Source organism: Theobroma cacao, chromosome 6 (assembly GCF_053813885.1).
Source record: "Theobroma cacao isolate CCN51 chromosome 6, ASM5381388v1, whole genome shotgun sequence".
In the NCBI taxonomy this organism is placed as follows: Eukaryota; Viridiplantae; Streptophyta; class Magnoliopsida; order Malvales; family Malvaceae; genus Theobroma; species Theobroma cacao.
The window spans coordinates 10522550-10594638 of NC_142644.1; the positions used below are offsets into that span (position 1 = coordinate 10522550).

Consider the following 72089-nt stretch of genomic DNA (forward strand, 5'->3'; position numbering starts at 1 on the left):
GGGTATCCCCGAGAATGGATTTTTGGCAAGGGCCAAGTTTTTGAAAAGTGCATAAGCCATGTTGAGTAATTGGATGAAATCCAATTATTTATATGGGTTGGGATGAATTATTTTAATTGTCTCCTATTACTCGGTTTTAGATTATTTGATGATGTCTGTCTACTCACTGGGATTTTATAATATCACCCCTTCTTCCTATCCATTTTTCAGGCTCAGGACAATTTGTTGATAGTTGATTAAGACGAGAATTAATCTCGGAGTTGCATCTTAGAAAGTAAGGGTTCATAACCCTACATTTTCTTAGTCAATTGGGGGCCCACATGTCACTGTAAAAGTAATTTTATTCTTCAGTTATTTAATTTAAAATATATATGAATATATTTAGCTTTTACACCATGTTTTTGGCGAGTTTCGATATTTTCGAAGAAAAATGACGAAAATGCCCTTGTAAGCCAGAAAATAATATTTTATTTTTTTGATTTGAAAATGACTTATGATTTTTTTTGAAATGTGAGATTTAATAACTGTCGCTCACTGGGGAGATGCAGAAGTTGATGCTAAGCCTTGAGGGGTTTCGATCGGCATTCGGGGTAATGAGTGCCTATCGAGACGTCGCGACGGTTGTCACGGGCTCGATGGGAGTTCCGGGTCGTGACACAGAATGTCTCTTATCATTTTATATTTATATTAGGTTGATGTAGAAGATAAAAAAATATCATGTAGTCATGTTATCATATCATATTTGCATACCATATTATCATCGATTATGACATTTAACATCTCACATTAGTATCATGTGACATAAAATGTAAAGCCCGATCTTATAAAATACTATTCATGACGTACATGTGATGATAGCATGATTGTATGCTATGAGAGTCCCAAAAAATTTACAAAAGTCGGTATTATACCTATAAGTATAACAAAGTTGATTTAATCCTCGAACTAGATCAAATAGGAATTTTAAGGTGAGATTAAGATCGTCACAGTCCAAGGATGACTCAAAATGGTAATTCGGAGTTTGAGGATCAATTTGGAGTCGAATCAGAATATTCACTATCTAGGGGCAAAATGGTCATTTGCCACTTAAGGACAAAATGATAATTTTAGAAAAGATTTTTTTCACCCCATTTGACTTATTGGAGTATAATTTGACTTATTGGAGTATGATTTGAGGTTTAGAAGTGAAAATTTTTTATTTCGGTATAATTTGGAGTAAAAGGGTAAAATGGTAATTTTACCACTCTAGGGGCAAAATTATAATTTTCCACCATCATGACATTTTTTCCAGTACATGGTCTTCCTTTATCTTCATCTTTGACCCTTGACTAATCATGTGGTGGAGATAAAATGTTTAAATTTTTAAAATTTTAAAAATAGACCAATAAGAAAATACCATGTGTCAAGCTTAGGATATTTTATTATTTAACTAAAAAATCAGCATAAATCAGCCCATTACTCTCCAAATATTCGGCCAAGCAAGGAAGAGAGAGAAAGAGAGGAAGAACAAACCCTAGGTGAGGAATTTCAAGAGAAAAAGTGTGGAAAATCAAGGAAAACAAGTGAAAAATGTAGGATTTTTCAACTTAAGCTTGAAATCTATTTTTCTTAAGCATTTCTCCTTATTTTCCATGCTTAAATTACATGTTTTTATGATGAATTGTTGGCTGATCAAAATGGGTTAGGAGAGAGAAAATTGTTAGATTAATTTGATTTTAAGTTATGTTAGTGTTTTTAGTTAGTTTAACATATTTAGAAACAAAACAATAAGAAAAGAATTTATTTTCTCCCACAACCATTAATGGTCGAATTTACCATGTATGAGTGAGGATGAGTTTGATTTTTATTCTAGGAGAATTGGTTAAGAAATGATGAATTATGAGCCTAGAAAAATAATGAGAATTTTCGGAGCAAAAATATGAATTTTTACCCATTAGGGGTATTTTTGTAATTTGCTGTCGAGACTGATAATTTGCACCACACTGAGGGACATTAAGTCAATTTGGGTGCAATTGAGGTATAGAAACTGAAAAAAATTAATTTGAGATTAAATTGGACGCATTAGTAATTTAATTGGGTGATAAGACGAATTAGACCAATACCAAAGTTTAGATAGTTACCAGTCCATTTTTGCATTCCATATTATGCATTAATAGTCTAAATTAGTTTAATTTCAATTTAGTACCAATGTAGTGAATTTCTCGATTTTTTATTGTGTCAAGGTGGTGAGTCCTCTGATAAAGGGAAGGAAATTGCATCCGAGGACTAGTAGACAGAGTGCGTCGAAAGTTTGCATTCTAGACATTGTGAGTAAACTTACTGTCATTTTAATTATCTAGGGTGGTTTTTAGATGATTTCATGAATTCTATGGAAAAAGAAATTTAAAAAGGTAAATTTTCATGTTTTATGATAAATGTGTTTCAATGAAATTAAATTATAAATTGTTTTGAAATGAATAGTGATTTTGAAAAATAGAGTACACGAAAACTGTTAATTGTGACAATTTGATTGTTTAAATTGATTGGCTTATGATAAATCGGGCATGATTGGCTAGTTGGCAATTGTTTTGAAATGTGAATTGTTTGGTTGCCTTGAAAGACTGTGAATTACAAAATTGCCATATCATGTTATTGAGTTTTATTGTATGGTGGATTATATATATTAATTAATCACTGCAGTAGAGGGTTTCTGTGGATCAGCCTTTTAGAGGGGCACGGTAAACCCCATTAAATTCTTACCTCGAACGGAGATGAGCATAGGGTATCTTCTGAGGTAAAGCTTAGGGTTCACTTCACGCCAAACCACCACGTGAGAGGGAACTCAGCCAACGCCAAGGAATGGCTATGTTTTCAAAACAAAAACATGATTTATGTGAAATGTGAATTTTAATAGCCTTGACGGTCTCGGTAGGATGCCTAGGCCAAGGTGTCCCCGAGAATGGATTTATGGCACAAGCCTAGTTTTACATATTTTAAATGAAATGTATTTTTATGTTGTGACCCAGTTTACGATGATTTATTTTATTGTCTCAATGTACTTAACTTTAGATATTTATGATGATGTCTGTTTACTCATTGAGATTTTATAATCTCACCACCCTCATTTCCACCTATTTCAGGTTCAGTATAGGCTGTAGATAGCTGATCTCATCGAGGACTACCGTTGGATCTGCATTTTCCAAACCGTAGGTTCACAGTCTTCTTTACTTTTGTTTATTCTGGGGCCCTCTTGTTATTGTAAATCAAATTAAATATTTTGGCTTACTATATTTCAATATGTATAAATTTGTTTAGCTTTTACGCTATAAAAATTATTCACGTATAACTCTATAAATATTGTTTTATAAGAAAATAGAATATTTTACTTAATATTTCTTTTATTTTTTTATTATATTCAAATAACCATAATTTCATTTTAAATGAAGAATTTAGACTTTTAAACTCATTTTGAATATGAATTATGTGTTTTGTACTTGTATATTACGTTTTAGCCAGTTTCGAAAATTTTGAGAAAAAAATGATCAAAATACCCCTGTGAGACAAAAATTAATATTTTATTTATTTTTAGTTGGAAACAGTTTAAAATCTTTTAGAACACGATATTTGACAATGGTTGCTCACAAGGGAATAGAGAAACTGATAGTAAAGCCTTGCGGGGTTTTGGGTTGATATTTCGGGTAATGAGTGTCTACCGGGATACCGCGGCGGTTGTCACAAGCTCGAAGGGAGTACCGAGTCGTGACATAAAATGACAAAGAATATTTTAATTAACAACATTTAGTTAACTATCAATAATAAAAACTTATTTGATTTAAAATAAAAGTATAACAACATAATTAAACACAATAAAAGAATTAAGATTTATTTAATTTTTTAAAATAATTCAGGAGCTTTTTGTATATATTATTTAATTTGAAGATTTTGAATTTAAATTTGAAATCAAAGGAGTAAAATTTAATGCTATAAATATAATAGAGTTATCATCCTATCCTCCATGGATAGGTAGCAATTTTTTTAAATTATATATATAATAGAGTTATCTCCTGTTAAATAATCTGCAATCATAACTCTCAACATGTTAAAAAAATGTAGAAGAAATTATTTTTTTTAATTAGGGGAAGGGGGATTTGAATCCTACTTTTTAAGTAAAGAAATCATATATCAATTAATGAATCAAATACTCGAATGTAGAAGAAACGATTTTTGAACAAGTAACCTAACCTAGAGATTAAAGCTAAAATAATATTTGCGGGCCAATTCCTACCAAAATATTGTAATTTCTAAGGGGTCCCATCCCATGGATGCCCTACATTTAAAATCCCTGGGAGCTCACCTTAGATTCTTGTAACAATTAAATATTGTATTAATTAGCAAATTGTTTGTATATAGCTAGATTCCTTTAATTACTTGGAAGTGGTACTTGTTTATCTATTGAAGTTTGTAATATTAATTTATTTTATTAGGTAGTCTTCATTCAGCTCTTTCAAGATAATGACTGATGAACCACACTTGCTATGGTCAATGCTCGATCACTCTTAAACTATGAATATACCCTTTAGCCAACAAAAAAACTGAAGGCTTACCAATAAGCTTATTGAAAAGAATGTCAAATTTTCTTTTCTTTTTCATCTTGAAAACAGGGAATTGGAATAAATTCGTATACCAAAAATATATAAACGAGAAACTAAGGATGAAGTTGTTCGAATGTAAAATTAAAGAATATTTTAAACCTTTTTATAATTTGTTGTAAGAATAATATTTTAGGAAATCAACCGTCGCATGTCTAATGTAAATTCTCTTAATTAATTTAACATCATGTATGTGATCCTTCATATTTATCTTTACTTAAATTTTACATCCCTTTTATATGTTTTGTCAATTCAGTTGTTGAATTTCATTATTTATTCACATAAATTATGCATGTCAAATATCAAATTAATTAAAAATATCTAATCGTTTTGTTTGATAATAAAGTTTCAACAGTTAAATATGTATTGAAAAAAAATTTCAAGGTTAACTGACTAAAATACTATTTTTAGTCGATGTGATATTGAACACCAAATTGACTTAAAATTTTATATACATGACAATATTAACTTAATTCCTCCATATATATATATATGATTTGAGAATAAAAAAAATTCGAATAGATAAAATTGATATAAGTATTCCGAAACCACTATATATTATTTGTTAATTTATTTGTGGATGGCTAAGGGATCTTTGTCGAGTTAGAGCAGTGCTTCAACATGTATATATTATAATACCTAAATCATTTTTCAGAAAATAAAATACAATTAAGTATGACAAATTTGAGAAAATATAAGCGATAAAAAAGAATTTAAAATTTAAATCTCCATCCTCTCAAAAAAAAAAAAAAACAAAAATTCGATATTCAAACATAAATTGTTAAAACAAAATTATAATTGTTTTGTTTTGTTTTACAAAAATTTTTGTTCTTGTTAACTAAGGTTTGATTTTGATGGAAAGCATTTTGAAAGTAAAATCTCGATTACACCAAGCTAATACGAAAGAATGCACCTTTAAAATTGCTCAGAAAAAAAGATTGCAACTCGGGAGCAGATAAAGTAAATAATTTTTTTTGGTTGCAAGTGATTTTTATTTTTAATTTGAAGGAGGTGAAAGAGAGAGATAAAATAAAAATAAAGAATTAATTATTTTTTCTTGATTTAATATTAAAAATTATATAATGTGTATGCATTAAATATAATTCCATAAAATATAAAATCAAACTTCTACTTTCCAAGTCAAACTTAGTGCACGTATATTAAGATTTTATGTGATGGATATCTTGACCATCCGCTAATCACGTGACATAAGTATCTAACAAAAAATTAAAAAAGGAAAAAGGGAGAAAGAGGGGAGAGTGTCAGGACTCATGATATTTAATAATTTATGATAAAACTTTAAGTAAATTGTTCCATAAAAAAGAATTCAATTAAATTTTATGAAATTTTGGAAAAAATTATGATATTTAATTATAAAATATCAATTTGATGAAGTTTTTATTATATATATAAATAAGATTTATCCATTGATATGTCATGATTTTCAATTTAAAGTAATATTTAATTGTGAATTCGATCTAAAAACATTCAGTTTATGTTTGTTACACAATTTAAGTTTGTTTTCCTTTTAGTAAACATACTATGTTTTTCACATGATTTACCAATATTAGTTTTATTGCAAGTAGGGCAAAAATTGGAATTTTTAATTTATTTTACTAAAAATCAAGAAAATCCTCAATTTCATATGATTTGCTGAAAAAGTGATGAAAATGCATATGTTATTTAGAATTTGCTTATCATGAAATTAATATTATTTTCTTATATATCATTAGAACATTTAACACATTGGTTGATACATGATCCTTTTACTTAAAAAAGTAAGATTTGAATCCTCTTTCCTCCAAATCCAAAAAAAAAAAAATTCTTATATAAGAGATAGAATATCTATAGAAATGATGTGTCAGTTTAGCAGTACAACAAACAACAATTTTCATAATATAAATTCAACCACCTGCAGATATCAATATATTAATTTGGTGTAGACTTTTAGACCACCACTCTAAAACCCAAAAGGTTATATTGTCGAATCTTCTATGAGTTGTTTGTAATTTTGGTATGCATGAAGTAGGGACGGACTCAGAATTTTACATGAGACATAGTTAAAGGGTAATCATACAAGGTCATAAATCTATATATATATATATATATATATATATATATATATAATTTTATACATATAATAACAAAAACAATGTTAAGTTATGCAATTTGTTCTTGTACTTTACAAAAATAATAGATTTTATCCCTATATAATAATTTGTATAAATTGGATTCTTATACTTTGTAAATTTGTTAATTACAGTCTCTAACTCTAACATTGTTCAATTTAACTGTTAAGTATGCTGACGTGGCATTGACTATGAGTTGATGTGGCATGATTATGTTGATGTGGCACAATGCTGACATGGCACAATGTTGACGTGTCCACATGAATTAAAAAAAATAACAAAAGCTCCCTAACCCTAAATTAAATGAGATTTACAAACAAATAAAGAAAGAAATTTAACAACTCACCAAAAACACCCTTACATGAATCTATCTTCTCCTATGGAAACCACCTTATTTTTTTTAATTCAAGTGAAAAAAAATAAAATTAAAAAGGAAAATTTTTGAAAATAATAAAGAGGAAAAAAAATAAGAAAAACAAGAAAAAATTTTATTATTGAAAAAACTATTTTATATTCAACTGGGTATTAAAGGTTTTCTTGAACCAATCCAAAATGCTAGTTTTAGTTTGCAAAACAAAACAAAAGCCAATAATGAAAATTACCCATAAAAAAACTAAAGTAAAATATGTTTGCAATTTGTTAAAATAGACAAGAATCCGGAGGAATTACAAGATAACTAATCATGCCCAATCAGCCTTGTACCATTCAAAACCCAAAACATATCAACAAAACCTTAGAAAATCTCCTATTCTTGTTTGTTGTTTTCTCCACCAAAATCTCTCAACTTGTCCAAAGCTCTGTCAAAATTATGTTCCCTGAAAATTAAGATTCAAAATAAGGCTAGGAATCATGATCATACCTTTCTTAAATTTTAATTATTCAATTCTGGAACCAGATGTTTCTCCCTTTTGGGTTGTTAATTTTCTTTCTTTCTTTATTGATAAATCTCATTTAATGTAGGGTTAGGGTGCTTTTAGTTATATTTTTTTAAATTCATGTGGACACCTCAACATTATGCCATGTTAGCATTGTACAATCTCAACATTTGTCCCACATCAACACATAGTCAACATCATGTTAGCATACTTAATCGTTAAATTTAACGGTGTTAGAGTCAAAAACTGTAATTAATAAATTCATAAGGTATAAGGATCTAATTTATACAAATTATTATAAAGGAATTAAATCTATTTTTTTTTGTAGAGCATAAGGATTAATTATATAATTTAACCTAAAAAAATTAAAAATTAAGTGTTGACGAACGGTCACCTTTGTCATCACTTGATTCCGCAACTAAAAAAGGATTATCTTTCCAAGCACGAGAGTTACCATAAAAAAGAATATGAGCTTGATTCAAATTACAGTTGAACTAAACAATGGCGCTTCTAATTTACTAACCAAATCATGACATATAAGAAGTGGTGCCAAAGTTTGCATAATTATGGACAGCTTGTTTGGTATGTCAATGTCATCCTTGTGGGCACTCTCAACTTTCATATGCAACAATAAACCACAAACATATACACCTTTCTATCCTTTTAACATTTATAATATGTTATAAGAAATAAAATATAACCATCCCATTTATCTTCTTTATTTATATATATATAATATAACCATCCCATTTATCTTCTTTATTTATATATATAATATAACCATCCCATTTATCTTCTTTATATATATATGTATATGTATATATGTATAAAGAAGATAAATGGGATGGTTATATTTTATTTTTTATAACATATCATAAATGTGATATTAGGTTATACAATGAAAATGAACTCTTTTTTATTTTAAAAATCTTATCTTTTTTATCGACATTCAAGTTGGATTCACAAGTTTCAAACTTGTTAAGATGATTTAACAAAAAATATAATAATCTTTCTTTTTTTTTTATCAAGAAAAGAAATGTCAAGTGAATCAACATAGAAATTGAGAGTGGTAGAAAATTGAAGGGAAGATGCATGTTTGTGAGTGTCACATCTACACATGTTAAGAGGCTTATGTTTCTGACTAACTAAGGCTCAAAATAGACAGTGACATACCAAGCCATGAACGTTTAAACTCATGGGTTGGTTCAGAAAATCAAAATAAATTAGAATTAGATATTAATATGATGAATTATGAGTTTAAATGTCGAGGTAAGATTTGTGAAATAAGAAAAGATTATATATTATACTATAATAATAATAATCCAAAGCACCTAAAAAATAATAGAGTTATCCTAAATCAAATATCTTAGTTGTCCAATAAAGAAAAAAAATAAAAAAAAGGGAAAAGTAAAAAGCCTAAAACAGAGGACAAAAACTATTCTTGTAAGAAAACAGGCAGCACATCATTTTCAGGGCAAGTGTCGGTGGTGTTGTAATGAGACCCAAAACACAAGGTTTTATTGTTTTTAGCAGTTAGCTCTCTCTCTCTCTCTCTCTCTCTCTCTCTTGTTGAACTTCCTCTTTCAGCACTTGAGCTTCTACTTAAACCTCTTCTCTAGGTCTAGAATTCTTGGCCCGACCCACTTTTTCCCTTTTTTTTTCTTTTGATCTTTGAAATTTTTTCTCTGAATTTTGAGAGAGAACAAAAATGGGAGTTGATTTGAGGCAAGTAGTGGCTGCTATACTCACTCTCACCATGTTTGTGATGCTTGGCCAAATGATCAAGAGAGACCATTTTGATTCTCTTCAAGTAATTCCTCTTTTGATCTCAAGTTTATCTCTTTTTTCTATCTATGTTGTGAAAAGATTGAACTTTTATACCAAGCCCAGTTCCCAATTTAACTCTTACTTTTAGTAAACATTGTTTTATTTGTTTAGTTGTTTCTTGGTTTTTTGAATCTCTGATGTTGTGCAAGTAAATCTGAAGCAAGTTGCTTCAGTTTACTCTTCACTTCTAGTTTCCATTTTATCTGTACTTATCATGTCTTTGTTGTTAAGCTTCGCTTCACATCAAATCTGCAACTTTAAGAAAAGAAAGAACATTATTCTGACCATCTTCAAAGGCGTTGTCTTTGGAAGGTGTTTGTGTATAATTTTAGTTAAGATTTTCTTCACAAGAAATGTTCAATTTCATGAATAAGAAATTATGGCTTTGCTTGTAACTTAATCTTATCTTGAAAACATGAAAGCTAATTTATTTTCCGGGTGTAGTTTCTTGGAAATAGATTGAATTCGGAATAAAAGACAACCCATTTGGAGTTAACTTTAGTCAGGAGAGTTAAATGGTTACTTCAGAATTCCAAGTTTAGATCAGTGAAGGTTTTTGCTTCTGTCAGATTTATAATTTCCATCCCAGGCCTTCTTTCATGTTCTCAATCCTCTGAAGCCAACTAGTGGAAATTGTAGATATATTTATGCCTATCTTTTTAATTTATAGTGTAAAAATGTAATCTTGCAAGGTTTGTTTGACTTCATATCCATTCCTTATACAGCTTTCGTTTATGTATTTGGAATTTACATAGTCTTTTTCCTGCTCTTGTTATGAAGGATAAACTTCCAGGAGAAGCTCAGGATTCTCAATTTGATAATACCAATGTTATAGAGAATGACGGCCTTGTAAAGCTTTCTAAGAGGAGCAAAGGGCCTTGGATAGACGATAGTCAAGAGCTAAAACCATGTTGGAGCAAGACGGCTTTTGGTTGGTTAACTTCACTTGACCTCTTGAAAATTGACTAAATGTTTTATAATCTTGCCATACATTTATCCTTGTTGAGATGTCCACATTCATTATCGTGCACTCAAAGACAGACTTTTATCTTAATGCTTCTTTTTCTCTGATGGAGTTCTTACTTGGCTAACAGATGAGATAGAGCAGCCAAGAGGATATGTTACTTTTTCGTTGACTAATGGTCCGGAGTATCATGTCTCTCAGGTATATTAAGTATCTATTTTAGTTATAAAGGTATCTAATTGAGTTAGCTTTGTTGTTGCCTTTTTACTTTTGTTCTCGCAAAGAACCTGTCTTTAAAGCATGAAAATTTCCTTTCCATTGCGTCCTTTTGAATTTTTAGCTTTGTATTGTTTATCTGAAAATAAATTGATAGATCAAACTGTATGTAATTTTTCAAACCGCTGGTCATGGAAAACTTACAGGAGTAAAAATGAGTAAATGAGAACTATTGCCAATTTGCCATCAGCTCATGAGGTGTTCTGTATACTAAAGCAATATGTTATCTACTGTTTATAAGGAAGGAGGAACTGTAGCCAAGTTCTGTAGCATGTTGATGTGAAATCAAGGATTTCAGGAAGCTAGAGGATAGTGCCTCGAGGAGTTTTTCATCACTAAATACCCTACCCTGATGAGCTCACCAATTAATTGCACACATTGCCTTCCAATTTGTTTATAAAATTTCTACAAAGTTTGCTTTTCTTTGTTCAATTATATCTTTTCCGGGTTTCTCTTAAAGTTTGCACACCTTTTTGAGAGGGCTAGTTATTTTGGATATTTAAAAATTAATTTAACGCTTCTACCTCCCCTGAGAATCTGATAACAGTAAAACCTTAAATTCCAGTTCTTGAGCTGACTAAATAAAATTTAATTGAGTAAATTACAGAAAATACTCTGTGGTTTGAAGTAGAAAAAGTTTGCCCTTGAACTTTACAATATGGCACTTAACTACCTTGTGTTTATTCCCGTTACTTTTCTACTTAACACCATTAACTTTATTTTCAAGAACTTTCTGGATTTTTTAGTTTTTATTTTATTATTAGTATTATTTTAACAAAATAAGGATATTCTAATCATTCTATTCGTAACGGTGTCAAGAAAATTCTAACAAAAAAAAAAAAAAAAGAGTTAAATGTCAGGTTTTAAACCTCAAGGGAAAGTTTATTATATCTCATACCACATGATACTTTTTGGTTATTTACCCTATTTAATTATATTGATGTTTATTGCTGATTGCTGACAATTTTGATTTGCTAAGTATGTAGGTTAGAAATGGAATGTTGAATTGTGAGTGTAGCATATAAGCCTAATGATTGAAATTGTTGCTAGAATTTTGTGTATGTATGTATGTATGAGAGAGAGAGAGAGAGAGAGAGAGAGAGAGAGAGAGAGAGATGAAGGGTGGAGAGGGGGTGGGGGGAGTGGTTTTCTAGAGGGTCGTTGGTTTCACCTTATCGATGCATCACAGCACCTTTATTTTTCAGTATTTTACATGTAATCTAATGGCACAAGGTGCCAGCAGTTTGTGAATACTAATCTGTTGAAAGCCATTTTCTAGTTCTCCATCTCATATGTTATTAATCTGTGGTGATTGCTCCGTTCAGATAGCTGATGCTGTAGTAGTGGCAAGGTATCTAGGAGCAACTCTTGTACTTCCTGACATTAGAGGAAGCAAACCTGGTGATGTAAAGTAAGCTATCGTGTTAATTTTGAAAATCTCTTATTCTCTCCTCTCCATTTTCTTCAACTGTTTCTCATAGTGAAATTTTTATTTTGTTATTTTTGTTATCCAATGAAGAATATAGAGTAGTGTAAATTTGAGATCATCTTTGTGAAAAATTCTGAATTGTACTAACATAATTGAAAATCTTCAGCAACTTTCAAGATATTTATGATGTTGAGAAGTTTATGAAAAGCCTGGATGGAGTTGTCAAGGTAGCAAAAGAGTTGCCCAATGAAATATCAATCCGGGATCTTGCTGCTGTGAAGGTTCCCAATCGAGTCACTGAGGATCACATTGTGGAAAATGTAGAGCCAATATTTAAATCAAAGGGCAACATAAGGCTTGCAACCTACTTCCCTACTGTAAATATGAGAAAAACTGCACAAAAGAGTAGTGTTGATTCAGTCGCATGTTTGGGGATGTTTGGAACTTTAGAGTTGCAACCACAGGTTAATGAAGTTGTTGACTTAATGATCGAACGGCTTAAAACCTTGAGTCGCAAATCAGATGGCCAGTTTATAGCAGTGGACTTGAGGGTTGAGATACTAGAGAATAAGAATTGTCACGGAAGTGGTTCTACTGGGGCAAAAAGTTGTTACAATGCACAGGAGATTGCTTTATTTTTGAGGAAGGTTGGATTTGATACAGACACCACCATATACCTGACTCAATCAAGGTGGGATAGCAGCCTTAGTGTCCTGAAGGATATCTTCCCTAAAACATACACAAAGGTGAGATATTGTCCTTGTCTGATAAAGGTTCTACTGATTATATTTTCAATGTGCTTATTGAACTATTACATGCAATGCTTGACTTTGATTATTAACTGGCTTGGGGTTATCCTGGTGCTAAAGAGCAACATTGAATTGGGGACTTGTCTGATAAAGATCTGCATGTCTTAGGTTCAATTTCCTAGAATAACAATTTTAAACTCAAGTAATATTGATTGGGGACTTGCTGGAAGGAATTACCTGTCGTAAATTTTGACAGTCCAACTTGGAACTTCAAAAGTTTTCTCTAAAATCTTTTGCACGAAACATTAGCATGCAATTTTTGTACAATGTTTAATTATTGCAAATACACGATGGTCACTAGCAGCTCAGTCTTGAAACTTTGCTGTTCCTATCATTCTGAACCCTTATTTGCTCTTGGAACTATTGTAGGAAAGCATAATGCCGGAGGAGAAAAAGGGGAAGTTCCTTGAATCAGAAGATTCAGAATTTGAAAAGGTTATAGACTTCTACATATGTTCTCAGAGTGACGTTTTTGTTCCAGCCATCTCTGGCCTGTTCTACGCCAACGTAGCTGGAAAAAGAATAGCTTCAGGGAAGCCTCAAATCCTTGTTCCAGCTGATATACCTGGTACCTCTGCCGCCATCACCAACTACCTCTCTCCTTATGTTTCCAAGAAGAACCACTTGGCTTATTCATGTTTTTGCTAACCTCTCCCTTTGGAAGAAACTTAAAAAAGGGTGTCGAAACATGCATATGTGGAAGCCTTCATAAAAGGTTCTTGGGCCTTCCCATTTATCTCAGACTAGCCTTTTTGGATAAGCAGATGGACAGGTCAACTTTGCTGTTCATAGTTCATTTGGGTGTGAAGTACCCTAGATAAAAAGTTTGTGTTAAGATGATTTTTTGTTTTCTCTTTAATATGTTTTTCGATTTGGGTAGAAATGTTACAGGCTTTGAGTCAATATGTTGTTTGATGTGATGCCAAACTTCATTTCTATGATTTATTCATTGTTATAAGGGTGCACATTTTATAAATTTCCTTCCTTTTAATGATCAAAGAAATAGATTATTTTTGTATGAAGGTGATTAATTAGATGAAATGCAAAGCCATATTTAGTAGCTATAGCTGTGTAAGGAGCTGTTAGGTCCTTTGAAATTGTTGGAAAAGTATGTGGCAGACAATTCCCATGTAGGATTGATAACATGATTTTCACTTAAGGTATGTCTCAGAATCTCAGCTATTTTAAGTCATACTTGGTACAAGAATCTGATGAGCTATAAGCATGGGAATTTTGGAGCTTTGAGTGGAATTCCTACAGGAGTAATTTATACTACATAGATCATGGAATTAGGCATTTTAGTTTAACCAATCAACCAGGAGATTAATGGTGAATTTTGTTTGTGTATAGAGTTTTGGTAAAGGCTGGTAAGAGAAATGGGGAAAAAGAAAAGAAACCATTAGCATGTGCAATGACAGGGAGATTAGGCCAGCCAACATGCTGCATGGTCCAGATCTGTCCTACCAGTGTCAGGAAAAGCACTTATTGGCTGGAAAATGGAAAATGAGAAAAAAAAAGGTTAAAATGAGGGAAAAAGGAGATGATTAGCAAAGTGATTAACAATTTCATTGTTATTTTTAGGGGTAAGACTTAAATTTATTATTTTACTTACACTGATGGATTAGAATTACAAGAATCTTTGAATAAATGTAGTTTTAATATTTAATATTTATTTATTTGAAGAATATAAAAAATTAATTGTAAAGAAGTATTCTATAAGATATATTTTAGAATATTCTTTTTATATTCTATGGAATATTTGTTTTACTGTTTTAACCATTTTTAAACTAAATTAAAAGTACAATGTAAAATTGCATCCTTCAAATATGAGTGACAAATTTGATCTATCATCTTAAGTAAAGTAATAAATTTACACTTTATCTTTTACTTTTAAAATTTCAATTTTCTAAACATATGATGATAATTTTATAATTACTTTGAGACTTAAAAAATAAAAGATTAAAAAATTTTCAAAATCTAGAATATTATATTGCATATGGTTTAGACTATTATAATGTATTTTAATGCTAGGGATGACAATGGATACCCTATTATAGGGTATCCGTTGATACTTTACTCAGTTATATAAGGTTAAGATACCCTATAATCGAGTTTGAGGCAGTATAAGTAGTGATTTCACTACCATATCGAGTTTAGGTATCACTCATTGGAAACCTACTAGCTGAACCCAATTATATTGATTTTATTTAATAATATTGATATATTAATATGTAAACCCTAATCCTTTTTTTTTTATTCTCTTTTTCCTTTCCCCTCCCTAGCCATAGCCACTCTTTTTTTTTTCTTTTCTTCCCTTAGTCACAAACGCTCCTTCAATTGTTCATCTTGTTTTCTTTTTTTTTCCCCTAGTTGTTCCTTTTTCTTATCTTTCTTTTCTTAGTAGTTCTTGGTTCTGGTTAGTGCTCAACTTGCTTCGTAATAACTCTTTTTTTTTTCTAGTCATGAGTGCTCAAATCGTTGGCTCATTTCCTTGGACTTGACCTAGGTGTTTTAAAGCTTCATGTTGTCACTCTATGTATAAGGGCTTTGTCCCTACCAATTCAAAAGTAGCAAAGGATGGAATGAAACTAGATACTTCAACTGATAGTGTGCATAAGATTTCTCCAAAGAAATTAAAAGCTGTAGCAAATCAAGCCATGGCTACAATTAGAACATTAACTAGCAATAGAAAACAAAGAGGAAGAAGATTGAGCATTTTAATAATTTTTTATATAATCAGGTTTTTAAACGGGTTAGGATAATTATCGAGTAATGGGTATGTATTAGGGTAATAATCTTTCAAAATATTTGGATAGTTGTAGGGTTCGGGTATTATAGTTGTTAATAGGGTTCGGATTTAGGTACCTCAAAATTAGCAGGTACCTTACCGTTGACAACCCTAGTTAATGTGTAAATTAAATTAAATGATAATTAATTTCATAGTCTTTCAGGTTTTCTTCATTTTATTCTTGATAGTATAAATAAAATAGCAACAATGCTAATATTGTATAGTTTTAAATGGTAAATATAATAATATGATTTTTTTAAAAAAGTAATTATATTATGGAGTGACGGTGGATATGTTTGTTTCATAGAGTTTTTGGAAAAAAGGGTCTAGCTTTGCATTTGTGCGGTATCGGTATGAGAGGGAATCGATTTGGCCATTCAACATGGTGATGGTATGTATTTGGCACAAGGGATAAATCCAATGTAGTACCTTTGACTATTCGTGCAAAGGCTGTGCCTCCAAAGTAAAGTACGCTCAAGGAAGCATTGATAAGCAATAAGGTGGTTAACGTCGAGCTAGTATGGTTACAAGTGAAAATGGTGAAGAAGATAGATAATGGTAAGGATGGTTTAAAAATTTTTATCCGTAAGACAAACTAGGAGTGATTGAATAAAACTGTAATTGGAACCATCCAAGAAGGATGTTATTTGTGTGTCGTGGAAAATGAGTTGGTAGAGAAACAAATAGAGGTCCGTGCAAGGCTAGCTGAAAGTCCTAGAGTGTTAATAACTTTTACTAACTAAGAAGAGCTAAAGGTCTTGTTGGTGGATTATTTTGATTGTTTCAATGAGTGGTTTACGAATTTGGTTCCCTATGATAATTCGAGTACTTGTGTTGGGTTCGAATTAAGGTGGTACCCATTCATGTTTGGCCTTTGAATCTCTTCAAGGTTTTAGGAGACAGTTGGGGAAATTTTGTCAAAGTGGATAAAAGGACATTAGCCATGAATTGTTTCAATTATGGAATGATATAGGTGAAAGTTCAGAGTCTTTGAAAGATTCCATATTATACTCATATACGAGTAAGGGAAGAGATGTTTGCTATACAAACTACAATAAAGGAAGTGATTATTGTCGCTTCATAGCCAGCTTTGAATCCGGCCAACCATGATAAGTCCGAGTAGATGAATAGGAATAGAAAGATGGAGATTAAATGATGTTTGGATACAAGTGATACACATATGGCAAATTTAAAGTTGGCTAACGTTGCTCTAATGAAGAGGTTTAAGGGAAATAAAATTCTTCAAAATTCAAATTATGAAGTGGTTGGTTTAGATTGTCTTTTCGAATAAGTAATGAGAAGATTAATTGATCAATCGGAGAGTCCTTGCAACTTACAAAGGGCTCTGACTTTGTGTTATGGTTAGATGCCAAGTTGGCTTCAAAAAAACGAACAATACAAAGAGAAATATACAAAAGATGCTTTCCTATACAGTATCAAAAATCCAATTTCTCCGTAACTAGAAAACAAAAGTCAAATACTAGTAAGTAGTGGAAGCAAAATACATCATGTTTCCATTCCTTACTCGTATAAATTTGAAGGAAAAGTCTGCAAGTTCATAGTAGACAAAGTAGCATCAATAAGAATAAATATGTATAAGATCACTTACTCCCCACCTCATCCTTAGTAGGTTGTTGGCCATATCTTTGCCCAATCACCGAATGTGTTTGATTTCTCAACCCAGCAACTTTGAGCTTAATGACTTAATTTGAGATACAATATTTCTAATCATCCATGGAGCTTTTGTTGGCTTTGAAACCCAAAGGACTACATTCTTGGAATCACTCTCAAGAATGAGTCCAAGCTTTGAAGCCCAACATAAAGCTAAAAACAAAACCACTGCCTTTTTAACAACTAAAATTTAAACTAGATTAGCATCACCCCTTCCAGCTAACTTGGAGAACACCATATTCCTTACCTTAACATCATCACGTAGTACCCCCTTATACCAATCTGTCTAGGGTAACCATTTACAACAACATTCATAGTAAATTTCAACCACCCTTGGGGGGGGGGGGGGGGGGTTTCCCATAACACCAAGGCTTTGTTTGTTGTTCTTTTCATAGCTGCACAAGTAATAGAAGGGAGCCTACTTATATAAGAAATGAATAGGTTCTCCTTAAGCCACTAAGAATTGACCCACCAAGGTACTTTAACCTTCATGAGCTCATATAATTGCATCATATCCCAAGCTTTGCCATTAAACAACATTTCATTTCTAACCAACCATAAGGACCACATAATAATATAGAAAGCCATTTTCCATACCTTATTCTTACATGGTTCAATGTACATATCATTCCAAGTCGTGAAAAAGCCGTGGCATTGTCCGGCATACACCCATGAACACTTCATTCAACCATCCAACAACCTTAAATTCTCCATGACTTTGGACAAGTGAAGAAAAGGTAGTTGACAGATTCAACATCTTTGTTACAAAAGAGGTAAATGGTCGAATCCTTTTGGAATAGGTTTCTTTTGACCAATTCCTCTTTGACCGAGAGCTTACCTCTCATGACTTTCCAAATAAAAACCTCCACTTCGGAAGAAGCAAGTTCAACCTAAATAACTTTCAACATCTCAACATTAGCCGCACTAGTGCTCTAGACTGTTTGGAAAAAGGAACTAAAAGAGTAACTTTCACTTAAAGTGTGTTTCCATATAAGCTTGTTTTAAAGTTCTCTATCAAGATAGGCTTGGCTAATGCACTCCTTGATTTGTTCCCAAATCTCTAACTCCCATTCGAACATGTCTCTTCTAAGTTGAACATTCTAAACCCACGCATCATCCACCCATAAGCCAAACTCCTTAATCTTGTTGATTTTGTTGATGGTCAATGCATAGATATAGGGAAAAACAAAATGAAGGATGGTTCCTTTGATCCATTTGTCATCCCAAAAATTAATTTGAGCGCCATCTCCAACCAATATGCATATACTTACACACAAAAAAGAAGTAAAACTCCCTGAAAGGGTAAGTGCACAAGTGATATTTTTCTATATATTAAAAACTCTCATACCCCTCGAATCATAAGGAATAAGGCTCAAATTATTCCCCCCTATTTGGTATCAATAATCGAATGCCATAGACTTTCATTTGAGAATGGAAATGGACCCATTGCAGTTTCGGGCAACGGTTACATTTGTTAGTAAGAACGAAGTATGTGGTTTGATACATATGTTGATCAAATTTGCGCAAACAACATTTGCAGACACCTCGTTTGTGTACTGGGCTACTCAAAGTCAAACACATATGTTGATGGTGATTACCATTGTTGTTGGTTAGGGATTGCATGGTATGGTATGTGTGAAGTAGTATAAATTTGATTTAGGTGATTACTATGTTAGACAACTTGTTCATGTGGCATAACATTTGTATGTCATTCCTTAACGGTCACAAACACTATAATTCCCCTATCATTTTGTGGAATACTTGCTAAATCTTCATCGTCCTTGACAATTGGGTGTGAAACCCCTGTGACATGACTGAACACACCTCTGTGACATGACTGAGCAATGCATGTAGCTTGATTTTGTGATTCTGTGAGTTTACCCCAACAACATCTTCAACTAGCTTTATCAGATCTGAAAATGACAAATCACTCCCAACACCCTTCACTTATGTCTCACCACCCTTGTAAATGTTATCGACCCAATGACCACCGTATGTTATCATAAGCTTCACATTTGGCATGTCGTTGACATTTAACAAAAAATAAGTGTCATAATCAATTTATCAAAAATGTGTCACGCAATGCCTAAAAATCAGTCAGACAATGCCTAAAATCAAGTCACACAATGCTTAAAAACTGTCACGTAATGCCTATAACCCAGTCATGCAATGCTTTATTCATGATATACTTAAAAACTAGTCGCACAATACCTAAAAACTTAACATGCAATGGTTAAGTCACATAATGCTTAAAAGGCAGTTTCATAACACCTAAGTCACACAATGCCTAAAACCAATCATGCAATGCTTCAATCATGCAATGCCTAAGTCACACAATGCCTAAAAACCAATTGCGCAATGCCTAAAATGAGTCACGCAATACCAAAAACTAGTGACTTAATACCTAAAAGCCAGTCTCGCAATGCCTAAGTCACATAATGCCTAAAAACCATTCTTGCAATGCCTAAAAATCAGTGACACAATGCTTAAAGATCATAAATTCAATGCCTAATAATTAATTGATTTGCTTGTTCACAATCATGTTAAGTTGCCAAAGTCATACAGTGTTCTATTTTACAGATATGTCTAATCAATTTCAATCCCTTAACTTTGGGGTTCTATGAATATAAATTAATAAACCAAAGAACTCAAAACACATACCTTGATGTTGTCTTTGCTCTTTGGGATGGCGAGAGAAAGTTGGCTAATGAGATAGACAATATTTGGCAAGAGAGAAATTATAATTTAATTTTGAAATTTCTACCTGGATGGCAGGATAGAGAAAATCAAGACCATTTAATTTGTCTGAAATTGTTCAAAGGGCATTATTGTCAAATCATGCTAAAACTTGGGTAAAACAGTTAAAATTATAATGAGAGGCATTTTTGAATTGGGCTTATGAAGAGGGTTATTTCTCATAATTTTCTCTTTTAATTATTGGCTAGATGATAAAATGTTTTAGAAGTTGATAAAAAAATAATTAGGAGACTGCTAAGGTCGAAAATAAAAGAAATTTGACATTATGGTAGGGTTTAAAAAAATTACAACCAATTATCAAGGATTGGAATAAGAGGTAGTATGGTGAGATTTCTTGTAAAATTGAAAGTTTAGAAATAAGATTCAAGATTTGGAGATGGAATGGCAAGACATAGGGAATAAGTTTGATAATTGGGAGAAGGTAATGAGGAAACATGCTAAGCTATGGTCTTTGTATAGAATTAAGGAGTGTAAACGGAAACAACAATCTCGGACTAAGTGGGTTGCAGAGGGAGATAGGAATACCAAATACTTCCATGCAATGACATCAACAGGGAAGAGATCGAATTGTATGGTGAGTATAAAGGTGAACAATGATTCTATTGAAAAGCTAATGTAAATTAAAAAAGAAGTTGTGAAACATTTTCGCAAATTATACATGCTATAAGACTGATGAGATTGGCGAATATGAGATGTGAAATATATAGATTGAAAATGTAGTTAATGGAAGTGTTAGAATCTCCGTTTATAGAATTTGAGGTATAGGAAATCATTAAAGAAAATGATGGAAATAAGGCTCTTGGATCAGATGGTTTTAACTTCAACTTCTTTAAAACATAATGGGCAGTGGTGAAAAGGGAGGTAATGGTATTTATTAATAACTTTTATATGTCTGGGCATCTTGGCCATGGTGTGAATGAAAGTTTTTTAACCTTGATTCCAAATAATTGGAATCTTAGTATACTTAGAGAATACAAACCTATTAGTCTTGGGGGTTGTATTTATAAAATCATTGTCAAAGTGTTAGCTAACCACTTCAAAAAAGTAATAGGTGAGGTCATAGGGGATTCTCAGTTTATTTTTATATCAGGTAGACAATTATTAGACTCAACTTTGATAGCGAATGAGGTGGTTGATTTAATGCATAAAAATCGAGAGGGAAAATTAATGTTGAAATTTGATTTTGAGAAAGCGTTTGATACCGTATGTTGGGGATTTCTCAATTTTACTATAGGAAAGATGGGTTTTGGAAATAAGTGGTGAAAGTGGATTATGGAGTGTGTTGGTAGCTTTTATTTCCATGCTTGTGAATAGAACACCTACCAAGCTAATTAAATTGCAAAAGGGACTAAGGCAAGGATGTCTTTTATCTTTTTTTCTCTTTAACATGGTAGTTGAGATGTTTAGTTGCATAATGGGAAAGGAAAACAAGAAAAAGATCGGTGTTAACATTCCAATTGACGATCATGGGCTACAAATCACTCATTTACAGTTTGTGGATGATAAATTAATGTTTTACCAACTAAGCATTGAAGAATTATTGAATATGAAGAGAGTTTTACATTGCTTTCAAATTATATCTGGATTGAAGATAAATTTCCAAAAAAGTAGTTTGTTTGGTGTTGGAGTCAAAGAATAAGTATTGCGTAATTGGATTGCTAAGATTCACTGTAAAGTAGGAATTCTACTAACTATTTACGTGGGATTACCACTTGAAACCTACCAACCATTACTAAAAATTTAGAGGCCACTGATTGAAGGTGTGGAAGCCAAATTGAAAGGTTGGAAGTTTAAGTTGTTATCATGTAAAGGCAGAGTTACACCATTAAAGTAAGTAATCTATAACTTACATATATTCTTCATGTCTTTGTTCAAAATGCTTTTTGAGATTAGGAATGAATTAGAATGGATTCAAAGAAGATTCTTTTGGATGGGTTCCAACACTAACAAAGGGGTGCAGTATGTAAAGTGGGATAATGTGTACAATGCTAAAAAGATGGAGGTTTGAGAATTATTGATTTAGAAACAAAAAACATGGGCCTTTTGACCAAATGATTATGGAGATATTGGTATGAGCAAGAGAGCTTATGGAGACAAGTTGTGGTAATGAAGAATCACTATGAACCACGTGCCTTGATACCTAATGGTAATGTAACTTGTAAATGCTCAAATGCATGGCAAAACAAAATATCTCTTTTAATGCCTACTTACAAATTCTTTTTGCAATTAATAGCCAACATGGGAGTTATTATAGGTGATGAAAAATCGATATTATTTTGGCATGATGTATGGTTAGAGGACATGATCCTAAAAAAAGAGTTTCCAAGATTGTTTACGTCGGCAGTTCATAAAGAAAAGAGAGTATGCAAGCATGGAGCTTGGATTGATAGTGGGTTGCAATGGAAATTTGAGCTCAAAAGATAACTATTTTGATAAGAATTCAAACAATGGATAAGATTATGGAGCCTTCTTTGAGAACACACATTTGGAGAGGGGTCAAAGATGGGGTTATTGTTGGTATATGCCCTTGAGCCAATAGGATTGGTCAAGGTATATAGATTGTCATTTAATGCATACTTAATCACATAATTATATGTGATAGACGTTTTCCTTCATGTTAGTGCAATAATAAAGAGTTATTAAGTACCAATTGGATGAAGCCCATAGAACATAAAGGCCTTGCAAGAGAATTGTAAAATTGTTATAATTATGAGATCACTATACATTAAAGCCATGTTCCTAAAATTGTTCCTGGTCATTATATTGTCAAGACAAGGCATTGACAATGCTCAAAGACTAGTACATGTTAAGCCTCCTTACTTAGGAAGTAAGCAAATGATCTCATAGATTGAAGTAAAAGGGATACTTGAGGATAGCATGTAGGTGCTTGTTAAAGAACAAGTTCACTGAACATGACCCGCTATGAGAACTCCATTTGGTACTTCACTCAAATGTCTATGGAATATGTTCTCATGTGATAGTCGTGCAACTAGTCCTTGGACTTGAGACACCAAGTCATCTTGTATAGGGAATGTCATACTTTAATTTTACCCCTACGGGTTTGGAAGCGACTAAATGCTTAAACAGGGTGTTTTTGGGTATGCTATGAAGCATGCGAAGGTGAATGAGTGGTCAAGTGAGGATTCATCACCTTAAGTGATATGAGGGGATGTATCTCAGTTGTTCTCAATTTTTGATTAACTTGTATAAAGTCTTTGGCCAAAGCATGATGAATTTTAGGAAAGTTAGTTTCTTGATTCATAAAGTTAGTCATGAATTATGAGAACTAATATAAAATGTTATAAGTAGACACTAAACCATTCTTTATGACATATCCAGGATATTTAATGAAAGGACCGTATTGCACTAAGAGGCTTGTCAAATTCTTTAATTGACTCTTTAACATTTGGGTGGTCATGATGTAATGTTAGATGCCACTTATGACCGATAAATATAAATTAATTATCAAATTGATATTTGATTACGATTTATATTTATTGCCAATATGTTAAAAACCCAATGGGTCACACACATTAAGTGACATGATTGAGATTAAATAAAGATAATTAATTAAGTTGGACTTAATTGAAATAGACCAAAATAAAGTGAGAAATTAATTAAGTTCATAAGGACTTAATGGAATTAAAATACAACTATTGTATCTAGGGTTACAACTTAGTTCGGCTATATAAATATGTTATGTTAACAAACTAAAACTCTAAGCCTGTAGCCACTTCTTAGCCATTTCATAAAATAAAAAAGGAAAAATAGTTTTCTTTGTCTGAAAAAAATAAGATTCGGTAAGAATTTTTTGTCTTTTTGTTTTAGAAACAAAACTTGCTAAGCACGAGTAAAAAATCGTACCTTTGAGAAGGTCTTATTTGGTCACTGTGCGGATTATTGTTAGAGGCCAAACACTTGGGTGGATGAAGATTTGACAAATCTTAAAGGTGAAGAAGCAAAGATTTTGGTTGCAGGATTTTAGATCATCTTATATTCTTTTTGTGGTTCTTGCTTCATCACAAGTGTTTTTGATTTAATTGTCTCTTGATTATGATATCTAAGCAAGGTATGTAACTCTTAAACTTATGAATATTCATAATTAATTAGAAAATTACATGAAAAACACAAACATTGATCTTGTAGGATTCGACTGTTTTTCTGATTAAATGCTAGTTTATTATTTCGCTGTGTCATATTTTTAATTTATTGATTATTTTCATATTTGAGCTTGAGATCGAATCCCAGCAGTGGTATCAAAGTCTTTGTTTGATGTTTTTCATATAACATGCATGCTTTATTTTTAGTGATAATCAATAGGATTGATTCGTGTGTTGATTAGGTGTATATCAGTTTTGAAGGTTTTCTTTAAAATCTATTTTTTTTGTTTTAATTCAAATCTGAACAGCATGTAATTAATTCATTAAAACATGTTTTAAGAGGTTTAAAATTATGTTTAGTTGAAGAATTAATAATTGAATTAAAAAGCTAGCAAAGCCAAGTTGAAACTGAATAGTTTTGAAGTGTTTTGGAGACTAATATGGCGATTATTTTTTGCTAACATTGGGTAGTGTTATGAGCAATTTTTAATTGTTAAAAATTAGTTTATTAAATTAAATTACTACATGCTTCGGCCAAACTTGATTTAGTATGAAAAAGGTTCATAAAAATCATGTTTTCGAGTTCCAAAACAACAAAGATTTAATGTAGAAAATTTTAGGTAGCTATGATCAGTTTTGGTGGCTTAATTCTTCATGAATTTTGTGTTTAATTGTTAAACACACTTGCTGGAAATTTTCAGCAACGTTTTCATGAGTTTGACTCATGATTTATGGAGTTTTAAGAGCACTTAAATGCCATATATTTTAATTTTGAGTGATTCATAAAAAATAGAAAATTATTTCCTACTTTAAAAGTAATTCCTAAAATTAATGATAGAATTTTAATTTTGGGTGATTCATGAAAAATAGGAAATTGTTTCATACTTTGAAAGAAATTCCTAAAATTAAGGATATATTTTAATTTGAGAAATTTATAGGAAATAGTTTCCTACTTTAGAAGAAATTCCTAAACTTTTGGTTTGACTAGAAGTTTCCAAAATTTGTTAAGTCATTATTTAGGTAACTTGAACAACATACAATTTAGGAAACTAATCCATGTTCTAAATGCCAGAAATTAAAATGTTGTCTTAGATATATTTTAGTAAGTTTATCTAAAATAAAGAGGTTTCCAAAATTAAAAGGAGTTTTAACTATGGAAAGAGTTAAATTGGAAAGTCTTAAAAAAGAAAATTTTATTTCAATGAATTTCTAATAAGAAATAAGAAGTAAAAAGGTTTACTTTAAGTGTTTTGAAAATGGGAATTTCTTAAACATTAAATTGAAATAAAACAATGCCAAATAATTTGAATCTAGCACTTTAAGTGAATTAATTGATGCGTTTCTCAAATAACACACAAGATCACCAAGTGATATTGAGTTTGCATTTATTTCTATGCTTTTGATTGTGATTATAAAGCATGAAAATGATTATGGACTTAGACCTTTGAAGATTAGGTCATGGATGGTTAAACTTATTTCTCATGGTATTTATTTTAAAATAGGGTCTGGTCACCTTGCCTTATATCTATTTTCTCTGGGTTCTTTTCTCACCTAACTCCCCTCAAATGTAACTCGAGGTTTCTTGATTATAAATGTAATTAGTTACATCAAAGTGTAAAACTAGGGTTAGATAGAAAAATTTTTGTAACTTGAAGATGGAGACTTAAAGGTGTCATGGAGATTCAAGGAGATTACAAGTAAAGTTTGAAGACGATGTTTGTGTAAATCCCCTAGGAATTTAATCGATTAATTTCCTTAATGGCTCGAGGAAATTAGAATTAGTAAAGTTCATAATCATCCTCATATATGACATGAGATAGATTTATTTTTTAGTATCTATATGATATATGTAAAATGCGATAAATGCTATGCATGTCAACAACGCCAAATCAATGAGACCTTAATTAATGAATTAATAAATAAAATCTCTCATTAAAATATTAAGTCCAAAAGTTACCTTCCACCATATAACAAGATAAATAGATTGCTCCTTTAATTAGAGGGTTATTGAGTCACTCAAGGCCAAACTTTTACATGAGTATGTTTGAGTTATTAGTAGATCTTACTTAACTAATATCATGTTGTTTAGATGTGTCACACATGACTGCATAGTATTAGAGGTATAAATTGGCAAAATATATATGATGCATTTAGACAAAGAGTTGTCTCCTAACTGATCTAGGAGTGGTATAAGATACAATTGGTAAGTTAAGTTATCTACCTAATTATTGTCATCATGGCTTGTTGAGTCACTCAAGGTCATGGTGGGATGAAAAGGGTCCTAGCTCAATAATAAGTTTAAAGGTTAAATTTCTCGAGATAGTAAAAGATAACTATTATTTTGATAAAATATTTAGAATAATCATATAAGATTCTAAAACCTTATCTTTATGATTATATAATTTGCGTATAATCATAAATGTTAGTTTATATAAGATATAAATCTATCAATGTGAATAATTTGTCACTTAGAAGCATGCTTGATGCAAACAATTTGATAGGCCCAAATTTCATTGACTAGTTTTGCAATATCAAGATTTTCTTGAACAAGAGAAAAAGGTTTATATCCTAAATGTTCTTGTTCCCGAGGAACCTAGCGATTATGCTACAAATGAGGAAAAAGAGGCCTATAAAGTTTATATGGATGATCTCGATCAAGTCACATGTGTGATGTTGGCTAGTATGGCTACAAATCTTCAAAAGCAACATGAAGCTATGGATGCTCTGGATATTATCCTAAACCATAAAGAAATGTTCGATAAGGAAAGTCGCACAGAGAGATTCAATATTTCAAGGGAATTGTTTCGATGTAAGAAGTTTGTGGGAAGCGTAATAAGGCCTCATGTGCTTAAAATGATAGGATATATCACTCGAATTGAGCATTTGGGTTGGGTTATGAATCATGATTTAAGCATAGACCTTGTACTCTCTTCGTTACCAGAAAGCTATCCACAGTTTGTGTTGAACTTCAACATGAACAAGATTGAGGTAACTCTTTCGGGCTTATTGAATATGCTCACACAGGCTGAGAACACTATTACGAAGGAGAAGCCTTCAGTTCATCTTGTCTGTTTTAAGAAAAATAAAAATAAGAAAAGAAAATTTTCTAAAAATAACAAAGAAGAAAAGACATCAACTTCAAAAGGTATGAAGCCTACTAGAGGAGTGAAAAAGGACAAAGACAATGACAAACACCATTTTTGCGGCAAACTAAGGCATTGGAGGCGCAATTGCAAGGATTATCTTGAATCCATTAAAGAGAAGAAACAAAAGGAAGTTTTCACATCAAGTATGAATCATATGATGATTTATTTTTCACTACTTGGTATATGATACCTTACTCTTTATTAATAGTTTTAATATGTATGACATATTAGAGGAACTAATGAAAAGGAACAGTGAAGAATAGGATCATGAAGGGGACAACCTTAGTTGATGGTGATCAAGCTTGTCGACCTAGATTAGATTATGGAACAATAAATAATTTTAGAACATTGAATGTTTTCATGACATGATTGTCAAGATGAGATGTTTTGGTTTTGGGCTATGGCTAATATTTTATTTTATGTTTAGGAAACATAGATTTATATTTTGCTGGCACGAGATGCTTAACTTATATATATTTATATATTTATAGTACATCTCATTTTATTTTATAATTGTTCTAAATTATTTATCCTTAAGTATAACCTTGTTTATATGATAATCAATACTAAGTCATACTGATAAAATCATTGTGAGATTATTTTTCTTTTGATTATGAATCAAAAAGGAAATTAAAGAGATGACTTAAATAAAATTGTGTCCTAACTCAATGAATTCATAATATGATTATGAACATATTTAGTCAAGGAGCATTCTTATTGAAATCTTAGATCTAAATTAAGATTGCTTAGAACTAAATAACAATTGATTATCATATTGAATTCATAGGAGATGAATGACAAAGCATTCCAAACCCAGTTAATATCGTGAACTAACCTTCAAGAAGATTTCATCCCGTAACCAATGATGAATGACTAATGACATGTAAGTATACATAAAAGTTATAGATATAACACCCCAAAGGAAAGTAAATAAGTTTACTTTGTAAGATTTCTATACATGATAGAAATAGTGGGAGCTAATGACGCTTTAAAGGTCAAGGGTCATGAAATTATAAAATTCAATAAATAAGATCAATGCACAAAGATTGATTTAATGGGTTGCATAAAGATGCATAATTCATCCATTAAAAATAAACCATTAGTAGGATGCATATTGATGCACTACTCATATAAGATGAGTCTATTAAATAATCTAACATGAATGATTGGATAATAATCTCTATTCAATGTAATAAATTCAAAATAGTTGAATACATTGAATAAGATAAATATATTTTATGCACATCATAAGGTTAGTGGGAGTAAGATAAGTTACTCATTAAAAGTGTATAAAACACATTTGCCGGTCTAAGAGAAACAAAATGGGACTAAAGAGTTAGAGCCTAAAAGGGGAACTTAACAACAAAATTTAAGATGACATGTTAAAAGAGTTTAACATAAAGAGAATCATAAATGTTAAAAGTAATATAAAGTCATGATTAAGTAGTTGTATTGGAATGGTTCCAAAATAAGAGATAACTGCATGATTATACTTATAATCAGATACAAACCTTTTGTTTAGGCTACAAAAGAAGATATATTTATATCATTAGTTTAATGAACCAATAAATGATTTTGAGTTGTTAAACTAACAACAAGAGCCATAATAATGGAATCAAGGTCTCGTTGTGATCTAAATTAGTATTTCAGTTATGACAATGGAGATTGTCAAACATATAAATTAACATATTCTCAAATATTACAATTTGAGTTGTCTTAGAAGAGACACAGTTGCTAAGTGGAAAAGTTTGATATTGGATACGTTAACAATTGACTTAAATGCAAGTGGAAGATTGTTGGTATATGCCCTTAAGTCAATTGGATTGGTCAAGGAATATAGATTGTCATTTAATGCATACTTAATTGCATAACTATATGTAATAGAGGTTTTCTTTCATGCTAGTGCAATAATAAAGAGTTATTAAGTACTAATTGGATGAAGACCATGGAATATAAAGGCTTTGCAAGAGAATTGTAAAGTTTTTACAATTATCAGATCACTATGCATCAAAGCCATATTCCTAAAATTGTTCCTGGTCATTGTATTGTCAAGACAAGGCATTGACAATGCTCAAAGACTTGTACATGTTAAGCCTCCTTGGAAAGTAAGCAAATGATCCTATATTTTGAAGTATATGGGATACTTGAGGATAATATGTTGGTGCTTTTTAAAAAACAAGTTCACTGAACATGACCCGCTATGAGAACTCCATTTGGTATTTCACTCAAGTTTCTATGGAATATGTTCTCATGTGATAGTCATGCAACTAGTCCTTAGACTTGAGACACCGGATTATCTTCATTGGGGAATAACATACTTTAATTTCACTCCTACGGGTCTGTAGGTAGCCAGATGCCTAAACAGAGTGTTTTTGGATAAGTCATGAAGCATGTGAAGGTGAATGAGTAATCAAGAGAGGATTCATCACCCCAAGTGATATGAGGAGATGTATCTCAGTTGTTCTGAATTATTGATTAACTTGTATAAAACCTTTGGCTAAAATATGATGAATTTGAAGAAAGTTAGTTTTCTAATTCATAAAGTTAGTCATGAATTATGAGAACTAATATGGAATGTTATAAGTAGACACTAAGCCATGCTTTATGACATATCCGATATATTTGATGAAAGGACTGTATTGCATTAAGAGGTTAATCATTGAAGGGCTTTGTCAAATTCTTTGATTGACTTTTTAATATTTAGGTGGTCATGATGTATTGTTAGATGCTGCTCATGATTTATAAATATAAATCAATTATCAAATTGATATTTGATTGGGATTTATATTTGTTGCCAACATATTAGAAGCTTAATGAGTCACACACATTAAGTGACATGATTGAGATTAAATAAGGATAATCAATTAAGTTGGACTTAATTGAAATAGATCAAAATAAAGTGAGCAATTAATTAAGTTCACAAGGACTTAATTGAATTAAAATACAACTGTTGTATCTAGGGTTACAACTTAGTTTGACTATATAAATATGTTATGTTATCAAACTAAAATTCTAAGCCTCCAGTCACTTCTCAACCGTTTCATAAAATAAGAAAAGAAAAATAGTTTTCTTTATCTAACAAAAATAAGATTCAGTAAGAATTTTTGGTCTTTTTGTTTTAAAAACAAAACTTGCTAGCATAAGAGGTCAAACATTTGGGTAGCTGAAGATTTGACAAATCCTAAAGGTGAAGAAGCAACGATTTTGTTTGCAAGATTTTAAACCATCTTATTCTCTTTTCGGGGTTTCTTGCTTCATCACAAGCGTTTTTTATTTAATTGGCTTTTGGTTACGATATCGAGAACAAGGTATGTAACTTTTAAGCTTATGAATGTTCATAATTAATTAGAAAATTACATGAAAGACATAAACATTGATCTTGTAGGATTTGATTATTTTTCTGATTAAATGCTAGTTTACTATTCAACTGCATTATATTTTTAATTTATTGATTATTTTCATATTTGAGCATGAGGTCGAATCCCAACAATTATTTGGAAAGCTACCTCCAGTGGTAAGTTTTCTCTAAATCTTTCTGTCAAATAGCGCGTAACTATCAATAAGGAAGTAGTGAATTGTGGAAAAAAATTTGGCTTGGTTATGCACCATATAGAGTTAAGGTGTTTGTCTGGCGATTAATGTGGGAACAAATTGCTACCAAAATTGAACTAGCAAAAAAAAAAAAAAGTTAATAAGGGAGGAATAAACAAAATGTGTCTTTATATAAATAGAAATCTGAAACTGTTAGTCATATGTTCTTCATGTGTGGGGAGACTTGGAAGATATGGTGTATGTGGTGCTTGTAGTGGAAAATTAATTGGGTCACTCATGAAAATCCAAAATATTTTTTCTTAGCATGGAGATCAATGTAAAACCCGACCCTATAAACACATGTCATGACATACATGCACTGAGTAGTATGTTATTACGCTAGGAAAGTCCTAAGAATAGATGAAACCTGGTATTGTACCTAACGATACACTTGAGTTGATTTAACCTCGAACTAGTTCAAATAGGAATCGTAGGATGAAATTTAATATTTTACAGTCCAGGAATGACTAAAAATGATTGTTTGGAGTTCGAGGGTTCATTAGGGGTAAAATTGAAAATTTTGATGTTTAGGGGTAAAATCGTCATTTTGCCACCTAAGATAATAATTTGATAATGGAGTGAAAATTTTGACCAAGATTAACTATTTGGAGTATAATTTAATGATAGGAAGTGAAAAAGTTTAATTCTGGTGATTTCTGGAGTGTAGGGGCAAAATCGTAATTTTACCACTCGTAGACAACATTTGAGATTTTGAGAGAATTTAGATCAAATTTGACAAATTGGAGAATGGTATGAGTATAAGGGATGAAAAATATGTCTATGGGCAATTTTTTAGTTTTTTGGGTAAAAATGTAATTTTTCACTTTTACAGGGGTAAAAGTGTAAATTTCAAAAATTACTCCACCGAGACTTTGGATAAGTCTGAGAATTTTATCTAAGCTATGGATATGTGGGACAAGTGTATGGTGAAAATTTGGAAACAAATGGATAAAATTTTAAAAATGGACCAATGGGAAAGTGACACGTGGCATTTTTAAAAATGATATAATATTTTTTTAATGAAAAGTCAGCCCATTTAAACCCCATTTTAAGTGCTGGCCGGACATAAGGGAGAACAAGAGAGAAAATAGAGAGGAAAGGAAGAAAAAAAGAAAAACCAAAGAGAAACAAGAAAATTCAAAGGGGAATTCGCGTTTTTCGCACGTTTACGCGTCTAACGGTAAGATTTTTCGACTTTAGCTTGATTTCTACCTTTCTTATGCCTTTGTTTCCATTTAGCATGCTTGAGGAGAGAGATCTAAAAGTGACATCAAGGGCTGGACGAAATTCTAGGGGAGAGATTTTGAAATTTTTAGGTTTTGATTTTTAGTTAAATTATAGTTTTAGTTAGTTAAATGTGTTTAGAAATTAAATTGGGTAAGAAAGCATTAAATTTTCACAATACCCACCCTTGGCTGAATCTGCAATGAGGTACAATGATGATAATCTAATTTTTATTCTAAGAGAAATGAAGAGAAAATGATGAAAAATGGTTAAATGTGATAGAAAAACAAAGTAGAAAATTTACCGAGTTAATGTCCCATTTTTGGCCAAATTTTCCAAGGAAGAGAGTGAGCTGATTTTGGTGATTTTAGAGGAATATTGGCTGATAATTAATGGTTAGAAAGGTTGGAGAGAGAATGGGACAATTTAGAGCTAAAATGGAGCGCGTTAGCAATTTATGGGGTGAAGTGTCAAAAATAGGTTAATACCGCGTTTAAGCCGTTTTTGGCTATTGCATTTCATACCATGCATTAGTATAGGATTTAAGTCAAATATATAGTGATTTAGCATTAATGTGATGAATTGAGTAAATTTTTGCAATGTGTCTAGGAGGAGAGCCTTCCGGTAAAGGCAAGGAAATCGTACTCGACGAGTAGTTATCGGGGCACCTAGAAAGCTTTTAGTTTGTACAAACGGTGAGTAAACTTATTATTATTGTAAATTATCTAGAGTTTATTTTTAAATGCTCTTTATGTATTTTATGAAATGAAAACGAGATTAAAACGAGATTTTTGATGTTTTAGAAATAATGTGACAAATAAAGATATATTGGGTTGATTATGAAATTGAGTAATTGGAGGCTGTTAACTGTCTTGAAAATTATATATTTTCCTATGAATGGCTTATGAGATATGAGTATATGTGGCTATATTTTGTAAGTGTATTGGGAAATTTATGTAAGCTATTTTTACTATGCATGCTGGATAAATAAATAAAAGCCACGTTATACTGTCGAAATTTTATTAAAATTGGTGGGTTAGTCACTGTAGTGACGGATTTTCGTGGACTGCCTATTAGAGGGGCACGGTAAACCCGGTTATATAGTTACTCCGGTTGTAGAGGCGAGGAGGGTAACTCCTGGGGTAGTATTAGAGCTCACTTCACGTCGAACCCCCACGTGAATGTGTAACTCGGCCAACGCCAAGGAACGACTTGTTTTAAAAATAAAAATGTGTTTCACATGTAAATGTTATAACAACCTTGGCAGACTCGGTTAGATGCCTCGGCCAAGGTATCCCCGAGGATTAGTTTTGGCTTGAGCCTTATTTTCTTTTATAAAAGACATAAGCTTTAACAATTGTTTTGGTAAATTACAAATATTTTATGGTTTAAGAAATAAATTGAAAACATTATGAAATGGTTTGTGATTTGTTGTTTAAACTTGTCTCCCTGTTACTCGCCTTTAGATATTTATGATAATGTCTGTTTACTCATTGGGATTGCAAAATCTCACCCACCTCCTTTCCAAGCATTTCAGGTCTGTGGTAGCTTGTAGATACCCTATGTTGTCGAAGATTCCAGTTGACATCTCTACCACACAGACAGTAGGTTTCTAGCACCAACAGTGGGTGTATTTTGGGCCACTTGTCATTGTAACCATTATTGTACATTATAACTTTGTAAATTTTTGTATGTATAAATTTATTTTACTTACACATTACAAAAGATTTCTGTCACGACCCGGAAGACAATCGCCGCGACGTCCCAATTAACACTCATTATCCGGAATGTCAATCGGAACCTCGCAAGGCTTACATATCAGTTTTTTTTCTTTCCTGTGAGCAATCGTTGTTAAATATCGAGTTTTTAGAGAATATACACTATTTTAGATCAAAAACAATCAAAATAAAATTTTCGCCACACAGGGGTATTTTGGTCATTTTTTTTCTTAAAAATTTCAAAACTGGCTAAAACGTAATATACAAGTACAAAATACATAATTCATATTCAAAATGAGTTTAAAAGTATAAAATCTTCATTTAAAACGAAATTACGGTTATTTGAATATAATAAGAAAATAAAAGAAATATTAAGGGAAGTATTCTATTTTCTTATAAAACAATATTTATATAGTTATACGTGAATAATTTTTATAGCGTAAAAGCTAAATAAATTTATACATACTGAAATACAGTAAGCTAAAATATTTAATTTAATTTACAATAACAAGAGGGCCCCCGAATAAACAAAAGTAAAGAGGACTGTGAACCTACGGTTTGGAAAATGCAGATCCAATGGTAGTCCTTGATGAGATCAGCTATCTATAGTCTATACTGAACCTGAAATGAGTGGAAATGAGGGTGGTGAGATTATAAAATCTCAATGAGTAAACAGACATTATCATAAATATCTAAAGGCGAGTAAAATGGAGGCAAGTTTAAACAACAAATTTCAACCCATTTCATAATGTTTCCAACTTATTTCTTAAATCATAAAATATTTGTAATTTACTAAAACAGTTGTTAAGGCTTATGTCTTTTATTAAAACAAGGCTCAAGCCAAAACTAATCCTCGGGGATACCTTGGCCGAGGCATCTACCCGAGTCCGTCAAGGGTGTTAAAATATTCACACGTGAAACACATTTTTATTTTTAAAACCAGCCGTTCCTTGGCGTTGGCCAAGTTACACATTCACGTGGGTGTTCGACGTGAAGTGAGCTCTAATACTACCCCGGGAGTTACCCTCCTCACCTCTACAACCGGAGTAACTATATAATTGGGTTTACCGTGCCCCTTTAATAGGCAGTCCACGAAAACTCGTCATTGCAGTGACTAACCCACCAATTTTAATAAAATTTCGACAGTATAACGTGACTTTTATTTATTTATCCAGCCTGCATAGTAAAAACAACTTACATAAATTTCTCAATGCACTCACAAAATATAGTCACATATACTCATTTCTCATAAGCCATTCCTAGGAAAATATATATTTTCCAAGTCAATTTGCAGCCTCCAATTACTCAATTTCATAATCAATACAATATATTTTTATTTGTCACATTTATTCCTAAAACATCAAAAATCCCGTTTTAATCTCGTTCTCATTTCATAAAATACATAAAGGGCATTTAAAAATAAAATCTAGATAATTTACAATAATAATAAGTTTACTCACCGTTTGTACAAACTAAAAGCTTTCTAAGCGCCCCGATCACTACTCGTCGTGTACGACTTCTTTGCCTTTTCCGAAAGGCTCTCCTCCTAGGCACATTACAAAAATTTACACAATTCATCACATTGATGCTAAATCACTATATAATTAACTTAAATCCTATACTAATGCATGGTATGAAATGCAATAGCCTAAAACGGCTTAAACGCGGTATTAACCTATTTTTGGCACTTTACCCGATAAATTGCTAACGTGCTCCATTTTAGCTCTAAATCATCCCATTCTCTCTCCAACATTTCTAACCATTAAATATCAGCCAATAACCTTCTAAAAACAACAAAATCAGCTCACTCCCTTCCTTGGAAAATTCAGCCAAAAATGGGACATTAACTCGGTTAATTTTCTACTTTGTTTTTCTATCACGCTTAATCGTTTTTCATCATTTTCTCTTCATTTTCCTTAGAATAAAATCAATTCATCATCATTGTACAGCATTGAGCATCCAGCCAAGAGTGGGTATTGTGAAAATTTAATGATTTCTTGCCCAATTTAATTTCTAAACACATTTAACTAACTAAAACTATCAATTTAACTAAAAATCAAAACTTAAAAATTTCAAGTTCTCTCCCCTAGAATTTCGTCCAGCCCTTGATATCACTTTTGATCTCTCTCCTCAAGCATGCTAAATGGAAATAAAGGCATAGGAAAGGTAGAAATCAAGCTAAAATCGAAAAATCTTACCGTTAGACGCGTAAAGGGTCGAAAACCGCGAATTTCCCTTTGAATATTCTTGTTTCTCTTTGGTTTTTCTTTTTTTCTTCCTTTCCTCTCTATTTCCTCTCTTGTTCTTCCTTATGGCCGGCTAGCACTTAAAATGGGGTTTAAATTGGCTGACTTTTCATTAAAATAATATTATTTCATTAAAAAATACCACATGTCACTTTCCCATTGGCCCATTTTTAAAATTTATCCATTTGTTTCCAAATTTTCACCATACACTTGTCTCACATATCCATAGCTTAGATAAATTTCTCAGACTTATCTACAGTCTCGGTGGAGTAATTTTTGAAATTTACACTTTTGCCCCCGTAAAAGTGAAAAATTACATTTTTGCCCAAAAAACTGAAAAATTGCCTATAGACATATTTTTCATCCCTTATACTCATACCATTCTCCAATTTATCAAATTTGATCTAAATTCTCTCAAAATCTCAAATTTTGTCCGTGGGTGGTAAAATTACGATTTTGCCCCTACACTCTAGAAATCACCAGAATTGAACTTTTTCACTTCCTATCATTAAATTATACTCCAAATAGTTAATCTTGGTCAAAAATTTCACTCCATGATCAAATTATTATCTTAGGTGGCAAAATGACGATTTTGCCCTTGAATATCAAAATTTCTAATTTTACCCCAATTGAACTCTCAAACTCCGAACAATCATTTTTAGTCATTCCTGGACTATAAAATATTAAATTTCATCCTACAATTCCTATTTGAACTAGTTCGAGGTTAAATCAATTTAAGTGTATCGTTAGGTACAATATCGGGTTTCGTCTATTCTTAGGTGCTTTTCTAGTGTAATAACATGCTACTCAGTGTATGTATGTCATGACATGTGTTTATAGGGTCAGGTTTTACAACTCTACCCCCCTAAAAATAAAATTTTGACTTCAAAATTTCACTTACCAGATTCGACGAATAGATGCGGGTATTGGTTCATCATCTTGACCATTGAAATACTCTTGTTTCTACTTCCCATGTCATTTCCTCCATTCGAGCACTTTTCCACAATACTTTGACCATTGAAATACTCTTGTTTCTCAGTACTTGATCCTTTCGATCCAAGATACTCACAGGTTGTACCTCGAACTTCAAATCGTCAGCAACTCGATCGGAGGTGCTTCGAGGACGTGAGAGGGATCTGGTACATATTTCTTAAGCATGGAGACATGAAAAACGTTGCGGATCCGATCTAACTCTGGAGGTAATTCTAACCGATAAGCCACTGGTCCAATCCTTTCAATGATTCGGAATGGTCCAATATATCTCGGGTTAAGCTTTTCCCTCTTCGCAAATCGAATCACACCTTTCATTATCCAATAAAACACCATAATTTATCATGATAGTATAATCAATAAGATTTAATACTTCAAAGTATTCAAATTATTACCTTTCCAAGGAGAAACCTTAAGAAAAACTTTATCATCGATCTCAAACTCCAAGTCTTTTCTCCGTTTATCTGCATAGCTCTTCTGCCTATCCTGGGCTACCTTTAGCCTCTCTCGTATAACCTTGATCTTGTCATTAGTTAGCTCGATCAATTCCACACTCACTAACTTCCTTTCACCCACTTCATCCCAACAAAGTGGAGTACGACATTTTCTTCCATATAAAGCTTCGTACGGTGCCATACCAATGCTAGACTGAAAGCTATTGTTGTAAGCAAATTCCACCAATGGCAAATGTCTATCTCAACTCCCAATAAAGTCAATGACACAAGCCCGTAACATATCCTCCAAGGTCTTGATAGTCCTCTCTGACTGACCATCCATATGTGGGTGAAAAGCAGTGCTAAATTTCAATTTGGTTCCAAGAGCTTCTTGAAATTTTGGCCAGAATCGAGAAGTTAATCGAGGATCTCGGTCTGACACTATAGAAACGGGAACTCCATGTAGCCTCACAATCTCATCTATATAGAGCTGAGCCATCTTCTCAATAAAGTATGTACTATGGATAGCTAAAAAGTGAGCGGACTTAGTCAACAGATCTACGATCACCCAGATCGCATCCTTTCCCCTCTGTGTCCGCGACAATCCCAAAACAAAATCCATAGTTACATGCTCCCATTTCCACTCGAGAACAGGTAAAGACTGAAGTGTACTTGTTGGCCTCTGATGCTCCGCCTTAACTTGCTGACATACGAGACACTTTGCTACGAATTCTGCTACGTCTCGCTTCATACCCGGCCACCAATAATTCTCCCTGATAGTCCTATACATCTTGGTGCTTCCGGGATGTAATGCATAGGCAGATGAATGGGCTTCTTCCATGATCGCCTGTCTCAACTGGTTTCCCTCAAGAACACAAACTCGATCTTTAAACATTAAGGCGTTATCTTGTCCAAATCTGAACTCACTAACTCCCCCATCGGTCAGTTTTTGAATTTCTTTTCTTAACTCATCATCAGACCTCTGAATGTCCTTGATCTGATTAAGTAACGAAGGTCGCACAATGAAGTTTGCCAATAAGGATCCATCCTCACCATTTCTCAACTGGACCCCAAGAGATTTCATCTCTATTAATGCTGAAAAATAACAACTCTGAAGTGCTGCTAAAGACGATGAAGACTTACGACTTAAGGCATCAGCTACAACGTTCACCTTTCCCGGATGATAGTCTATCACCAAGTCATAATCTTTTATCAACTCCAACCATCGCCTTTGCCTCAAATTAAACTCCTTTGGGGTGAGCAAATATTTTAAACTCTTGTGATCCGTAAATATCCGACAATGCTCACCATACAAGTAATGCCTCTAGATTTTTAAAGCAAACACCACTGCTGCTAACTCTAAATCATGGGTAGGGTAATTTGCTTCATGCCTCTTTAGCTGTCTAGAAGCATAAACCACAACTTTTTCATCCTGCATCAATACGCACCCCAACCTCAACTTTGAGGCATCACTATATACTACAAATCCCTTACCATTAACAGAAAGTGTTAAAACGGGAGCGAAGGTTAACCGGTTCTTTAGCTCCTGAAATCGATTCTCACAAACATCATCCTACACAAACTTAACTCCCTTACGAGTTAGACGAGTCAAAGGAGCTGCTATCAAAGAAAATCCCTGAACAAATCTCCGGTAATAACCAACTAAGCCAAGGAAACTACGAATCTCAGTTACCGTTCTCGGTTGCTCCCATTGTAAGATTGCTTCAATCTTCTTGGGATCGACATAAATTCCAGCTCCAAACACCACATGTCCCAAGAAAACCACTTCCTTCAACCAGAATTCACATTTAGAGAACTTGGCATAGAGTTCTCTCTCGCGCAAAGTTTGCAACACAATGCACAAATGGACAGCATGTTCATCATCATTCTTCGAATAAACCAGGATGTCATCTATGAATACTATCACAAACTTATCCAAGTGTAGATGGAACACCCTGTTCATAAGATCCATAAAAACTGTCGGGGCATTAGTCAAACCAAACGGCATCACCAGAAACTCATAATGCCCATAACGAGTCCTGAAAACAGTCTTGGGTACATCCTGCAACTTAATCCTCAACTGATAGTACCCAGATCTTTAGATCAACCTTGGAAAACACTGTAGCTCCCTGTAATTGATCGAAAAGATCATCAATCCTCGGTAACGGATACTTGTTCTTAATGATCATTTTGTTAAGCTGTCGGTAATCGATACATAACCGAAGTGTACCGTCTTTCTTTTTCACAAATAAAACTGGTGCTCCCCACGGAGATATACTAGGGCGTATAAAATCCTTGTCCACCAACTCTTGCAATTGTACTTTCAACTCCTTCAACTCTGCCGGAGCCATTCTATATGGAGGGATAGAAATAGGTGCGGTACCCGAAAGTAAATCAATAGGGAACTCAAGCTCTCGATTAAGAGGCAGTCCCGATAAATCATCAGAAAATACATCAGGAAACTCACTTACTATCGGGACATCCTCTAACTTAGGTTCCCCCTTTGAAGTATCAATTACGTATGCCAAATAAGTCGGATACCCTTTCTGCACTAATTTCGAAGCTTTGATGGCCGAGATTACACAGGACGGTAATACTCGACGTTTCCCTACAAACACAATCTCTGTTCCCTCCGAATTTCGAAGAACAACTTCCTTTCGGAAACAATCCACGTTCGCCCGATGTGCAATTAACTAGTCCATACCCAATATTAGATCAAAATCTAGGATCTCTAGAGGAATTAAGTCGCCCCTAAATTCTTTCTCGCCTACCCTTACCCCACAGTCTCTATAACAATTGTTTCTAACTAGCTTTTCTCCTAAAGGGGTGTGAATTACAATTTTTTCCTCTAATGGTGACAGGTTTCTATCAGCAATTGATGCAAATGTGGTGCTCACATAAGACCTACCTGAGCCAGAATCTATCAAAACATAAGAATCTTTATCAAATAAAGACATAGTACCTGTCACTGCTCCAGGTCGGACCCGTGCCTCATCTTCCGTCACAGTGAAAACTCTTGTCGAGGTACGAGTCTGTGGTCTCGAAGGTGCATGTGCCGGGGTATTACTTTCCACACCGGACCGTATGACCACTCCTTGTCTCGGTGGCAACCCAGAAGAATCTCTCATCTGCATATCAGTGTGAGCTGGTGAAGATGATGCAACTACCGTGGCTCGTCCTAATCGTGGGCAATTACTCCTAATATGACTCGTCTGTCCACATTGGAAACATCTTGTTGGCCCTCTACATAGCCCACTATGATAATTCTCACAATTTTTGCATCGGTCAGAACCTCCGAAACTCTTCCCAAAACTAGTCATAGCAGATCTGCTAAACCTCGAAGGTCTCTGTTGTGATGGTGGAAATGGAGGTCGAGGAGATGTCACGGAAACAGAAGTAGTACTCCCTGAAATCGCTGAGTCTTTGCCTCTTTTTACTGGCTGACTAAAAGACATACCAGGATTCCTCCTTTTTGCAAACTCAGTCTGAATCCTCCTATTCTCAGTCGCGAGCTTCTCAGCTCGTAAAGCCATCTGTACCACCTCCTTATGCGGCTCCCTACCAGTCACTGTCATCCGCTCTCTAATCTCATTACGAAACCCTTCCTCGAAATAACTGGCCTGATCCTGCTTAGATTTCACCAGATCCGGCACATATAACATTAACTCGTTAAAACGAGTCTCATACTCCTCTACAGTTAGATTCTCCTGTTTCAAACTCAAAAATTCTCTCTTCTTTTCTTTTTGATGAAAATAAGTGAAATACTGACCATCGAATTCCTTGAGAAAATCGGACCACGTCTGAAAAGTAGTGGAACGAGACTTCACTGAATTCCACCAAGTACGAGCCCTATTCTCTAATAATCTCGTAGCCACCATCAGTTTCATGTCGTCGTCTAATCTCATATCAGAGAGAGTCTCTGAAACCTGATTAATCCAGTCCTTTGCCATAGTGGCATCCAACTCACCCGTGAAAGACACACAACCGAGCTGTCTAGCCTCCTTTAGCTTCTTGGAAATGGATACATCTTGTACCGGTGGTGGAACTAAAGGAGTAACTGGTGGTACTATAGGTGGAACTTGACCAGTAGGAGCTCCACCAGCCATTGCGGTAAAGAAAGCTGCCAATGCTTGTGCTGCCTCAGTAGGCATGGTGAGAATACCCGTAGGTGGCGGAGGAGGTGGAGGATGTGGAGGACTATCAGCCTGCTCAGCAACAAGTGCTGCCCGAATGGTAGACGCAACGGATTCTTCCCCTACTGCATCTAGCTGACGACGTTGGGAACGACCTTTTTCCCTCCCAACCGATCTAGTGAGAGGTGGGAGTCTGCGTCGAGGAGGCATAATAATCTATAAGAGAAAATGAGCAAGCTTAGGGAACCTTAGGCTCTATATGAAAATGCATGCATTCTATTCAACCTAACTTAACTTAATCCGGGGCTACACTGATATTGTAATTTTTTAAAACCACTTTAAAACTAAAAACTCTTATCTTTAAAACCAAAAGCTCTGATACCAATAGAATTGTCACGACCCGGAACCTCCCTCAGGCCCATGACAATCGCCGCGACGTCCCGATTGACACTCATTATCCGGAATGCCAATCGAAACCCCGCAAGGCTTACATATCAGTTTTTTTTTCTTTCCTATGAGCAATCGTTGTTAAATATCGAGTTTTTAGAGAATATACACTATTTTAGATAAAAAATAATCAAAATAAAATTTTCGCCACACAGGGGTATTTTGGTCATTTTTTTTCTTAAAAATTTCAAAACTGGCTAAAACGTAATATACAAGTACAAAATACATAATTCATATTCAAAATGAGTTTAAAAGTCTAAAATCTTCATTTAAAATGAAATTACGGTTATTTGAATATAATAAGAAAATAAAAGAAATATTAAGGGAAATATTCTATTTTCTTATAAAACAATATTTATAGAGTTATACGTGAATAATTTTTATAGCGTAAAAGCTAAATAAATTTATACATACTGAAATACAATAAGCCAAAATATTTAATTTAATTTACAATAACAAGAGGGCCCCCGAATAAACAAAAGTAAAGAGGACTGTGAACCTACAGTTTGGAAAATGCAGATCCCATGGTAGTCCTCGATGAGATCAGCTATTTACAGTCTATACTGAACCTGAAATGGATGGAAAGGAGGGTGGTGAGATTATAAAATCCCAATGAGTAAACATACATTATCATAAATATCTAAAGGCGAGTAAAAGGGAGGCAAGTTTAAACAACAAATTTCAACCAATTTCATAATGTTTCCAATTTATTTCTTAAACCATAAAATATTTGTAATTTACCAAAACAGTTGTTAAGGCTTATGTCTTTTATTAAAACAAGGCTCAAGCCAAAACTAATCCTCGGGGATACCTTGGCCGAGGCATCTAACCGAGTCCGTCAAGGGTGTTAAAATATTCACACGTGAAACACATTTTTATTTTTAAAACCAGCCGTTCCTTGGCGTTGGTCGAGTTACACATTCACGTGGGGGTTCGACGTGAAGTGAGCTCTAATACTACCCCGGGAGTTACCCTCATCGCCTCTACAACCGGAGTAACTATATAACTGGGTTTACCGTGCCCCTTTAATAGGCAGTCCACGAAAACTCGTCACTGCAGTGACTAACCCACCAATTTTAATAAAATTTCGACAGTATAACGTGGCTTTTATTTATTTATCCAGCTTGCATAGTAAAAACAACTTACATAAATTTCTCAATGCACTCACAAAATATAGCCACATATACTCATTTCTCATAAGCCATTCCTAGGAAAATATATATTTTTCAAGTCAATTTGCAGCCTCCAATTACTCAATTTCATAATCAATACAATATATTTTTATTTGTCACATTTATTCCTAAAACATCAAAAATCTCGTTTTAATCTCGTTCTCATTTCATAAAATACATAAAGGGCATTTAAAAATAAACTCTAGATAATTTACAATAATAATAATAAGTTTACTCACCGTTTGTACAAACTAAAAGCTTTCTAAGCGCCCCGATCACTACTCGTCGGGTACGACTTCTTTGCCTTTTTCGGAAGGCTCTCCTCCTAGGCACATTACAAAAATTTACACAATTCATCACATTGATGCTAAATCACTATATAATTAACTTAAATCCTATACTAATGCATGGTATGAAATGCAATAGCCTAAAACGGCTTAAACGCGGTATTAACCTATTTTTGGCACTTTGCCCGATAAATTGCTAACGCGCTCCATTTTAGCTCTAAATCATCCCATTCTCTCTCCAACATTTCTAACCATTAAATATCAGCCAATAACCTTCTAAAAAAAACAAAATCAGCTCACTCCCTTCCTTGGAAAATTCGGCAAAAAATGTGACATTAACTCGGTTAATTTTTTACTTTGTTTTTCTATCACGTTTAATCGTTTTTCATCATTTTCTCTTCATTTTTCTTAGAATAAAATCAATTCATCATCATTGTACAGCATTGAGCATCCAGCCAAGAGTGGGTATTGTGAAAATTTAATGATTTCTTACCCAATTTAATTTCTAAACACATTTAACTAACTACAACTATCAATTTAACTAAAAATCAAAACTTAAAAATTTCAATTTCTCTCCCCTAGAATTTCGTCCAGCCCTTGATATCACTTTTTGATCTCTCTCCTCAAGCATGCTAAATGGAAATAAAGGCATAGGAAAGGTAGAAATCAAGCTAAAATCGAAAAATCTTACCGTTAGACGCGTAAACGGTTGAAAACCGCGAATTTCCCTTTGAATTTTCTTGTTTCTCTTTGGTTTTTCTTTTTTTTTCCTTTCCTCTCTATTTCCTCTCTTGTTCTTCCTTATGGCCGGCTAGCACTTAAAATGGGGTTTAAATGGGCTGACCTTTTATTAAAATAATATTATTTTATTAAAAAAATACCACGTGTCACTTTCCCATTGGCCCATTTTTAAAATTTCATCCATTTGTTTCCAAATTTTTACCATACACTTGTCTCACATATCCATAGCTTAGATAAAATTTTCAGACTTATCCAAAGTCTCGGTGGAGTAATTTTTGAAATTTACACTTTTGCCCCCGTAAAAGTGAAAAATTACATTTTTGCCCAAAAAACTGAAAAATTGCCTATAGACATATTTTTCATCCCTTATACTCATACCATTCTCCAATTTATCAAATTTGATCTAAATTCTCTCAAAATCTCAAATTTTGTCCGTGGGTGGTAAAATTACGATTTTACCCCTACACTCCAGAAATCACCAGAATTAAACTTTTTCACTTCCTATCATTAAATTAGACTCCAAATAGTTAATCTTGATCAAAAATTTCACTCCATGATCAAATTATTATCTTAGGTGGCAAAATGACGATTTTGCCCTTGAATATCAAAATTTTCAATTTTACCCCAAATGAACCCTCGAACTCCGAACAATCATTTTTAGTCATTCCTGGACTATAAAATATTAAATTTTATCCTACAATTCCTATTTGAACTAGTTCGAGGTTAAATCAATTTAAGTATACCGTTAGGTACAATATCGGGTTTCGTCTATTCTTAGGTGCTTTTCTAGCGTAATAACATGCTACTCAGTGCATGTATGTCATGACATGTGTTTATAGGGTCAGGTTTTACAATTTCTTACACGTGTTTCTATAAATATTGTTTTATATAAAAATGCTATATTTTAATCAATATTTTGAATAGTGATATTTGTCTATAAATCTTTTTTTTTTTAAATTATCTTTGGATTTATTTGAGCCGGAAATGACCGGTAATTATTTTAAATGGAATGTTTAACGACGATTACTCACAGGAAAGGAAAGAAACTGATATGTAAGCCTTGCGGGGTTCCGGTTGGCATTCCGGGTAATGAGTGTCAATCGGGACGTCGCGGCGGTTGTCATAGACCTGAGGGAGGTTCCGGGTCGTGACATCAATGTGTGCAAGTGGAGATAATCATAAAATCTGGATGTTAGCGTTTTATGCAATTTCTTGGTCTATATGGTTGTTTTGAAATGAGATTATTTTTATGGTTGTTTTGAAATGAGATTATTTTCAAGGGTAAGGTGTGAGATGCTATGCAATTGTATGATTTAATTAAGATACATACAACATTATGGAGTAAAGCAAAATGGCCTGAGTTGTCTGAGCCAATTGAAGATATGTTTAGACAATTGCACATTGTCCACGGTGCAGAAACCAATTGTAGAGAGGAAGGAAGCTAATGGCAGGCTCCACAAGTATGTTGGTGCGGATGGGGCTTAACCAGCGGCGGCACGAATCGGAGGAGTGCTGCGTGATCATGAGGGTTTATTCCTAATAAAATTTTTGAGAGCAAGTGAGTTGTGCGATTCCAACCATGCTGTTACATAGATTAATAATTCTCATAAGCCTCCATGAAGATTTAGACAGTGTTCGATACAGAAAGAAAGTTTCAAAACGTCATTCCAAGGTGGAGAGTCACGCATACATTGGGAGAAGATAATTGTGAAGCGGACAAATTGGCTAAAAGAGTAGAATTCCCCGAAATTTTTGAATAGCAGTCTGGATGCTAATGGAGTTGTGATGCCGAGGTAAATAAGAGTTTTACTTTGATTTGAATTTTGGGAGTTAAAGCAATTCAGAGTAGGACTCTTCCACCCTAGAATCCGAACAATATAGGATTTCCTTCAGGTGATTGACAGAAGGATAATATGAGAGAAATCAAAGTACACGACCTTAAGGCACAAGTCTTCTTATTGCATCCATGCTTACTGACCGTTCAATAAACACAACCAATTATTGAAAAACTTTTAACTATAAGAAATAACAGAACACACTTAATTTCTAAGACTCTAACATCTGCGGCGGCTTCAGGAAACCTTTGGCTTGCATACTCTCCACAGCCTCACGGACAGCTTCTTCAACTGGGGTGAAGTCTAGACCCAGCTTCATTAATCTCTTGGCTGCATCTTTGCATGAAACTAAGCCTGGTTGTGTTTCCCCAGTAAACCTGAATATGTTAACTAGGTTAAATTTGCACCACAATACAACAGATAAAGAATACATATTATTTATAAAACACAAGACAACCTGGCAAGAACCGAAAAGGACAACAGTCCTAAATAAGATTTCTTAATCTTGAAATGAACTGATGATACCAATGATGAGTCTTCTATTTTCAATTTCATTTCAAGGGTTTATCATTTATGCTTTGTGAAAAGCAGAAAATCAAGGTTCTCATGTTCCCTTGCTGGATGCCTCTCCAACTGAAACAACTTGATCTTACAACAATGAGGTTTATGAAATCATTTCCCTTAAACTAATAGCTTTATCATAAAACAAGAGATGATATGTAATCTAAACTAATTTATTTTTAAAATGCAGGAACTAGAATTTAGATGATTAATGGTGGAAAGTAATCACCGACTAGGTACATATAGAGCATGTTAAAACTTTAGGGATATGACGCATTTTCCATTGATCACAAGCAGTAAAACTAACAAAAGTGACATGCTAATAAGTCGAAGATGAAACCCTTAGCAACATTGATGCCTTATTCTTCAAACTTTAGGTCACTAGATCAAAGAAGTTTCCTGAACAAGTATAAATTGGGAATATGATTATCTGCCTGTGAGAGCCACGTGGATGCTGCCTAAAGGCTAAAGATAGTGAGACAACCTCAACCTGTATTTTAAGTGAAAACAAGTAAATGACTTACAAAAGCTTAAATCTAAATACCGTTTATTCTAAATTACCACAAAAGTGAATTTTGAAAGAGAATGTGAAGTGGTGCGTATGGACCGATTATGTAAAACCTTACATCATGTATGCATGTGAAGCTTAAATTGGACATAGATAGCAGAGCATATGAAATCATAAAGCTTGATTGGACCAAGCATAAAGCATCAGATAAAGATGCAAATTGCACACAATGATAGAAATGATAAAATTTATATAAAGAATCTTCTGCCATTGCCATCAAGAACCAAGTTAACTTCGAGACCATTAAAGAGTTTTAATGGAAGTAATAAGTTAACTTCAAGTCCAACTTTACACCACAGGAAGTGTAAATTTGTTATTGACAGTTACCAAGTCAATTTCTTCCTGCTGCTGCCAACCAACAATTCTCAGTATCTTTATCCTATAATTACATATATTAACGGCAGAGAGCAAGCAGAATTATCACCAAAACAACATGATGTCAGTCGCTATAAATTATGAGGTAAAACAACAAACGTTTTAACATATATTTTCTCTCCAAAAGAGCAGTCGCCAACAGTTTCACCGCGTCCATGTAGATTGAATCAAGAACAAATTATGATTTTTTATCATGACACAGAGAAAAAACAGATAGTGCACAGTAAGTTAAATAACGGCACTGATCCTAGATTTGTGATTTTAACTATCACACATGATCATTGCCCTGCCATAATGCTTTTCACTGTAATATTTTCCTAATAAAAGGAAATGGCAGCTACCAAACCCTGCATTATATATTTATGTATGAGAGAGCAAGAGAAAGAGAGAGGGAGCAAAACCTGTGGACAGGATAGTGAGGGAAGAGATGGGAGACAGTTTGAGCAAAATGAGCAAACTGATAGATGCCGTTAGTGCAAAGATATCTACCAGAAGCAGCGGGAGCATTGAACAGCAATATTTGTGCCTTGGCCACATCTCTAACATGCACTGCTCCCAACCAGTGATGCTCCTGGGTATCTTGGGAGCCCTGCAACAACTGTTGTAGCACTGCACTGCTGGCATTCAAGCTTGGTTGCAGGAGAGGGCCAAGACATGTGGCTGGATTGATCGCCACTACATCCATTCCATGCTTTTCAGCATATTCCCATGCCGCTTTCTCAGCCAGCGTCTTTGACACCGGATACCATTTCTGTCTACTCTTGCAGTATTCCACGTCTGTCCAGGATGACTCATCAAAGGATCCTTTCGTTTCAGGATCCCAATTGGGGTTAGGCACAATTGCTGATATAGAGGAAGTCAGCACCACGCGCCTGACCTTGGCCGTTCTGGCAGCCTCCAGGACGTTCAGTGTGCCCTGCACGGCTGGCATCACCAGCTCCCTGTGTGGGTCTTTGGGATCCTCCAGACTGCAGGGAGAGGCAACGTGGAACACACCCTGGCATCCCTCCACTGCCTTGAGGACGGAGGTGTAGTCCAAGATGTCTGCCTCGTAGACCTCCAGCCGCACGTTTGGGGAAGTGGCGCCAGGAAGAGAGAACAGATGTGAGGCGTCTGACCCTGGATAAATCGATGCGTGGATCCTGGTGTAGCCGTCTTCAAGGAGGGTGCGGACCAGCCATGAACCTATGAAACCGTTGGCTCCGGTCACGCACACTGCTTCCTTTGCGTTTGCTGCAACCATTTTTGTGTTTTCTCGTAAAGAAGACTGAGTGGTGCTTCAATCGATCTCCTTACTTATAGCTTTTTAAAAGCGAAAGATCAAATTGGATTGGAATTATCCAAATCAAGATAACTCTAACCATTTTTGGATTTGGTAGTAATTTTTGCAGATAATTCGCGTAGGTTGAGAGGTTGAAACGGACAGGACTGGATTATGTATCTTCATTTTGATTTTTTTTAATTTAATTTTTTTGGATAATGCTATATAATCCATTCTGTTTTTTTTTTTTTTTAAAAAGATCAACTATTTCAAATTTAAATTGGTGTATTTAACAGTTAATATTTACTGAGCTAAAAAGTATAAACTTATGTCTAAGGTAAAGATTTGACAAATCATACAATAAAATAAAATTCCTAATCAGATTTATTCCTCTTTCTCAAGTTGATTTTGGATTTTTTTTTCACTCAACGAATAATACAAGCAATCAAGTATTGAAGCAACATCTTCCTTAATCCCTCCTCCTCCAATATTGTTAATGGGTTTATAATAATCTTGAAGTCAATTAAATGAACTTTGCATTTTGCTTTGACTTCTTCGAATCCTTGATAGAATAAAATAAAATAAAAACAAAATAATAAGAATCCAGAAAAATGTGGGGAGAGTTAGGATGAATATAGGTGAAAGAGAAACCCTTTCTCAAGTTGATTTTCTTTTCTTTTCTTTTCCCATCCAACAATACAAGCATCATTTTATTTTAAGCAACAACTTCCTTAATCCCTATGGGTTTCAAACTCTCAAGCTAATTCCGAAAATTATTGAAGCGGATAAGTTTTACTAAACGAATTGGTTTTACTTATATGGCTTTTTATTTATTCATATATCAGGATATTTTCAGTAAAACAGCGCCCTCAAAAGAAGCCAGAATATCATGCAACGTACCCAAATTTCATGTTCCGCTCTAATCAAACACTCTTATTATTCAATTTCACGAATGTACAAGAAATAATTAATTTATGGATTGCTTGGTCATTTAATCAAAATAATTAATTTTAATAACTAAATATAAATTAAAAAGTTAAAGAAAAAAGATAAAAAAAAAAAGTGAAACTAAAAACTAATTCAGAAGTAAAAAACGATACGCTACACAACCTGAAAAAATCTTAACCACTTTTTTCGTCCTTCTCCACGTTAATAAAAAAAATACAAAAAATAGCCTAACATGACACCGTTTTACCAAAAATTAAGGACAAACAAATATTGTCCAGCACGACACCGTACAACTAAAAATTAAAAAAAAAAATATATACAGAACGACACCATTTAAATAAAGTCTATATTAGAAGCCTCAAACGACACCGTTTTATCTATGACATTATTAGAAAGAAGCCTCAAACGAGCTTTCTCATTTTGCCACGTGTAAGGTTTTAAGTAGGGGATTTTAAAGCTCTAACAGGTGCGAAGAGGTTTTAGAGCTCTAACAAGTTTTCAAAAAAAAAGAATTCTTAAATTGCCCGGTGTGAGAGTAAAATTAAAAAATTAAAAATGTTCCTTAACAATTCTACCAGAGTAGAATAGTAGATTCTGAAACAAAGCAAAAAAGAGTTGGTAACAGATCTGAAGAGAAAACAGAAGAAGAAGAAGAAGATGAATTTACAACAAGTACCCACAAAAGGGTTAGACTTTTGTTCTTTCTTTTGAGTATTTTCTAACACAGAAAAAAATGAGAGTAAAAACAAATAGAACTGGAGTCAGTCTCTTTCTTTCCGAACAGAAGGTAAAATTTTTGTAAAACACAGCAACAACAACAAAAACTCAATTTTGAAAAAGAAAAGAGATAAAAGGATATCCGCAGCTTCTCTGATTATTTTACTTCCTCCATTTTAGAAGAAAAAGAAAAAAAAATGTCCAAGCACAGAGAGGGGCAAAGAGACCCATGTGCAATACACGGGTCATATTCTAATATATATAAGGGAGTCTTTTAAGACCTTATCTTTGTGCCACGTGGAGTTTTAATTTTGCATCGAGTGGAGCCATCGAGTGGAGCTTTAGTGGATTGACACGTGGGAGGATGACTGTGTGATATATTTTTTTTTCACTCGTGAGCTTTGGGGGTCTTAGAATTTCTTTCCTTTGACGATACTAACGAAGGCATTTCGATACTTATGGCTTTCATATGGTAGGGAACCTTTTTTTAGTATTTTTGGTGTGTTGTAAGATGTTGGGGGTGTTTTGATTTTGTTATGTTGATTGTCTTCTTTTTGCTAAAATTAGTTTTGAATTTCGATAATATTTACATGGTTTTTTCCTTTTTTTTTTACCTCATCGTTTCGAAATCTTCTTCCATTTCCTACTCATTTTTATTCTTTTTCTTCTCTTTTTGTTTTTTTTTTCTTTTCATTGTTGTTATTTTTATTATTATTATTATTATTTCTCTATCTATAATAGTTACATGTATGCCAATTAGTCCAATCGTAGTCCAATATTTAATTAGTGTTGCTGTGTATGTTTTCTTCATTGTTATGCTTTTGATATCTTCGTAGTTTGGTTTGTGACTTGCCATTTGTTTTCATTCTTGGTAGTTCACTGTTTAACTACAGAATGGGGAGTCAAACATTTTTTTATTGAATTCACCATTTTTTTTGTATATTTAATAGTTTCTTCTTTTAATGTGGATATTTAATTTAAGAGTTTATTATTTTCTTTATTTGCCACCTACTTTTCAAGATTATAATCTTTGATTTCGCACATAATATGTAGTGGTTCAATTATTCACCAAAAGAAGAATAAGAAATTTAAAAAACAATGGGAGAGGAGTGAGTGGAAGAAGGAAAAAACTTTATGAAATTGTCCAAGTAAAAATATAATTATTATATATTTGCACAAATTGAGATCAATTAAATAAATTTTAAATTCTATTGTATCTTACTTTCTCTTTTATATAATGAGAGAGATGATTAATTAAAAACTAGTCTTCTCAAGTTAAACTTATTTTATATATTCTTTTAATTGTATAAATTTTTCTCACACTTACATGATGTTATAACTTATAACTTTTAAAGTATCAAAATTAACCTTAATGTAATCCTAATTCTTTATTCTAGGTTTTGTAAGAATGGAATTTTATTATTACAACATTTATCACTCGATTTCAAAATTTTGTTTTAGTGATTTTATTTTAAAACCCAAAATTACATTAAGGTTAGCATGCATTTATATTTAAGTCAAATTTGTTACTTTTTATCAATCGATTTCAATTTAAATACTCACATATACTACAAAGACAATTAGGTTGATTGCTAAAAGTTATTATTCATTTTACTTGAAAAAAAAAAAAGGAATAAATAGCTCAACGGTAGGTATTCAAAAATCAAATTCAAATTCTTTCCTTTTCAATACAAAAATTCTTAATTAAATTTTCAATATTATTTGCTTTGCAACATAATACGATCAAAGAAAATTCATATTTTGATGAACAACAACTTAAAATATATAATGGTGTTGATCTTAATCAATTCGAATATAATTTTATGTAAATTATAATCATACTTATTATTGTGATACTACATCTCATATCAGATGTAAATGTAATTACTAATATATATATAACGATCAAAATTCATCACTATTAGTAACTTAAGTTTAAGTTTTTGAAGGTCATGTGGTTTAGATTTGAAAAGTTGTTAAATCAGTGATGATTGGACTTGGATTGTTACAAATAATCTTAAAGCATGCGTTAATTCGATATGGACTTTCACATTACGTCAATGAGATTTTGATAAGACAACAAAAATTTGAGTAGGTGGCACTGTGTGGTGAGATTTTGATCTTGTGAAATGAGCTTTTATTGTGATATGTAGTCTTGATGAGAACATTAAAGATTTGAGTGAGTGAAATTATAATACCACATCTATATTAGATGTGAATGTAATCGTTAAGATCTATATAATGATCCAAATTCATCACTACAAATAACTTGAATTTAAGTTTTTAAAAATCACGTGGTTTATGTTTAAAAAGTTAAAGATCACGTGGTTTAAGTTTGAAAAGTTGCTGGACCATTGGTGCTTGGACTTGGATTGCTACAATTAGAATCATACTTTAATTTCAACTTCTTTTTTTTCACTTAATAATTAACACTGTCATTCTTTTTTCTCAAAATTCTGATGAAAAAGTTACAAAATTCCATTGAAAAGAGGTACCATATTTTCAATTATTTTAATGTAAATTCGTCGACTGTCATTCATTTTTCTCAAAATTCTGATGGAAAAAGGTACAAAATTCCATAAAAAAAGCTACTATATTTTCAATTATTTTAATGTAAGTTCGTCGGGAAAGACGAAAATAGCCGACAAAAATTTCCTAACCAATTTAACAAATCAAATGCGGGAAGAAATGAAAAAAAAAAAAAAAAAACTTGCCGCGACCAAATAAACCCGATTTGTGTCTTCCTAGCCGCAGCTAGAAAGCGCTTTTTCTTTATCTTTTCTTGTTGGCAATAATCATGCCTCTATTATTAGAATGAAATAAAAGCATGGCTAAATGTAACAATTGCAAACAGGGGAAGAAGAGAGCTTACCAAGATAGTTACTGGAAATCATCAGAAGATGCAAAGAACAATGGGACTTTTCTCCGAGGCAATGACTATGTATGAGCAGAAAGAAGAAAAACTCTAAACTGTCCGAGAGATACTCAATCCCAGATGGACTTTTGAAATCGATTTTTGAATAGTTTAGTTCATCAAAATCACCTTCAAAGGATAAACTCAACAACTTAACAACTTCCAAAACCTTAAAATCATTTTAGGTCTAATTCTAATTTACATAGAACAGATCTAAACTAAAACAAAGAACAAGAGCACGAATATAAACATAAGAAAAATGTGCTGTGTTCATTGAGTCACTGACCTTTACGGTATTTTCTAAAAGAAGCAGAGGAGCAGAGGATCAGTGCGCTTTGCCGAGGTCACCAACCGTCAGCAAGGGACGGCAAAGGGTGGGGGCAGAGCCTAGGGCGGGGAAAATTGAAAATTTGGGGAAGGCTTTGGGAAAAAGATGAGCAATTTAGTGTTTGATTTGTGCTTCATATTACAAAGGATATAGTTTCTATATTTATATCACGGAACTGTTGGCAGATGTTTGGAGTGTTTTTCTTCTATCCCTGAGTTTGGGTCCTACCACAATCAGAATTTTACATATATACCCTTTTATATTATATTATTTAATGAACTGTTAGTTTTAAAATACTTGTAATAAACTTTATTATATAAACTATAATATAATTTAACATTTATAGATAATAACAATATATTATCTATTAATTAATGCTATAAAATATATAATATTATTTTGTTGTTTATATAATTTATTGTTTATTAGTTATTAAATAAATATATTATTTTGTTAAATATAAATTACTTAAATATCAATATATATAAGTTATATATTTATATCATATAGTATATCAACTTAATATATGTTATAATTTTATATGTTATCTTTTATATTATATTATTTAATGAACCATTAGTACTAAATTATTTGGAGGCAGGGGCGAAGCCTCCTTATGTGGTGGGGGGACAACTTTTAAAAATATTTTCATAACATATAAAAATTTTTAAATTTTTTTTATATATTCTATTAATGACCTCTTCAAAATAATTTTTTATTTAATAATTAATATAAATAAAATATAATAAAATGATTTCACATATCTCACTCAATTTTAATTTTTTTTTCAATCTATATTATTATTTTTATTTATACTTATTTATTTATTTCATTTCTATTCTATTTGTTCATATGTTATAAGTTTTTATAATTTTTTTTCTCAAATTTCTACAAATTGTTAACTATATATTTTTTTCTTTCTTTTTTGTTATATAATATGTAGTACCTACCTTCTACTTGTCATGTTTTTCTTTTCTATGTTACGTAAATTTTATTTTCTATAATTTTAATCTTTAAAAATTAATAAATTATTATATAGTTCTCAAATATAAGTTGTAATGTTACATTGTTACTTAAAATTTCATCAATGTATCATTTTTTTATTAATTCTGATTATATAAAAGAAAATTAACTTTAGTATTTTTTTTATATGCTTTACATTTTATATTTAATTGAAATGAAATTATCTTGAATATATATTATTTAAATAATTCTGATTATATAAGAAGAAACTATTAATCTTATATATCGTTTTTAACTATTTATATTTTACAAATTATAGTTTTATATTTAGTTTCATATTTCTATTATCAATATTTTTATTGTTGATTGAATTTAACGTATTTGTTTTTTAAAATTTTTTAACTCTTATTCAACTGTGTTTGATCCCCCCAATAAAATGTGGCTAGCTCCGCCCCTATGGAGGCCTACATCAAGTGGTAAGTTGATATCTAAATCCTTCTGCCATTTTACTTGCAATCAGTATTCTAAAAGTAGAGAATTGTGAAAAAATATATGAATTGGGGTTTTTGTTTGGCAATTAATGTGGCAAAGAGTTACTGTCAAATTAAAATCGGTTAAACAGAAATTAATTGGAGATAATCAAGAGAATTATGTTTTGTGCAAAGCTGGTTTAGAGACTGTTTCTCATCTCTTCTTCACCTGCGATGCAACATGGAGAGTTTGGAGTATGTGGTGTCGGGATTGGGGAATTGAATGGGTAACTCATGAAAATCCAAGACATTTCTTCTTGACGTGGAGGTCCTTATGTGCTTTAGGGGAAAATCATGAGGTATGGATATTGGCTTTTTATGCTATTGCATGGACAATATGACTTTTTCGAAATAAGATTCTATTTAATGGGAAATTATGGGATATTTTACAAGTCTATGATCTCATTAAATTATGTGTGACAATTTGGAGTAAAGCTAATTGGCCAAACATAGTAGAAAAAATTGATGATGTGTTTAGAGTTCTTCATAGATTAGCATTTTTACATAAAGCCAACTTTATAGTAAGAAAAGATATTCGGTGGATAACCCCTCTTGAAGGTTGGGTTAAATTTAGTGTAAATGGTGCTCCTTCAGGAAACCTAAGATCAGCTAGAATTGGTTGGATGCTGCGTGATCATAACGAGATTTATTAATTGGTGAATGTGATTATATTTATATAGTGAGTTACAGGCTATTAATCTTTTCACCAATTACATGAGAGACTCAAATTTAAATCTCTAGTTAGAAAGTGATTCCAAAAATGTTATATATTGGTTTAATAATTTAGAGACATCTCATGGAGATGTAGGTAGCGTTTACTACAGATCTCTACCTTTCAAGCATTATTGAAGACTTGGAAAATTACTCAAATTATGAGAGAAGGAAATAAGGAGGCGTATAAACTTGCCAACGAAGGTGTTGGCCTGGGTAGAGGGATTCTTTGAAATTTTGGAGTCTTGAATTTGAGTTAAGAGTTGATTGAGATCAACATATCTACGAGTTCTAATTGGGGTTGGGCTCTATCTCTTTGATTTTGATAAAAATACCATGTAGCTAAATAATAGTTTGATGTGGATTGAGTTTGTATTTTTGAATTTTCAAGTTTCAAATTAAATTGAACCGTTTAGCTGTAACACCCCGTACCCTCGTATAGGAGCCAATACGATCTTATTGACGAGATGAAGGGTCAATGGACGTAAATTTAAGTGCAAAAGAGTGGTAATGGACGAAAAGAATATTTTAGAATAAAATATTTCACACGAGAGAGAAAAATAATTAAATAATAATTAAAAAATAATATCTTATTGAGGATGAATTAGCTAGTTAAAAGGTGATTTGGAAGTGAACTAGGATAAAGTGAGGCACTTTGGGACTCGAGGAGTCAAGTGAAAGATTTTGGATTTAAATAATATTTTATTGATAAAATAGTATTAAAATATTAATATCTTATTAATTATTGATATTAGTCACAAATGATGATTATATGACTAATCTAAGTGGGGGAGGAGAGTAAAGCCGAATTTTGAGGAAAAACGACATAAGTGAGGTCCGCATTCCTTTATTTAATAAAGGAAGAGCGAGTAAGTATATATTTAAATTTATGGTGATATCGTGGTAAAGTACAAATTGCATATTTTATTTGTACACGTGTAAAGGAAGAAAGATAGAAGAAAATTGGACTTAAAAGAAAGAATTGAGGACCAAATTGTAAAAGATGAAAAGTATGGAGGGTCGAATGGTAAATAAAGAAAAGTTGGGACTTATGTGCAATGACAATATTTGAAGCTAAGTGGACATTAACTAACTAAAGGAAGTTAGATTATGTGAGATAATGGGATGTGCATGTAAAATTACTATTACATGCAAATGATAGCATGTAAAAAAAAAAAAAAAAGCTAGTGGGGAACATGTGAGGCCCCCATCATGTGAAGTAAAAGAAAAGATAGGCTTAAACTTGTTTGCATGTAAAGAGATTGGTGCATTAGATGGCCAAATGAGGAAAGGGGAAACATAGATGCATGTGTCTTGAATGGTTTGATAAATGACTCAATAACATATAAAATAAAGTTTGTGCATGAAATGTAATTTGAGGAATAAGCTGGTGCATTAAATAAATAATAAAGGGAGACTAAATGGGAGAGTGAAGGTGGCGGATGGAGAAGTGTAGTGAGGATAGATATTAGGCCAATGGACAAGGGAGGAAATTGGTGCATGAAGCACCATTGGATGGCAAAGTGGCCAAATAAAATAAGAAGAATAAGAATGCATGTGTTTTGATTGGTCCATGAGGGTGGCCAAATGGAAACAAAGGAAAATTTGTGCATGAAATTTGATTGGTTCCGATGGGCGGCCATATAAATATTAAGTTGCAAGAGTGAAAGAGAAAAGTGAATAGGACTTTGGTGAGACTTGAGGGCCGACCATTTAGAGGAGGAAAGAAAGGAAAGGGAGCTTGAGAGGATTCCACCCGAGTGGAAGAAAAAGAAGAAAGAAAAGAGAGAAAGGAAGGAAAGGCTCGGTTTTGCACAAAATCAAGAGGAACCATGAGGTTTCCTCCCTCATCTTGTAGATTTGTGCTATTTCATCACCCAAGGAGTCTTCAATACTCAAGAGAGAAGCCGTGGAGTGTTGATGGAGGTGTAAAGCTCAGTTTTGTAATTCAAGCAAGGAAAGGTAAGAAATTTGGTTTTTAGCTTGAGTAATCTTTGAAAATGAGTTGGTGACTAAGAGAAATGTCTTGTAGCAGCAAAGATTAGCTTGATTGGAGAGGATTTAGTGACATGCAAAGCTATCAAAATTGTGGGTGCATGATGGATTCAAAATGGAAGATAAATGGTAACTATAATATTGTGTTTTAAGCTCATGGTTGGAAAGATCTTTGAAGAAATAATTCGTGAATTATGTTGGCAGCTTGATGATTAATGTTTTGAAGGAACATTAGAGTTCATCTACGGGTCAAACAACCACAAAGGTAAAAACGAATGATGTTTTAAGTACAGTTGAAAGATCATGAGAAATGGTTACTGTTGTGTGGTTGGAATTTGAAATGGTACATTGTGAGGGATTATGGTTGTTGAAAGAAGCTATTTGCATAAGCTAGTTGAAAACATTAAGTTTGCATGGTATGTTATTTGAAAGAAATAAGGAGGAATAATGAAGGTGGAAGATTAAGAAACAAAGCATTGAAAGTTAGATAGACAATTATGCATGTAAACTTGGAAATAATTGAGTGAAATTGAGCATGATTGTTGCTGCCATATATGTGGTTTATGTTGTCAAAATATAAGATGGATTTGAATGGAAATTTTTTGGAAAGGTTGAAATGGGCACTTGATGTTATTAATATGTTGCCGGTACGTGTAGTTTAAAGAATTATGCAGGCAAAGGATATGGATACCTTTAGTTAAAATGTGTCAAGATGTATATGAATATGCAAGGTTAAGTGAGAAAGAAAAATGGGAATGATACACATTAAGTATATTAAGCTTGGTTTATTGCTAGGAAGTGTGCAAGTGAAAAAAATACCGTGGCGATTAACTAAAGGAGGAAATGTAACCGGATAAGTGGCAAAGTGATATCCCGCCATTGTAAGATGAGTAGCGGGTGTTTATTTCAAAATCTTCGTACTATATATATGGATTTACGTTAATGAACGTTGCTGATTTTCTTAATTGCAATTGTGGATAGTATAAGCTGTTAGCCTTGATAGGTAACTTTAAAATGAATTTACAATGATTTATATATTGCTATTGTGGAAAGCATGGGCTAGTCAAAATGCTAGGCAAATTTATGGATGCCATGATATTTGAAAATGTTTTATGTATATATATAGATAAGCTATATACATAAAGTGTTTTAGAAACTGAGAAATAAGCCATTTATATTGTTTTGCATAAAAAATCTGTGCCTAGTATTTTTGTGTGATATGCATTTGTTAAACGATTTATATGTAAGTTTTTGAGTGCCGGTTTTAGTCCAATTTTTATACAAGTATTTATACCATGCCTTTTTAATGCGAAAAGCAATTTGAAAGGTTATCAAACCTTGTTTTCAACTGATTTAAATGAAAGTCTTGAAAAAACATAGATTTGGTTTTGAAAACAGTTTTGACAAATTGAGAGCATCCAGAATAGGTCAAATGTCACATCAAGATTGTGTGACCCTTGTGCACAAGTGAGCTCTAGCTAGAGAACCTTTGGGTCACGGCCTGGCTATTAGATGTGGTTAGGGCCATGGTTTGTGATTATACGTGGCAAGGCCACAGGTTGTTATATGTGGCTAAGCCATAAGTGATATTGGCGATTGCGACTGCTTGATTTGTTCGATGTCAGCCAACATCGTCAAACTACCATGGTTGTGGGAATCCGATGGAGCGAGACTCCCGAATTATTATTATGTGGAAATAAGTCCTTGGGTGATTACTATGTTTACCTACACGAGAGCCTTGTGATTTTTTCGACGCGTACTCTTTTGCTTGGTTGAGAGTTAAGGTTTCTCTACAACTCCCCTTGTTTGAATAAAAGCTTTCAATGCTTACTTGATGATCATGAGTTAGTTTATGTGGCTGTACACGTTGATTTCTTTTCAAGCCACACATTTTGGGAGAGTGCATATTTTATACTATTTTTCGTATTTTGATGGCAAGTGATGTTTTCGATGATTGAACTTTGTTTTACTACACTTGTTTCTGGCATCGTTTTGCCAAGTGAAATATTGCATTTTGATTTTACGGCACCATTTTTTTACAAGGCACAAACACTCTACTTGTGATTTGATTTTTCTAAGATTGTTATTCTTATTCCGTTTTTATCATTCAAATGATCTGTCTTAAGCTTGTTTCCCATTTACACCCTGCTCACGGAGCTGATAATCACTGAGTCTGTGAGACTCACCCCCCTTTTTCCTTTTTGTAGATAGTGATCGGCCTAACGTGTAATCACTGACATCTATTGTCTACAGCAGATAGGTAAAGGCATCTATTAGTTGTTTCGAGTCGTTCCGCTGCTAGAGGTCGAGTCAGTCATAGCACAAGTTAATTGTAAGTAGTGTCAATGTAAATGTGCAATTGAATATTATAGATTTTAATGTATTCTTACGATTATGGTGAATAAAGGTTAAAATGGTTTATTATGATTTATATTCAAATCTTATTACAATAGTTATATGGTTCGAGATAATTTCATAGATTGATGGCACGAATATGAAGAAATAACTAAGGTTTCAAATAAGGCTTGTTCGGGATTTGACGGGTTTTCCCGCAAGACTCAAACGCTAGTAGCGTTCAAGGAGCGATCGTTACATTAGCATTGGGAACTACATGAGTGGACGGTAAGTTAAATTGGATGTAGGCATATGTCATGGGTTGCGTAGACGTCAGACATAAGTCTGTGTCTAGACAAGGGTTTGATGTCTCGATTTGCTTGAAGGCTGGCTATACTTTTTTTTGTGAGACCTTGACCTTTATAGACTTGTAAAGGGAAATATACGCGATATTCCTAATTAGGGGTAATTTCATCATTTCTTTAGTAAACCCATAAAAGTAAAGTTTTTAAACAATATTATGGCCTAAGTAGGCTTAAGGCATAAATGGATGGTGAAATTAAGGGTAAAATGGAAAAGAAACTAAAATTTTGATGATTTTCACGATAGGGGCAAAATGGTCATTTCTCACCTCAGGTTAAAATTTTAAGTTTTTATGAACTCGAGTATGTTTAGACTATTATGGACCTTGTCCCAGTGTCAAAAGAACAAAAAGATTTCATAAAAGATTGGAGGAGAGTAAGTTAATTGGTGGAAGGGCATTTTTGTAATTTTAAGGGAATGGATAAATTTGGCCTATAAATATCTTGAATTTCCAGCAGCTTCTTGAAATTTCCAGCAGCTGGTCTTCTTCTTCCCTTCTCCTCTCTCACGTTTCTTCAATTGCTCCATGGGAGTTTTCTTCAAGCTTCCATAACTTTCTCTCTCTAGCTTCAATTTTCATGCTTTTGGTGCACCCTTCCATAAACCCTTGTGCTATTTCATCCTCTCACTTTAAAATCCTTGATAAATCTCAATTCTGCACTTTCTCTCACTAATTGGACGTTCTAGAGAGAGAAAGAGAGAATTACCTCATTGATTTTGAAGCAATTGGAAGAGAAATTGACTACAAAGGAGCCCTAGGGTAAGTGATGAATTAAGCTTGGTTTTTAGCAGCAGAAAATGGCTAGTAATTGGGATTTATGAGTTGTTTATTGTTGAGTATGTTCATTACTTTTAGTGATTAAGATAATGAACATAGATGGCCATTTAATGTGGCAATTGAAAGCTAGTTAAGAGATAGCTTTTAGGGTTCATAGTGTGTAAATTGACCTATTGCTTATGCTAATGTGATCCTAGGTTCTAAGGAAGCCCCATCATCTCATTTGGACAATTAGGGGAATTGGAGTCATCTAAAAGCTCTACAATCAATTGGTGAGTGGACTGCTTTCAAAACTTATATTGGGAAATATAATGTATTTGCCACCCATTTGAATGAATTATCAAGTTTTTCATAAAGACAAGTGCCTTGGGAACAAGCTTTTGCAAAATGGTTTTATATTGTGATATGTGAATGCTATGGATTCATTCACTATTGTAGCATGATGATATATAAATGTGTGTGTTGTGCATGATGAATGATATTGTGTATAATGACTGTAACCGTGTATGTGCACGATGTGGGGGGATGCACATGCCGGTGATGATGGTGGCGTGAGAGGTGAATGATGATAGTGCTCGTGTGCACGATGTGGGGGGATGTACATGATGGCACTGATTGTGCACGATGTGGGGGGATGCACACGATGGTGCCGGCTATGTGCACGATGTGGGGAGATGTACATGAGCCGGGTGTGATTATGATGATGTTGATGTTTATCTATGTAATTATGCATATCTAGACTTATGAATTGAAAACTTATGAATGTGATATATGATTGACATATATGAGAAATTTGATACATTGCACTTTGAGAATTTTCATGTGCTGTATGTTGATTTTGTTGGTTTTGTAAGATGGCCTTTTTGTTGAGTAAGGGGAAACTTTCTCTTGTTGCTCCGTTTTCGCTGCAGCGAGAAACTCTCGGGTTTGAGAACCTTCACCAGAATTGGTTTTCGCTGCAGCGAGATAGTCACCATAGCTTCTCGCTGTAGCGAAAAAGGGATCTCGTTGCAGCGAAAAACTCTCTGTTTCATTAGTGAAATTTCGTTGCAGCGAGAAACCTTCTGTTTTTGGGTTACAATTTCGCTACAACGAGAAAGAATCTCGCTGCAGCGAAAAATCTTCTGTTTTGGTCTCCTATCTTGTCCAATTGCTGCCCTATCTTTCACTTCTTTACTACTATATCAGAGCATGGACTTCCTACATTAAGGATTAAATGAGTTAAGTTTAAAGGGAGGAGGTTTAGTGAGAAATCCTCGGCCAGTTGAGAAACCCTTGTTCGGCTAATAACTAAATCCCAACGTCGCTGCAGTTACAGCGAGAATTCCTTTCCGCTGCAGCGAAGATTCGTTGTCGTATTTGACATGCTTGTGTATAATTAAAGCTTTCATTCTTCAAATGGTTCGTTATATATGGGTTCATGATTTTCAAATGATTAATCATTTAAGGACTTGATGAGGGGTTTTTAATAAGAATAGAAACAAATTGCATTGTTTTGAAAAAGAATGCATCATGATTTCATTAAAGATTCCTTACGGTATGCTTGTTCCCTTTCTTGTTCACTACTAGGTTTATACTCACCATTTTCAACTTCATGTTTTCAGATCACGAGGCAGTCGGTAACTAGGACAAGGTGTCCTTATAGACTTGTACACATCTTTTGGTAGGTGTCTTGGCATTCAGTAGTTGTACATTCGTTCGAGTCCCTCCGCTGGAAGTCTAGTATTATTTTGTTGTGTATAGACGAACCTAATGTGATTGTTAAGATACATGTTGTAAACAAATGTATATACACTTGTTTAGTATGCCAATATGAGATGGCAATGTTTAATAATATTTTGATTCTAAGTTTTGAAAAATGACTTAGCAGTTTATGGTGGAATGATAAACACGTCGGACTAATAGGCTTGCTTGGGCTTAGTGCACTACGTCCATTAGGCCTATGCGCCGGTCATGGCCCGAAATTTGGGTCGTGACATTTTTAGACAAGACAATGTTGTTCCTTGCATTTGGACATGTGTTGTGAAATTAATACATGGTCTTAATAGCCTTGGACTGGTTTTCTTGGTGCTTGGACATCCCTACATCCAATCTTTATGTACTTTAAGGGTGTTATTTGTAACTTCCCGTATCCTCGTTTAGCCATAAATAAGTCCCTATCGATAAAATGAAAAGTCACTTCATGTAAATTAAAGGTCGAAAAACGGGTATGGGTAGACTTGTCAATATGGGCCAGTTCAGCCCTAGCCCTTGTGGGTTGAAAAAAAATGGGTCGGGCCGGGCCAGCCCATTTTTTATATGGGCTATGAAATCCTCAACCCAGCCCACCCCTTGTTAGCCCATGGGATGGGTTGGGCAGCCCATTTCTTGTTTTTTTCAAAAAAAAATTCATTTTTATAATTTTAGTTAATAAATTTTCTATTAACAAAATTATTTATGATTTAATTCATAAATTAAAATTATTAATTTGATAAGTAAAGATTAAATAGATTAAAATATATAAAATAAGTAATATTATTGATAATTAAATTATTAATTTTATATAATTAAATATATAAAATTATTAATTTTTTTGACTCATAGGGTTGGCCCGCCCCAAGCCACCCCAGCCCATTGATTTGGTGGGCCGGCCCATCTAGGCCCAATTTAAATATTGGCCTAAATTTTCATGACCCAGCCCACCCTATATTAAATGAAAATTGAGTCAACCCCATTTTGACAAGTATAAGTACGAGTGAGAAGAACATTTTGAAAAAAAAAATTATTTTATTTTATAAATAAATAATATTAAAATATTAATATTTTATTGATTGTCGAAATTAGTCATGAGAGAAAGTTCTATGACTAATTTAAGTGGGGGAGAAGAAGTACAAATGAATTTTGGAGATAAATGACGTAAGTGAAACCGCGAGATTTTGTTAAATAGAGCTAACGCGGGTAAGTCAATATTTAAATATTACGGTGATACCATGTTGAAAAATAACTTCGATATTTTGATTGTACACGTGTAAGAAAAGGAAGACAGAAGGAAATTAGAATTTTTACACATGTCGAAGAACCAATTTTAAAACACGAAAACTTAAGGATTGTGTAGCAAATACAAGGAATGAAAATTTGTATGTAAATTTTATTATTTTAAGAAAATAAAATAAAAAAAAAATAATAGTAAATGAATATAAAAATGTATATATATATATAATTGTAAAAAAAAAAAGGGGAAAGACCAACATGGGCAGCCGCCCATGTGGTCAAATAAGAAGCTAAACCAATATTTTTGTGTTGAATGGGTAGGGGCCGGCCACATAGAGTGAAGGCAAAAGAAAGAGAAGAAATAATGATGATGATGGGGCCGACAAAGGATGAGAAAAAAAAAGAAAGTAAAGAGAAATAAAAGAGATGAAAATGAAAGAGAAAAAGAAGGAAGAATCTGGAGAGTGTCGACCAAAGAAGAAGAAGAAAAGAGAATACGAAAGAAAGAGAAATTAAAAAGAAAAAAGAAGCCAACTTTGAGGGAGAAAGAAAGAGTTGGTATTGTCGGCGGGTGAGAGAGCAAAAAATGGCAGTTAGAGAGTGTCGTGTATGAGGCAAAGAAAAGGGAGAAAGAGTGCTAGTGAGAGAGCAGAAAAATGGCAGCAAAAGGGTGAGAAAGAGAGGCTGTGTTGCTACCGGTTTGTGCAGGAAAAATGGAGGTTGTGTGCTGCCACTTAGAGGACTAAAAAGAGGAGAGTTTTGCTGTCATTTTAAGAGGAAAGAAGAGCTGGTTTTGCTGCCAATTTTAAGGGAGAGAAAGAGCTGATTTTTTAAAGAAGAAATTAGTAGTTTTGATCGTCAATTTTGAGGGAGAAGAGAGCAGCCTTGTGTTGCCAATTTTGAGGGAGAAAAGGAAGAAACTTGTTGCAGGTGGAGAAAGGAAGAAAGAGCAGTCGGTTGGTGAGTGAAAAGAGGGAGAAGAAAAAAAGAGAAGAAATGATGGAGGGGCCGGCCAAGAGAGTTAAAAAAAAAGAGAGAAAAAAATGGTAAGTTAATATTATATTAAGGTTTATGGGTGGTTTAATATTGTGCATATTTTGGATGAAAAATATGCAATTTAGTTAAGGAATTTTTATTAAGTTGCTCTCCATATAGGTGTGTGATTAAGTATATTGGGTTTAAATTGTTGCTAAGAAAGTTTATCGTGGAAGCGTGCCGGATGAAGTACGTGACTGGCAAATAGGAATAATTATACACGTGTATGAATCAATAGCGACGTAGTAATCCCGCTATTATGAGGTGAGTAGGGGGTGCCAATTTTAAAATTTTTGTAAATATATACCTATACGTATAATTTATTTTAAACGTGAAAATTGTGGATAGCATGTGCTGGTAGCAATCGTAGGAAATTGTGGTTGCAAATTACGCTTAGAAATCGTTTTGAATATATATATGTATAAATTATATGTAAAGTGTTTTGAAAAAACGGGAAAGAAGCCCTTCACACTGTTTTGCCTCAAAATCTATGCCTTATATTGTGCAGTGTGCATTCATGGTTATATTGCTTATTCACCATGCGAATTATTGTTTTGAAATTCATGCGTAAATATGTTTTGAGAAAATGATAGATTTTATCATACCCTATGTTGAATGCTTTAGAAATAATTTTGAAACGAGAGTTCAAGCAGATAAAGTGATTTTTAAAATAGTTTTATAAACCGAGAGCGTCGAGAGTAGGCCAGATGTCACATCAGTTAAGTGTGACCCTCGTGCACGAGTAAGCTTTAGCTAGAGAACCTTTGGGTCACCGACAGGCGGTTAGGCATGGTTGGGGCCACGGCCTGTGATATTTGTATGTGTGGCTAGGCCACTAGATGATTACGCGGTTGCAACCGCTGGATATCTCCGATGTCGGCCAACATCGTTGAGATCGCCATAGCACATGGGAATCCAGTGGAAGTGATGCTCCCGGGTGTTATTACGTGGTAGCAAGAGCACGAGTTTATTTTCATTCCTTACTCGAGAGTGGCATCTCTGGGTTTTCAAACTCACATTTCTTTGCATGGTGAAAGCGAAATTTAACGATTTTTCTGCAGCTCCCTTATTTTTATGGTGAAATGAATTTTAACTTCTCGAGTCTGAGGTGATTTGTGATTTATGTATGAGTTTCATTAACTTTCGATTTCATGGGAGCTTGCTGAATATATTGATTTGATTTGAGTAAATTGTTAATTGATCTTGACGGCAGAACTTTCTTTATGTAAAATTGTTTTAATTTAATATTTCAAATGATTGTCTTGAATAAGGTTATCGATCTGTTTTGTAGCAAAAATTTCATCTGCCTAGGTTGATTTACCAATTGAAGTGTTTATAATGCGTAAGAAATCCTTGATTTTTCATATAAGGCACAAAACTCCCGTTTGAAATATATTATTTTTATATTCTTACATTTTTATATTCAACTGATCTGCTGTTTGCTTGTTTCCCATCTATCCCCTGCTCACGGAGCCGATGATCATTGAGTCTATGAGACTCACACCCCTCTTTTTCCCCTTTTTGCAGACAGGGATCTGCCTAACATGTAATCATCGGCATGTATGGTCCATCGTAAATAGGTTAATGCATCTCATAGCATTTTATCCTGAGTCGCTCTGCTGTTAAAGGTCTAGTCGTAGCACTTTATTTATTAAGTTGTAAACAGATATTGGTTTTGTTATAAGTAAAAAATTGAAGAATGTGAAATTTGATGTATATTGTTGTGATTAAATGGTTTAGAGTTTGAATCGATTATTATGTTTATGGTTTAAATCATGGTATGAGAGTATATTGCTTTTAGTATCAATATGGAATGGGATCATATATAGTGAACTAACGGGCATTGTGAGTAAGGCTTGTTCGAGACTTAGCAGGTCTTTTCCAGAGGTCTCGGACGTCGGTAGCAACTGAGGAGGGGTCGTTACAAAGGTGGTATCAGAGCACTACGTTTAGTCGAGTCCTAGGGATTCCTGTGTCAATTAGCAAAGTTGTCGGAGTTAATGTAGAGTCTTGTTTATGGTTTGTGACTACAGCATAAGTCATAGACAGAAGGCTATATAAACTCTTATTCCTAGTAACCTACCCTTTTTACTATCATCATGTAAAATTCATAAATGGTGCCATTGTCTGGGTTTGAGATGCCACTCGAGACACGAACCGTTATTAGAATGATCTTGAAGTGAAATGCTTTTAATGAACGGGTATTGTAATAACGTATTCTTTCGACTAAGGATGGAGGAAAGTGGAGTTGGATTAATAGGTCCGAAATAACTTATTTATTTGGTGGAGTTAACCATTGAGCCATGATTGTCAATGGTCAAAATTTTGATGACCATAGATGGTATTTGATGTCAATATAAAAGGGCACATGTGATAACGGTAATAAGGGGTATACCATGACCGGAACGAATAGTGATCATTAAGGTTAACTTGGGGTTTATACATTTAAGTATTAAGGGAGGTGTAAACTGGTATTCATCTGCAAGGAGGTAAGTGCACTGTGTTGATTACGCTTGCCCTATCCATATATAAATTGCGTTGGACTTTTGGAATATTTTATAAAAGTATATGTGCTAAATATGTGTATAGCAGCTTAAATGGAGTTGGTTTTGAATTCAATTAAGTGACGATGAGATTCCAAGGTTTGATTGAACTATGCTAGGGTATAGTTATAAGTGCATGAATTAGCTCAAGGGTAAAAATCAATGATAATTATAATTAATGTATGGTCAAGAAGAAAAAGGTTAATAAACAAATCTACTCTAAGGAAGAGCTTGAATTTTGCTATGCTTAGCGTGAAGCCAAAGGATTAAAGGACTAGTTGTGGATTTGGTAGCTTAAACTCAAATGACTTAAAAATGTCGAATCTAGTCTAAATGCCATATGGAGTTCTATAATTGAGATTGATATATGAATTGCTTGAAAGATCAATTTAAAAGTCTATTTGGTCCAAAGTGTGACCTATGAAACAAGTAATCAGTCTTGAAAATGAATTCCCCAGAGTAAGGAATTTAGAAAATGTTGATTTTTGGATAAGCTCTAAGAGGGAGCTTCTGCATCCTAAGTTTAGGAAATTTTAATTTTATGACTGCAAAGGCAAGATATAACAATTAAGTGAATTGTCCATCGTATAGATGTAATTGATTAAGGATTGGTGAGTAAAGTTAAGATCGCAACGCGAGGTGATGTACACTTTGATATTATGTACCTAAGAGTTATTTGGAGACCATTGCTTAATCAAGTTGCACTGCCACAATACTAACTGTCCAGCGCCACGACATTAGGAACATCTCCTGCATTAGACACATGAGCAAGGTGTGGAAAGTATGAAAAATGAATATAAAGTTAAATTCGTGTCGTTGACCTTGGTATTGAACGTTGTTATGTGGAGATTTAATCGATTAGGAGAACGATACATGAATTGAAAGTTTTCCTTATTGATTTATATATATCATGGTATGTAAGAAAAAGGGGAGTTAGAAAGTTACTAAGATATTCTGCAATGTGATGAATTAAGAGGAATATTGAGTGGACTAAAGATGCACTCAAAGTTATAAAGAAATGCCAATGCCAATTGAGGAAATTGTGAATGAAGGGAATTTGAAGTTGGCATAAGAACAGAATGAACTTCTAGTATCATTGGGAGGATCTACAATTTTATTATGATATAGTCGAAGAAAATAGATTAGTAATAAGACAAGTTCAATTATGTGGTGTACTCGAAACCTAAGAATGTAAATAGAGGTATGAATGGATGAGGACACATCCAAATATCTCAGAGGATAAGTGTATGCTTTGAAACTGAACGTGTTTGAGGGATTAATGAATACGTGAGTAACTAAGTGTTGGAAATGCACAGAATTTGAAAAGAATACATTAAACTACAGGTGTTAAAAAAAAAGAAAGAAAGAATAATATGATCGAGATGTAGAAGTTAAGGAAGTGTTATTTCATGGTTATGCTAAACTTTTTATGTGGCGATAGAGCCACGAATGGAGAATAAATGATGATAGTATTATAATGCAAGTATTTGGAGGGGTTGATTTAAAAGATGAAATTTAACTTTGTTAATAATGATGTCATGCTTTGAGACATGAAGGAATTGACCTAATGAAAAGAAATTGATGGTGAATGAAAGAACTTCAATCAAAGTCAATGGTTGGCAAGTGAGTTGCCTTTTTGCATGATGTAAATCTCATTGGCTTAAGAATGAGGTTAAAGTGTTAATCTTAAGGTGTGCACGTTACATAAAAACTAAAAAGAATCAAATTGCCTAGAAGCAAAGTAAATATGACGTATGTGGGAATAATTGAAAGCTTGAACTTCCCCCAATGTTGAAAATATGCACAGGAATGAAAATGGTGTGTTTATAGTGTTTTGAGTTATGTAGTAGTATATGGGACCAAGATGATTGAATGTCGAGAAGTTTAGCACGAAATGAAGTAAATATATAATGATTGGGCATTTATAAGTAACCATGATTGTGATCGAAATTGGCAGGATTGAGATGGAAATATGTTTAAAAATTAATAATGGAGTTCAAGGCATACTTGTATCATGGTGATAATAGAAGACAATTGTGAAGAGTATCGTGGTTTTGATTTTTAAGATGATAAGGGACCTATGTAACGTGTTTTAGTTGAAACAAAAATAAATGAGGTGGAAAGATTAAAATCCCTATGAAGAAGGAAGTGAAGTACGATTGTAAAGTGACATCAGTAACTTGATGCTGACGTGAATTCAGGGACGAATTCTAATTAAGTGGGGGAGATTGTAATACCTTGTATCCTCGTTTAGCCATCAATAAGACCTTATCGATAAAACAAAGAGTCACTTGATGTAAATTAAAGGTCGAAAAACGAGTACGGGTGAGAAGAACATTTTGAAAAAAAAAATTATTTTATTTCATAAATAAATAATATTAAAATATTAATATTTTATTGGTTGTCGAAATTAGTCATGAGAGAAAGTTCTATAACTAATTTAAGTGGGGGAGAAAAAGTGCGAATGAATGTTGGAGATAAATGACGTAAGTGAAACCGCGAGATTTTATTAAATAAAGCTAACGCGGAAAAGTCAATATTTAAATATTATGATGATACCGCGTTGAAGAACAACTTCGATATTTTGGTTGTACACGTGTAAGAGAAGGAAGATAGAAGGAAATTAGAATTTTTACACATGTCGGAAGGACCAATTTTAAAATACGAAAACTTAGGGATTGTGTGGCAAATACAAGGAATGAAAATTTATATGTAAATTTTATTATTTTAAAAAAATAAAATAAATAATAATAAAAATAATAATAATAGTAAATGAATATAAAAATGTATATATATATATATATAATTGTAAAAAAAAAAGGGAAAGACCAACATGGGCAGCCGCCTATGTGGTCAAATAAGAAGCTAAACCAATATTTTTGTGTTGAATGGGTAAGGGCCGGCCATAGAGAGTGAAGGCAAAAGAAAGAAAAGAAATAATGATGATGATGGGGCAGGCAAAGGATGAGAAAAAGAAGGAAAGTAAAGAGAAATAAAAGAGATGAAAAGGAGAGAGAAAAAGGAAGGAAAAATCTAAAGAGTGTTGGCCAAAGAAGAAGAAGAAAAGAAAAGAAGAAAGAAAAAGAAAAAAAAATGAAAGAAGCCGGCTTTGAGGGAGAAAGAAAGAGCCAGTATCGCCAGCTGGTGAGAGAGTAGAAAATGGCAGTTGGAGAGTGTCGTGTATGAGGCAAAGAAAAGGGAGAAAGAGTGCTGGTGAGAGAGCAGAAAAATGGCAGCAAGAGGGTGAGAAAGAGAGGTTGTGTTGCTACCGATTTGTGCAGAAAAAATGGAGGTTATGTGCTGCCACTTAGAAGAGTAAAAAGAGGAGAGTTTTGCTGTCATTTTAAGGGGAAAGAAGAGCTAGTTTTGCTACCAATTTTAAGGGAGAGAAAGCGCTGATTTTTTTAGGAAGAAATTCACAGTTTTGACCGTCAATTTTGAGGGAGAAGATAGCAGACTTGTGATGCCAATTTTGAGGGAGAAAAGGAAGAAACTTGTTGCTGGTGGAGAAAGGAAGAAAGAGTAGTCGATTGGTGAGTGAAAGGAAGGAGAAGAAAGAAAGAGAAGAAATGATGGAGAGGCCGGCCAAGAGAGTTAAAAAAAGAGAGAAAAAAATGGTAAGTTAATATTATATTAAGGTTTATGGGTGGTTTAATATTGTGCATATTTTGGATGAAAAATATGCAATTTAGTGAAGGAATTTTTATTAAGCTGCTCCCCATATAAGTGTGTGATTAAGTATATTGGGTTTAAATTGTTGCTAGGAAAGTTTGTTGTGGAAGAATGCCAAACGAAGTACGTGACTGGCAAATAGGAATAATTATACACGTGTACGAATCAATAGCGACGTAGTAATCCCGCTATTGTGAAGTGAGTAGGGGGTGCCAATTTTAAAATTTTCGTAAATATATACCTATACGTATGATTTATTTTAAACGTGAAAATTATGGATAGCATGTGCTGGTAGCAATCTTAGGA

The 72089-nt window shown here is 33.2% G+C and overlaps 2 protein-coding genes across 3 annotated transcripts; one reads left to right on the top strand and one right to left on the bottom strand.

Moving 5' to 3' along the window:
* The first annotated feature begins 9136 nt into the window (after positions 1 to 9136).
* LOC18595675 (protein MANNAN SYNTHESIS-RELATED 2) lies at positions 9137 to 13913 on the top strand. The gene is made up of 6 exons (XM_007023742.3): positions 9137 to 9442; positions 10240 to 10390; positions 10554 to 10624; positions 12025 to 12110; positions 12295 to 12874; positions 13307 to 13913. Exons 1-6 carry the CDS (start codon positions 9341 to 9343, stop codon positions 13583 to 13585), a joined length of 1269 nt encoding a protein of 422 aa, XP_007023804.3. The 5' UTR covers positions 9137 to 9340; the 3' UTR covers positions 13586 to 13913.
* A 32403-nt stretch (positions 13914 to 46316) lies between these two features.
* Positions 46317 to 54033, bottom strand: LOC18595677 (NAD(P)-binding Rossmann-fold superfamily protein). Of its 2 annotated transcripts, none has more exons than XM_007023744.3 (4): positions 53848 to 54033; positions 53520 to 53690; positions 48123 to 48954; positions 46317 to 46594 (listed from the first exon to the last, which is right to left on the bottom strand). In XM_007023744.3, exons 2-4 carry the CDS (start codon positions 53539 to 53541, stop codon positions 46429 to 46431), a joined length of 1020 nt encoding a protein of 339 aa, XP_007023806.3. In that variant the 5' UTR covers positions 53542 to 53690; positions 53848 to 54033; the 3' UTR covers positions 46317 to 46428. The 2 variants fall into 2 exon arrangements, with proteins under 2 accessions (XP_007023806.3, XP_017979172.2); XM_018123683.2 differs by having other exon boundaries at positions 48123 to 49023; positions 53848 to 54032.
* Between the last annotated feature and the right edge of the window lie 18056 nt (positions 54034 to 72089).

What these genes read in the sequence shown, in the direction of transcription:
- LOC18595675 (XM_007023742.3), top strand. Translation starts at nt 9,341, where the DNA reads ATGGGAGTTGATTTGAGGCAAGTAGTGGCTGCTATACTCACTCTCACC. An exon ending in CGGAGTATCATGTCTCTCAG is followed by an intron (nt 10,625 to 12,024) that starts GTATATTAAGTA and finishes TGCTCCGTTCAG; the next exon opens with ATAGCTGATGCTGTAGTAGT. An exon ending in AGCAAACCTGGTGATGTAAA is followed by an intron (nt 12,111 to 12,294) that starts GTAAGCTATCGT and finishes GAAAATCTTCAG; the next exon opens with CAACTTTCAAGATATTTATG.
- LOC18595677 (XM_007023744.3), bottom strand. Translation starts at nt 53,541, where the DNA reads ATGATTTCCAGTAACTATCTTG. An exon ending in GATTTCCAGTAACTATCTTG is followed by an intron (nt 48,955 to 53,519) that starts GTAAGCTCTCTT and finishes AAATGGTTGCAG; the next exon opens with CAAACGCAAAGGAAGCAGTG. An exon ending in CCTCACTATCCTGTCCACAG is followed by an intron (nt 46,595 to 48,122) that starts GTTTTGCTCCCT and finishes TAACATATTCAG; the next exon opens with GTTTACTGGGGAAACACAAC.